General features: G+C 44.5%; 1 protein-coding gene across 1 annotated transcript; it reads right to left on the bottom strand.

Annotated features, from left to right (window-relative positions):
* Positions 1–550: 550 nt before the first annotated feature.
* On the bottom strand, positions 551–48,601 carry LOC136579188 (acetyl-coenzyme A synthetase, cytoplasmic-like). Its single transcript, XM_066579557.1, has 18 exons — positions 48,383–48,601; positions 47,990–48,185; positions 31,740–31,831; positions 25,739–25,842; positions 24,450–24,522; positions 22,984–23,059; positions 22,266–22,344; positions 21,304–21,441; positions 18,454–18,624; positions 15,959–16,092; positions 15,555–15,687; positions 14,850–14,906; positions 11,656–11,736; positions 10,380–10,488; positions 9,643–9,711; positions 5,394–5,570; positions 5,150–5,224; positions 551–3,735 (listed from the first exon to the last, which is right to left on the bottom strand). Exons 1-18 carry the CDS (start codon positions 48,534–48,536, stop codon positions 3,608–3,610), a joined length of 2,046 nt encoding a protein of 681 aa, XP_066435654.1. The 5' UTR covers positions 48,537–48,601; the 3' UTR covers positions 551–3,607.
* Between the last annotated feature and the right edge of the window lie 12,347 nt (positions 48,602–60,948).

The raw sequence follows: 60,948 nt of genomic DNA, 5'->3' as shown, positions 1-60,948 counted from the left end.
GGAGAATGAAGGACCTGTAATGACATCACAGTCATGTGATTGGGTCGGAGCTCAGATACCATGTGACTTAATACTTGACAATGACATCACCGCAGGTCCTGTGAGCACACGTCTGCTACCAGGCTCTGTGTTTTATATATGCTTTAGGACCTGCGATGACATCACAGTCATGTGATCAGGGGCGGAGCATGTGAAGCACTCACACACACACTCATGGACAAGTGGTCATTAACACTTCAATAAACCTCTATGCGTCCATCTTCAGAGGAGCGGAGAGGAGCCGACATGTGGCCAAAGGAGCACAGCCCTCGGATGAACGCTGCAGCCCCCTCGTTAGATCGATAAGCATGATTCTCAGCAGTGAGACCCTCAGTGATCAAAACTTTTGACATGCCACTCTTACGTGTCAAAAAATTGTAAAAAGTGCTGTTGCTCTAAAAGGTTTGTTCAAATGCCAGGTTTTTACTACCAAAATTCTGGCACAAGTTGTGTAGTATATGCCCAAACTGTGAAAAAGAAAGTAGAATAGTTAGAAAAATGGCCACTGCAGTATAATTTAATTATACATTTATTAAACGGAGAACTGGTATGTAAACACAATATTACAATAAAATCATAAAAAGGCATAAAATTTCACTCTTACATTGATTGTAGTTTATGTGTGATTCATATACAGTACGCACAGAAATTAAATAAGAAATACAAAGAGAAAGCCATTGAAATAATTTAAGAATGACTCATCTGTGCAGTGACATGACATGTACCGGGGCAGACAAACGTGTTTTACATGGAAGGTCATGTATAAAATCAATACATACAATCATTCATATCCTTCCTTACACGCCAACTGGATGTTATTAACAAAGTGATTCAAGCTAAGAGGTTTTATAAAATACATCCTTTGTCAAAAAAATAAACAATCAAGCACCTAGAAAAAGTTGTTGTTTTGCCGCAAAACGTGGCATGCAGTTACATCTCAGACAGATATGTAAACGATTATAGTTGTGGCGTGACTGGATGAACAGTCTTGCCACCTGTTGATCTTGTTGACCACTAGACGCCTCTACAATGTAATCAAAGAGAATTCACCCAGTTAATAAGGGTTTGAGAGGGGGCGCATTATTGGAATGAGAGAAGCTGGATGGTCATATTGAAAAAATTACTCGCCACATGGGACGTTCTGACTAAACTGTTAGGAAGTGATGGGAGCAGTTGATGCATGAGGGCACATACACAAAAGGGGACAGGGCTCAGTACGCCCTCGACAGATCACAGGTAGAGAGGATCTTCTGAACAGGTGGCGCCATTGTTACAGACTTCTGTGTCTGTTGGAACCATTTCCAGGCTGCCCATTACGTGTACTGCCTTTGACATGCACCCTCCGTCACCTCTATTTGTAGTGGTGTCATGGATGCTGGAACTGGACTCCTATGGAGTGAGAAATCGGTTGTCTTTAGTGACGAATCCTGCTTACGTTTGGGCACGGGTGACAGCACGGTTTGTGTCTGGTGACCTCAGGCTAAGTGTCTCAATCATGCTTTTCCTGTAGAGCGGCACACTTCTCCCGCCCCCCCCCCCATCCCACTGCTGGTGTGATGGTCTGGGGGGCCATCGTATATGACAGTCGGTCACCCCTAGCAGAACAAGGGATAGACAATAACAGTTCAGCGATATGTTCAGGTCATGCTGCAGCCACATGTGTTGCCTCTCATGGCAGAGCTTCCAAGAGGCATATCCTAACAGAATAATGCTTGACTGCACACAGCAAAAGTGTCACAGGAATGTCCCCACAACATTGTCACACTTCTATGGTCCGCCCGGTCACCAGATGTATCACCAGTAGAACATGTATGGGACCATCTGGGATACCAACTTGAATAGCCTATTAGTTTACATGATCTAGAGGATCAGTTACAGCAAATGTGGAGCAATATGCTGCAGGATATCATAAGGAACCCGTATGCCTCCATGCCCGGCTGTATCACATCTTGTATCCAAGCTAGAGGTGGTACAACAGGGTACTAGAGCCTCCCTTCAGGGGTCAGTTTTCCGCTATAAATCCTTTTGCTCTGATATTGTAATCATTTAAGAATATCAATGTTACAATCACACAAAGTTCTATTCCATTCCGACAACTTCTACTAGGTGCTTGATATTGTCTTTGACAAGGAGTGTATGTGATGATAGTAACAATTTCCCATCTACGCTTTGTTCACACACGCAGTGCATGGTTCCCATCCAATTTATATTTATTTGTCCCACAATTTACATGCAGATTTTGTAGTGGATTTGCTGTGGATTTTAGACTATGCATTGCAGAGGGAGAAATCCATGGAAAGAAGTCACATCCTGTGGATTTAAAATCCATCCCAAAGTCAATTTCTGTTTGATTCATCTGCAGCATTTGGATGAAATTTGCGTACATTTCTGCCCACAATCCCAGCCGGAAAATCCCCAGCATATGCACTACATGTGAGCGTACCTTAACACTGAAACCTTAAGAACAGAAATAGTAAAGTGCAGTTGCTAAGTCATCCGTTAAAACCAGGCGAATATATGAGGCAGTTGCATTAAAAGTAGCGGTCATTAATTATTATTATGGTTTTTTTTTACAACCTAAAGTGTTGGCGTCTCATCTGCTGTCCAACTACGCAAGCACAATGTGATCAGAATAATGAAGAACAGTCTAAAGAGGTTTCTACGGATCAAGAGCCAGACTTGCCTTCCCCATTTGGTCTATATGCTTCTCCCTTTCTTTCTACAGGCGAACACAGAGTTCTACTTTCCCGTTTGGTCTGTTAGTGTAAGTTCCACATGGCGGATTGGGATAGTCGCAGATATAGAAATCCTCTGCATGGTAACTGACCCCTTAGGCCTTGGCTCAATTACAACTTCAGACATGCCCTTCCGCTACTTATGCAGTTGCGCCTGTAGTGATGGATTCAGACGGTTCTGGTTTTGTTAGAGGCACACAGGGCTAGGTATGACCTATACTGACTTATATTGGCGGATATATATATATCACATGACAAATGCTGAGCAACATAAGTCTAGTTCTTCTCATTATAATACATATATTTAATTCTGGTATTTCATATATTACACCCTCCAACTAGTATAAAAAATAACTCCAAAGCCAAGAAAAGAAACGATGCTATTAGAGGTTTATGAATGAGAATATTGGTGGATTATTAAAAAGTGTTAAGTATTTTTTTTTTAATCATTCAGCAGCATTTTATATGGTAAGGCCATGACTGAGTCCTAAGCAGTGGGTTAATTTCACTGATATCATGGTGTGAAGAGGCGAATCTGGACTTTTCTTCATGGGCCGATTCTGATATTTAGAGATACATTTAAAATATAAAAACTATGCAGTAATTTCAGTCCATAAAACCCACCAATCAGGATGGCTTTTGTGGCAGTTTTTTGGGCCAAAACCAAAAGTTGTAGTGGGAAACTATAGGAAGGTCTTCTACTACTTTCTGCTGGATCCACTTTTGCTTTGGCTCAAAAGAACATTATCAAAAGCAACAGCTTGTTTCAAAAAACTGCTGCGTAAAATCACTCTAGAAAAGATTGTCATATACAGGACCGTGCCGTCCATCCTTCAGGCTGCGGCTTCACATCGCTGGCTGAACAAGACTTCAACTATACTTGGATCAGCGAGAGTGGATATATCTCCCAAATCCTTCTCATTCCGAGCGATCTGTCGTAGAACTCTTCGCATTATCTTGCCTACAAGAATGGAGCAGAGTTTTTAGAACTGCATGCTGACTACATACTTGTTAAATGTGCTTCACTACTTCAAAATGGGAAATATGCCTTCAATTACACTTTCGGTTCTGAACTTAAAGCAGACGTCCGGCCTGACTGCAGCGATAGTGAGCTGGAGAATCAGCTGATCATGAAGGATTCCCAGCAGGGAACCACCGCCAATCAACTATTGATGACATATCATTGGGGTAGGTCATCAATCATAAATTCCTGCAAAGCTCCTTTAAGGGGTTGTAGGTTAGAAAGGAAGTGTGTGCTATATTTTCCAAGCAGCACCACTCTTGTCCAGTGACTAACATGGTTAATCGCGATTTTGCCGCGAGAAAATCGCGTCAAAATTGCATCTTTTTTCCCTGCAATTTGTGAGCATCAGCGATGCTTTTTTTGAAGAATAATCTCACATGTCATCACTGCCACCCACGATTAAAAAAAAACCCCAAAAAAAAACCGCACGTTTTTTTAAATCGCAAAAGTCAATGGGACTTTCTGTTAAAATCGCATTGCAACATTTGCAGCGTTGCGATGCGCTAAAAAGCAGGCTCTATGGAGATACAAATGGGAGATTTAAAAAAAAAAATATGCAAAATGCAGAAAGATAGAACATACCACGATTTTTCATCTCCTGAACATCGCATGAGTGAAAACATCGCATGCGGGAAAGAAATCGATGTAAATCATTGGTTTCATAATCTGCTTTTTTACTGACTAATGCAGCAGGCGAAAAATCGCACGATTTTCTCGCCCATGTGAAACCACCCTAAGGCCGCTTACAGAAAAGCACATCCGTAGGTGCGGATTTGGTGCGTTTTATTGTTGCAGATCCACAGCAGATTTCACCTGCCTCATTGCAGAGAATTAGATGCATGTAGACAGAGACCACTAAATAGATACATTTTTGCTTAGGATATCTCTATTATACCTATAAGCTTAAGCCCCATTTTCACGGGACAACTGTCGGGCTGACGATGCCTGTTAGGTACATTTTCAGGATGGTACCAACCAAACTCCTTTGCGCTCCTGTCCACGGCAGGAGTCTCCCGCAGTGATTTACACATTTGGCAGTTATAGATTCTGCTGGCAGAGTCAACATATGGCACTGCGCATGCCTGTGAATCATACACTCACGGACAATGTATTGCGTTTGGACAGTATCATACGCTGCCCATACAAGGGTATAGGGCTCATGCTGTGTAAAAAACGCAGAGAAATAGCGCGTGCTGCGATTTCTCTTGTGTATTGATACAGTGTCCACACCGGTGTGTGTGGAGCAATGAAGGTACATTGACTCTCATTGACTCCATTCACCGCGAATCATGCATGTGTGATACACGGTGAAAACGCGTGAGCTCTTAGTGAAATACAAGACATGTTTTACCTGATCGCGTCTTTGGCAGTCCAGGAGCATTCTGTATAAAATCAGGAGTCGCTATGGGTCCAATTTTCTCCCGAACTGCAAATGGTCAGATTAAACAGCTTCTTTACTTACAGGTATAACACAAAGTACATTTTATTAAACACAGAATCAGTCACATAAAATATGAACTATTTTGGGGTACTTCAAAAAGGACAAAAAGGAACCAAAAAAAAAATCCCAAAAAGGTTTGTCACCATAATCTTACCTTGTTTTTTAAGTTCTTCTACAACCCGCTCTGTAAATCTCTTCCCATCTTTTAAGATGACAAAGCAGTAAAGACATTCTCCCTTCACAGCGTGTGGCCGGCTGACCACCGCTGCCTCTGCTACGGCAGGGTGCTCCGCCAAGGCAGACTCCACTTCAGCCGTGCTCAGCAGGTGACCTGCGTGAAAAATGCTCATCAACTACACAGTAAAATTGCTGAAAGGATTTCAAAACAAGTAATGCAGATAAAGCAGCTGCTGGACATTTACATGCCGAAAGAGGGGCAGTTAGTTCACATATTGCAGCCATGGTTGCGGTTTCAGGCCTCGGTCAGACGGGCATTTTTTTGCGCGATTTGCGCATGCGCCGCATGCGTCCGGCAATTTTATAAAACCATTGCTTTGCAATGGTATCGGACACATGAGCACTTTTTATGCGCTCGTCCGATAAATTATAGAACAGAAATCGCAGATCGCACCTATCTGTGATCTGCGATTCCTGTTCTCTTCTCTATATGCGCTCAATGGGGCCGGCGGCAGCAGCGCCGACCCCATTGAGAACATATAGAAGACAAATCATTCTTCTCTGCCACAGCTGTAACAGCTGTGGCAGAGAAGAACGATGTTTGCCCATTGAATTCAATGGAGCCGGCAATACAGCCGGCTCCATTGAAAGCAATGGGCTGCCGGCGATCGCAAGATGAATTTTCGGGAAGGGCTTAAAAATATAAGCCCTTCCCTGAAATTCATCCAGAAATGTGTAAAAACAAAAAACATATATATATATACTCACCTGGTCCCGGCAGACGGAGTTCAGCCGCGGCCGGCCGGCAGTTCTCCTGAACTGCTCTGAGTAGTATTCAGCAGCCGGGGATTTAAAATCCCCGCCTGCTGAATGAGCTGCCTCTGATTGGTCACAGCCTCAGCGCAGGGACCAATCAGAGGCAGCACTCACTCACCCATTCATGAATTCATGAATGAGTAAGTGAGAGCTGCCTCTGATTGGTGAGGCTGTGACCAATCAGAGGCAGCTCATTCAGCAGGCGGGGATTTTAAATCCCCGGCTGCTGAATACTACTCAGAGCAGTTCAGGAGAACTGCCGGCCGGCCGCGGCTGAACTCCGTCTGCCGGGACCAGGTGAGTATATATTTTTTTTTTTGTTTTTACACATTTCTGGATGAATTTCAGGGAAGGGCTATTATTTTTAAGCCCTTCCCGAAAATTCATCGTGAGATCTCTGTATTGCCGACTCCATTGAATTCAATGCGCTGGACAGCTCCGGCCCGTTTCTAATGAAACGCGGCTAGGAGCAGTTTTTTCGGGCGATTTTTCGGCCCCGGTCACGCGATTTGCGGATGCGCATCCGTCATGTGATCCGCAAATCGCGGGAAAAAACGCCCGTGTGACTAAGGCCTCATTGTGGTTTTCTACAACTGCAGCAAAAGCAAAGGGTTCCTGCCCCAAATGCAAAAAAAGGGGCAAATGTCACAGTACGGCCGCAATATGTGAGCCGTTTCTAGGAGAAAAGTAGAACATTTTCGTGAAATCAGAAAGAAAAAAAAATGCAGCATGTCCTATTTTGGTTGATAATTACAGAATAAAGAAGCCCATTAAAGTCTATGGGTGTGTAAAGAAAAAAAAAAGAAAAAAAAAGTACACGCATTAGAATCTGTTCACTATGGGATTCTTTGCACACAGATTTAAATATCTTGTACTTTATTAAACAAAAATATATACAGCAAAAGCACATAATACATTGCAATAAAGAAAATAACTGGTGGCGTGATACAATAGCCCAATGTCCCAACGAGGTAAGAATCTTACTAGTGTACTAAGCCATGTCATCAGGATCGGTTTCTTTTTCTTATTACAGTGTTATATGCACCCTTGCTTTATATAATGTCTAATGTAAAATATTATAGACTATTATAGACTATTGGGCCTTTTGTTACCTTTGTTTTTTTATGCACCAATTGCTAACTACTTAAACAGCAAAAGGTTTGGGTTTCTAAGAGGTTATTCTGGAGTAGATCAATGAAAATAACCATGCAAGTCCTTATCAGCATGGCTTTATGAGGGACTGGTCCCATCAAACTAATCTCATCAGCATCTATGAGGAGGCAAGTTATAGGACTAAATCGGGGAGTTATTGGATGTCCTGTCATAGTTTAAAGGGGTTCTGACATGAATAATGTTTTTATGCTTTAGCAGCCATTGTTCCCTGGTCTGCCTATAGGACACAGGGAACCCACGATTTAATGGCTGTTAAAGCATAAAAACATGATACTTACCTTGTCTCCTGTTGTTGACATCGGGGGGGGAGGCATCTCCCGGCAGGCGCTGTTCTTCTGCTTCTTCCTCCATGAGCCGCGCCGCTCCGGGATCGCGCGCATGCGCAGTGGAGAGGTGCCCTCTGGCAGGAGTCAGGACGGGCCACGTCTCCACTGCGCACGCGCAGAATCTTAGAGTTCAGCCAGGACGGACGGGCCGCCCACAGCAAGCACTGCTTGTGACGTGCTTGCTGTGGGCGGCCCGCCCGTTCACCTCGGAAGTGGCTGACGGACGGAGCAGAGCAGGAAGCGGTCATTTTGACCGCTCCTGCTCTGCTTCTACAAGCCACAGAAGATGATGCCGGCTGGAAGGAACATGCCTGGCGATCGGTCCTGGCCAGGCAAGGTGAGTACATTTTTTTTTTTTAGTGTCAGAACCCCTTTAATTTTGCAAAACACTAAAACAGATAAAAGGTTGGTCTGGGCGAGAATGTGTGTAAGAAAGTAATTGTCTCGGTGATGTAAAGCAGGGAGAGTTATTAATTAATGGTAGATACTCTGATTGGGCCACCGTTACTAGTGGGGTACCACAGGGGTTGGTTTTGGGCCCTACTCTTTTTAATATATATTTATTAATGACCTGGCAGAAGGATTGTGTAGTAATATATGAGTATTTGCTGATTATACAAAACTATGTAAAGTAATTAACACGAGAGGACAGAATGTGATTGCAGGAGCATCTGGATAAGTTGGGGGCAGAAAAGTAGGAAATAAGGCTTAACACTGATAAATGTAAGGTCCTGCACATGGGTAGGGGAAGAACATGTCACCATTACACACTAAATAGGAAACCACTGGGCAAAACAAAAGGACTTGGGGATTTTATTTGACTGTAAACTTAAGTTTATATTTAGGCATCAGAATTTTCCTGTGGAAGTGACACAGAGTCCTCAGCAAATCCCCATCCATTACTTTAAATGGAAATCTGCACCGTGGTCTCCTCTTGACGTGGACTCCATGTGGTTTCCACATTGGTATTCTAAAATCTGGAATTTGCCCATTAAAAAGGGCTAAATTTACATGCAGATCTACAGCCACATATTTGCATAGCTCCAGCAGAAACTCGCAACTCTGTTATGTTTTTTAGAAGCATCGGATTCTGCTGTGTGAACATAGCATAACTGTAGCAACTAATGTCAGACAGCTGCTGCCAAGGCAAATAGGATTATGCGGTGCGTCCAAAGAGGTCTAGTCACATGGTGAGAACATTGTTCTTCCTATTTGCAAGTTACTGATCAGACCACACATGGAATATTGTGGACAGTTTGGGGCACTGGTGTTCAAAAGGAAAATCAGAGTTGGAGTGGGTTCAAAGGCGGACAACTAAAGTAATAAAATTGATTGGGTGGACTACAATATCAACTTAAAAGAAAAATATCAGAGGGGTGACTTAATAACTATGTAGAAATACATCAGCGGACAGTACAGAGATCTCTCCCATCATCTAGTTATACCCAGGACTGTGATTGTAACAAGGGGTGCCCTCTACATCTAGAGGAAAGAAGGTTTCTATATCGACACAGAAGGGGGTCTTTACTGTAAGAGCAGTGAGACTATGGAACTCTCTGCCTGAGGAGGTGGTAAGGGCAAACTCACCTGGATGTCTTTGAGTGTAATATTACAAGGCAGTTACTAGATGACTAAAGAAGGCGGCTCATTGAGCCAGGGATTTATTCTTTTTACCAGATAGGGGTAGGAAGGAAATTATTTCCCTAAAGTGTGGCTTCTAGCTTACAGGGGGCGCAGGGGCTGTTCTCTTCATCACCATTGCATGCTAATATTATATTGTATATCCATCCAGGTAAGGATATGTCATTTTTCAATCTTTCAAACTGTTACTATACAAAAGGTCTAGGTTTCAAAATGGCGCATTTAACATACCATGCTGTGATTAGATTGCCAGTTGTTCATTAGACTTACCTGAAACGTTCAGCATGTCATCGATGCGACCCGTAATCCACAGGTATCCATCCTTATCCCTCTTGCATCCTATTTGTCAGATGAAAAAGTATGAGGTCAACAGAAAGCCATGGTACTTGTAATGCTGAAACTTGAAGTGCACATTGCTTCATGTACAGCTGCAATCAACATTATTCAACCCGCACCGCAAAGTAGATTTGCTTAATTTAGAAAATTTCAGTTGTTTTCTCCAAATTCAACAAAAAAAAAATTCAAATTTTTAAAGGATTACAGCAGTCTCCAAATTATTTAACCCCCTGAATAGAATCCCTCATAACAGCACACATTTGCAAATCAGGTGTCTCGAGCATACCCAACCAAACTAATCATATTAACCCTTTCCAATCCAATTTGTATCCTGGTTTTCCTAGGGGCCTTACTCTTTTTCTGCCGTTATACAACAGTGCTATCTGCTGGCTAAAGCCAGTACTGCATGAGCTGACACATTGGACAGGCTCTGACTGCAGAGAGGCTGGCAATATACAGTAAGAGAACCCTGACGGACGTCTTCCAACATCAGAGCTGTACAGCCTTAAATCATAAGGTCTTCAGACGTCAGGCAGTGGAATGGAAAAGGTTAAAATGCAATGCACCATGCAATACATCACTATGTATCACTCACATAATAACTTTGATACAATTGGTACCTGAGAATTCAGGACTTTAAATGAGACATTCTGTTGTAAACTGTATCTTACCATCTCCAGCAACATAATACCCGGGAAACTTTCTAAAATAGGTCTTCTCAAAGCGCTCATGGTTGCCATACAGGGTCCTCATAATAGATGGCCATGGCTGCTTGAAGACCTAAGTTATGAAAAGAAGTAAAAATATTGGTAAGAATTTAGTTTAAAGATATATCATGATAGATAATGGCTCTCCTGGGTCAAAAAGAAAAAAAAAATCCAACTGCCCCACCCAGTGCACCATTCTTCAGATAGGTTCAAGGACAAATAAAGCTACTCTCCATTGGAGGACACTACTAAAGCACTTTCATACACCTTCCTGAACCTTTGTAAATAGGTTTGAATGATATACTAGGGTAACTGTAGTGGAGTGGAATCACTGTACACAATTTGCTCTGACGCTCAATGACAATCAGTTTCAGGGGTTTAAATCTTCGTTTGCGCACAATACTAACATCTAAAGATACATTTTAAACTAGACGTTATTAAATATATTGTCAATGATTGGGATCCAACCAATGGGCTCTCTGCTGATCAATAGAACAAAGGATATGAGATCCCTTTAGCATTTGCCATGCATGGCAGCACTCCCAACCAATTACTTTGTAGAGAACTGCAAATAAGGGAGATAGAATAATACCTCCACAGCGCCAACTATTGGAAGGCAGCATTCCTTCAAGCCAAAGTTAGACTCTTTATACAAGCCTTGTAACAATGACTGAGAGCTCTCCCTAAGGAGAAAAGATAGCGTTTTGTAGAAAACTGCAACATACTACCAGTCGCTGGAATGTCACTTTTTTCCACAAACAGTGCCACACATGTCCATTGGTTGTGTCTGGTACTGTAGGTCAGCTCCACAAAATCAAAAATGGGCTCTACTAAAACTCCCTGTGTGATGCTGTATTTGGAAGATAGTAGCCATGTTTTTTTAATCCTACATATCCCATTTAAAGTGATACTACAGTCCAGGACAAACTAAGTTAGCCGCACTGCCTCCCTTGACTACATAATGCACTAGTATGCATCAGTCTAAGACACTGAAGACTGCTTTGATTGGCCAGTGTTACTCATGTGAGCAGTCCTGGCCAGTCAGAGTAGTATGCATCGGGGAGTCAGAGAAGTTGTGTGTCCAGCTTTGTTTGTCAAGGTCACTTTAACAAAATCAATCAAATAGTTCATCAGAATTTTAACACTATTTAAATGTTAAAAAAGGCTGTTGAGAGAGCAGCCATTCACGGTAAAGTTATGCTTAGACAGAACAAACTGACAATGAGTGGGCAACTCTTACCAGGTAACCCTCAGCTTCCCCTTCCAGCTCTTCTCCATGCTCATTTAGTAGTGCAGGAACCACGCCAAAGAATGGAAAAGTCTATAAAACCCAGAATTTGATCAGGCCTTGATTTAAGCAATGACAATGAGTACACTAATAAGAACTGGCTGTGTAAATCAGGAGGAGAGAAACATTTAATCTCGAGGGTAAACATGGAAGGGTTCACAAAACAACAGCGTTTACATAAATTATAATGGTAAGCATTAGGGTGTTTGTACATCTGCGTTCAGGGTTTCGCTTTCATGCTCCGTTCGGGGGGAGAAGGAAAGAGAAATCCACATGGTCGAACGGCTCCGTCTTAGGAGAGAACGAACAGTGCTGAATGGATCTCAATGACTATAATGGGGTCCATTCACTTCCTGCTCAGCTGCTTGGCTTTTAACTGAAAGAAAAAACACTTTCTTCCGGTATTTTGTTCCAGGACTGCGACTGAACCTCTGACCGGAGATTCCAAGGCAGATGTGAAACCACCTTTAATTTGACAGAAGTAAGGAACGCAACTTACAGGAAAAGTCTGACCTACACGTGGGAATCAATGAGGCAGATACTGTATACCAGATATACCAAATGCTAGGTTTAGAAACGTTTGCTGCAGATATACAACCTAACCCTAGGACATACTGTATGCGGAGATTACACCTTACATATGAGTCACGCAAACGAATAACTGAGAACAGATTAGAATGCCGATACCTTGTGGTCTTCTGTGGACATAGGAATAGCCTGTAAAAGGCTTGTTGATTTTTAAAAAGTTCCCACCTCTATGAGCAGATAAATCCGACCGTAACGAGTGTCAATCAACAATATAGCATGTTGAGTGGCAACTTTTTGAACTTCCTTTGTGGCAACCATTGTGGGTACGCAAACTGTAGGACGCAAAACAATTGTTAATACGATCGTTTGTCCCCATACAGTTTACATCATTGACAGAAGCACATTGGTCAGGAGCACGGGTTGTGCTCCTGACCAATAAGGACTTTTATACCCGCATACAAGATGGGGTCCCCAACAAATGAGTTTGGTGGCTGATCGCTCTAATGTTTAATGGGTGAGGATCAGAAATAAGCATTCTTTCAGCCAATCATCAGCTTGAGTATATGGGTTTTTAACCCCATATACAGGTTTACATTTCAGTCTCTGGTTTATATGCAGCATTAGAGGGATTGTCATATGTAAAAAGAAAAAAAAAATTACCATATATACTTGAGTATAAGCCTAGTTTTTCAGCACATTTTTTTATGCTTGAGAATTCTCACCGCTGTCATCTTCCTGCCTAGCTTTGAATTCCCCCGCCGTCAGGGCTGTGTAGGTAAGCGCTGTGATTGGATTGCCAGGCAATCACAGCCGGCACTCGATCCTTCACAGCCATTCAGTGGATGACATCACTGAATGGCTGTGATTGGTTTATCGAGCGCCGGCTGTGATTGGCTGGCGCTCGATCCAATTACATAGCTAACAGTTCTGACGGCAGGGGAATTCAAAGCCGAGCAGGGAGATGACAGCAGGGAGAATTCTCAAGCAGTTTGCCGCACCGCCTGGGAGACCATCACGCCGGGGACACAGACGCCGGCTAGGAGGTGAATATTGCATTTTTTTCTTTACCTAGTATATTTTTAGTATAACTCGGCTTATACTCGAGTCAATAAGTTTTACCATTTTTTTGTGGTAAAACTTATTGACTCGGCTTATACTTGGGTCGGCTAATACTCGAGTATATACGGTATATAGTCTTTGGCCACCCCCTCTATGAAAAAATGGAGCAAAAAAATTAAAAAAATCCCTGGGATAAGGTCCAACAATTCCATCAAACCTTCCCCAAGTCTAAAAGTGCATGTGCAAAGAGAAATAGAAGGTTATGCATACCCAGCTATACAGGAAAATATCCTAGATGGGTTCTGATAGGGACGCATTTTTGGTATATTAACCACATTCCTGTGTTTCCTATACCAGATCATTGAACATCTTTGTGTATAGTTGGTATGCATACCTTCTATTTCTCTATGCACATGCACTTTTATGTTCAGGGAAGGTTTGATGGAATTATTAGGATTTACCACAGTGATTGAATGTGTTTTTTTGCTCCCTATTCTCGTTATTTTGGAAGTTGGCCTAAGTGTTCGTTTATTTCATCTGCCAGATTTAATAGTTTTGTTGGATTTTTTTCAAGCATTAATAAGGTTTCTTTTGGATGTACTTTTTTCTTGTTGTTCACTCAGCTCAGTGGAGTAGCCGATTACCAAATCAACATGTATGACAACATGGCCATAAATTGGAGAGCACAGAAAGAAGAGCTGGTCCTGATCTCATAGATTGGGGTATGGTGTAAAATGGCAGCGTTGTGAATCTATATCTAAATATGCCAAAATATTTTTGAAATTGACGTTCTTTAAAAAGAGAAGAAAAGAATAGTGGAAAGTGGAAATAGTAGCAGAAGTGAAGATAGGTTTAGAATGGATCCTTTATCCAGTTACAGTTTTTTTTTAACAAAACAGTATTAATACACACTGGCCCACATTTATTAAAGGGAACCAAACCATAGGTATAGTAAAAAATGTTACATTAAATATGTGCAGCACATCCGTGGAGGTGTGATTCTGATATGCTGCAGCATTTCAGAATAAACACACTTTGAGCTCCTTTCCATTTTTCACTTCAAAGAGGTGGATAGTGCCCACCTCTCCCTGCCTGCGACATGGCAGTTCTCTCCCTGTCCACAGAAAGGGGCAAAGTGGTCACAGCCGCCTCTTTGACTCAGAGCTCCGTCCCAAGTCAGACTTCAAGGAGTGTTTATAATCTGAAACCCTGCAGTGTTTATGTATAAACATACAAGGGGACAATGGGCATACCTGCCCCAGATTCATCCTGCTTGTAGTTCAGTGACAGGTTCTCTTTAACACTGGTGTTTCATAAGCCAGTCCTAAGCAAAAGTTTGTAAATTGTGCAAAATTTTTTAAGAGACCGGTCTCTTTGATGCATTTTGGTCTCTTCAGCTGCTATGATCAGGTGTAAATTTGCACAAAAACGTACAACAATTTAATTTTCAGTCATTGGAATGTAAGTTGCATTTGGACAATCACAGTACGAACAGAGGCTCTACACAGCATAGCTGCTTATCTCTATCAGAAGAGCACATAAATCTGTTAATTACTTACAGCAGATCCAGGTTTCAGAGGTATAGCTGCTGGCAAAGGGGTGATAACATGACCGCCCTGAAAACAGAAAATGCACACATTTTTGTTCCATTTGATTTAAGTGCAGCCTAAGGGCTCCCACCCACTGGCGAGGGCGAAAAAGGGGTGTGGCCGAGTAGGCTCGCTCATCTCTAATCGCAACACATTCGTGCATGCGATTCTGCGATGCGATTTTTCGACAACCATTGACTTGCATGGGTGAGGGGAAAAAAAAAACAAAACGGACATCGCACAAATATAGGGCAGTCGCAATCGATAAAAATAAAAAATAAAAATTGCACTCGCGTTATGCAAAAAAAAAAATGTTTGCGCTCTATCACAGCGCTTAAAAAAAGACGCAAAACGCTAACGCAAGTCCCTAATAAATATGTTGAATTGTGCCTAAAAACATTAGCTGGAATGCTGTGGTTCGTTTTTATAGAGGACTCGTCACCACTGCACTGCCTGGTTAGTACATACTTATACCACCCATGAAACAATTCTGGGTTAGACCTCTTATTAGACCTCTGCTTTGTGTCGTCCCTGTATCATTCCTCCCAGAAATATATGAATAAATTGACAACTGTGCGTAATACACGGTAGCATACGCTCGTGTAGGAGAGCCCCAAGTCATAATTCTAGAATCCCTACCTAAACATGATAACAACTTATTTATGAGCTACTCACCGTTTCCGTTTGCCAAAAAGTGTCAACAATGGGACATCTCTGATTACCGATAACGTTGTAGTACCACAACCACGCTTCTGCATTTATGGGCTCTCCTACTGTACCCAGAACTTTCAAAGAATTCAGATCATATCTGAGGGGAGATGAGAATCATCAGGAACGGTGATGTAAAGAATCAGAGAGTTCACTTATAGCCAAAGGATCTGTTACATTGTATCTAAATTGTACAAATAGCACAGAAATTCTAAATAAAATCAGATGAACACTTCAGGTCATAATCCAATTATACCCGGAGCTGTTGAGGATATTCTATTTATTGAATTGCAGTACGAGTTAGATGCTTGTAACAAGATTTACAATTAGCTCAATTCTTTAGAAAAAAAAAGTCACTGAAAACCACTCACTTTTGAATAACATCATCTCCATATTTCATCAGTAAGCGTATGGCAGTGGGAGCTGTATAAAACTGGTTCACCTTGTACTTCTCAATGATTTCCCAAAATCTTCCAACATGTGGATAAGTAGGAATGCCTTCAAACTAAACAGCATGGGAAAAGCATATTAAATGAATACATGAACTATAACAGTGAATATTTGTCTGCAGCCCAAATAAAATAATGTGAAGATAAAATATGCTACAATTTGATAGCCCTTTTCAAACATTCCATTTTGTGAATTTCAGCTTGACTACTGTAATTCCTTATTAATCAGTCTCTCACTAAAGGCCCATTTACACTCAAAGATAATCTTTCAAACTATTGAAGGATTGAAAGTTTTAGTGATCGTTTTGCATTAAGTACTAATGGGCACTAATGCCCATTAGTACTTTATCAGCTTCTTTTGCATGCAAATGAACCTCCTGGAGCTGCTTGCAGAACTTGGCAGGTGGTCTGAGCTCTGCAATTAGCTCCATTGTTCTGCCAGGAGCTGCTAAGGGGAAACAATGAAATTTTCTACTCCCATGGAGAACACAGCTTGTGGGCTGTTTTCTTGCAGGGATTGCAGAGAGAATACAATGTTATCTCCAGCTCCCGTGGAGAACACAGCCTGCGGACTGAGTGATGGTTTTTGAGCTCACCTAAAAATCATCATTCAGACGAAAAGTGCACAATGGTAGTTTTACATGCAATGATTGCTCATATGCCATCGTTTTAATGAATTTTGAGCGATAATCGTTGCGTGTAAATGGGCCTTAAATCTCCCCTCTTCAATCTATCCTGAGTGCAGCAGCCAGGTTCATCTTCACTGAAGCCCCCACCCTGTGTCGGTCACTACTACCAGTCCACTTTAGGATACAATTTAACCATCATGCTCATCCATAAACCCCCTCATCTGTCTATCACTCTATATGTGCTCTACATTCTGCAACTGAGACCAACATCTTATCATCCAAACTTCCTTCCCCAGTCTCCAAGACTTTTCTCCTGTTCTGCAAAGTCTTTATGAGATTGTCCCAAGACAACAACTTCTGTTCATATTTTCTATTTGGGCATATTAAAGGAGATGTCCCGCGCCGAAACGGGTTTTTTTTTTTTTTAAACCCCCCCCCCGTTCGGCGCGAGACAACCCCGATGCAGGGGTTAAAAAAACCACCCGCACAGCGCTTACCTGAATCCCGGCGGTCCGGCGTCTTCATACTCACCTGCTGAAGATGGCCGCCGGGATCCTCTGTCTTCATGGACCGCAGGGCTTCTGTGCGGTCCATTGCCGATTCCAGCCTCCTGATTGGCTGGAATCGGCACGTGACGGGGCGGAGCTACACGGAGCTACACGGAGCCCCATAGAGAAGAGGAGAAGACCCGGACTGCGCAAGCGCGGCTAATTTGGCCATCGGAGGGCGAAAATTAGTCGGCACCATGGAGACGAGGACGCCAGCAACGGAGCAGGTAAGTATAAAACTTTTGATAACTTCTGTATGGCTCATAATTAATGCACAATGTACATTACAAAGTGCATTATTATGGCCATGCAGAAGTGTATAGACCCACTTGCTGCCTCGGGACAACCCCTTTAAGAGTCTGCTTGGGGCCCGCCTCTATGAATCAGAACAGAGTTACTCTGTAAGAGCAGCCTGCTATTCTGGAGGACTTGTTAGTTGTTCTTGTATAGCAAATGAGTGGCCATCATGTAATACTACACTTCCACTGCAGGCGCAGCTGCAGCAGAAATGCCTGACTGGCAGTGGCTTCCACAGCAAAAAACAGCTCTTTGCTGGTGAACCAAAAGTGGGGCTGGGCGGTTTGCTGTTTGCCCTTGAGACAACATTCCAAAAGTTCATTCCCAATAGCCACAGTTTTAAGCGTGCCCTGAAATATCTTTTTAGGCAGGCCAATCACATCCCCTAATCTCTTTTACAGCTTACTCCTCCTTTATTACTCTTCAATATCTGAACTCTTCATCCAATAGTAACCCACATAACTCCACGCCCTTCCTATCTGTCCATGCAGAGGCTGGTGACTGGCTCATGTGGCTTTATGTAAAGTACCCTATTTGTTATAAAGATGGATGGACTATGGTAGAGCAATTAAAAATGAAACAAAACACTTATCTTTGTATAATTCCCATTTCCTCACAGCTTATAAACTATTGCAAGCAGACTCCCCCCCCCCCCCATTGTTTGAGCTGTTGATTATTGTGTTGCCATGTCTGTACATCTACCCTATGGATTGTCCAATGCTGTAGAATACACTGGTGCCATATAAAGATTATAGCAGTAGTGGGTTGTTGGAAGAGCTAAATTGTCATGTAGTTTGTAGCTTTATACAGTGATATTCCTTTACACTAGCCATCTGATAATTGGCAAATGTTCTGGAAAACTGGACTGTGATATAAAAGTATGGAACATTTACTTTTCATGGGTTGAGAACCTATGGGTAGTTACGTAGTTTAAAAAGCTTACCATCACACTGGTGGCACCATTAGCTAATGGACCATAGGTAATGTAAGAATGACCTGTGATCCAACCAATGTCAGCTGTGCTCCAGTAAATGTCATCTTCATGGTAGTCAAACACGTACTTGAATGTTAGAGCAGTATATAGTAGATAACCAGCGACCGTGTGCAACACACCCTGCAGCAAAGGAAACCAATTATGTACAGTAGGTTATAAATACGGACATTTTACTGATGAAGTGCAACTTTCATAAACACATTAGTTATAACAAAACTACTATTGAGAATGTGATTTACAGAAGTAAATGAGTGGAAGCCACTTATAGTCATGAAATAAGAGCTATGTACAACACATACAAGCAGAGCAACAGAAGAGAGGAGGAAAAATGGGACTATACAGAATTTTGTATAAAAACATGGGGTTGTCCCCCCATCAGATACCCTTACAAGGCGCAGTATGCCTTCCAAGCTATTGTATTGGGAAACAAAAAAAAGTCACACTGACTGGCTGGGCTATTTACTTATGGAGCGCCTCTGCATTTACGCATCATTAGACAAAAGGATGTTTGTACAAAGTCCCCACATACGTGGACATGGGTGACGTGACATTTACTTGCAGAGTTTCCTGGTACTTGGCTCTCAGATTAAAGGCCATTTTACACAAAACTATTATCGTTAAAAAAAAAGAAATATTTAAGCGAGCAAAAACAAACGAATCAGTGTAGACGAGGCCAACGATCAAATAATGAACCTGACAGGTTTGTGCTGCAGGAGTCTGTCATTCTACAGGGTTCAAGGAGCACACCTTCACAGGGGTGGTTTGCTCTTGCCAGGCAATCCCCAGGGTCTGAGCTCATATATAAATACAGGCCTGTTTCAGTGTCTGTTTGGTGTCCAGGGTGAGCAGTCTTGTTTTCTTCTGTTCTGTCTACAGCTTGCTGTGTGGCTTGTGTTTTGTGTGCAGCTTTATGCGTGACTTGCGCCCTGTTGCCTGGGTGTTGCAGCTTGTGGTGTGAACTGTATCCAGTGCTGCTGGATCATGTGCTTCGTTAAAGTAGGGACTACGAAACACGAGGACCCTTGATCGCTGGGTTCGCGGCTTAAGTGACACAACCAACTCACGAACTAATCCCTCGCATTTATATTTCAGCTATTCAATCTGCTTTAGTGTGCGGAGAGGTTTGGCGAGTGTGTTGGCCGTTTGTCCTAAGTTATGGCTGTCCGTGAGTCAGTTCGCAGTTCTCTGTTCGTTTTCAGTCCCTGTGTTTATTCCTAACCCGTGTCTTTTGGTCATGTTTGTGTGGGCCCGGTGCCTATTTGCCCATGCGAACGTAACAGAACTATAGATAGTTTCACTGTTCATTCATTTTATGCAAGTATAAAAATCATCGTTGGGTCATTGACTATTTGCTATTTGTTTGAGTTAAATACCGATCATTCAATCCCTCTCCCCTTTTATACAGTGGATGTGAACCACTGAATGACTTCTCGTTTGAACAAGGCAACGATGTATTCGCTGTATAAACAGGTCGCCCAAATGAATGAGCGAACTCTGACATTGTTCCATCGTTCAAATGACAAATCGGCAGTTCTAAAACAATCCCTAAGATGATGTAGAAAAGCAGACGATGCCAAGTTCACACTCATTATGAAGAACCTGGTGGATTTAGTGTTGACAACTTTCCTAAACTTTTATGGTCCAAACCTCTAAAGAAAGTAATAGGAGAAAAGTCAGCATGCACAGGGTTGTGAAAAAGGGCCCCTCATCAGATTTCTTCTATTTTTCCTATCACATGTAAATGTTTCAAACAAACCAACTAGTTTTAATACAAGATAAATCCATCACAAGTAATAACAAAATGTGTCTTTTAAATGTTCATTCCATTTATTGGAGAGATTTATCCAAAACCTACATCGCCCACATGAACAAGTAACTGCCCCTGAACCTAATAACTGCTTGTCTCTCATGCACACTCCAGATGTTTTTGGGTCAGCGCATGCGCAGATGATGTATCACTTTTATGGGCGGATTCATTGTTCCCACCTGCGCATGAACAAGTCCGCAACCTTACAGCGCATGCGTGAGAAATTAAAGCGCTCTGAGGATGAGGTAGTACTTAGCAGCAGAGGTGGGCGGGCTTATTCAAGAAGCCCCAGGCAGAAGAGACCGCCCCCCAGCGGACCGCAGGCATTAGTATACAGCGCAGGAGATTTTAAAAGGTGTTTTACAAAGCCGTGCTTTCAAAGGGAAACATTGCAAAGTTATGGAAACTACTGAAGTTCTCTGGTCTACTTCTGCCATTCGTTTAGAAGGGGAGAAAGAGCGGATATGTTCCCTTTAGCAATTATTTAGCAAAATGAGTGTGCGTTTCTCCTGTTCTGTCTCTGGGTGAAATTAATGTGTGATTCTTTGTGGCATTCAAGAATGGCTGCTTATTAAGAGCCTAAATATGTACAAAATTAAAGGAGTAGTCCAGGATCAGAAAATTAGGTCTGCTTTCCCCCAGAAACAGCGCCACACCTGTCCGTAGCTTACATTTAGCAATGCAGCATCATGCTATTGAGTTGAATGGGACTGAGCTACAATAGAGCTCACAGCCCATGGACAGGTATGGAGTAGTCTATATAAATAAGCAGCCGTGATTTTCTAATACATTTACTACCACTGGTTGATTGAAATAAACCCATTAGCTGCATTGTCCAGGCACTTTGTCTTATTTTTTTCATTTCTATACTTTCCAAAATTACAGATTTTCTTAAAATAAATTACTGTTAGTCAAGTTCAATGTTGTAAAAACTCACAACAGTATTTTCACTGGTTAGATTAAAGTTATTCAATTATCACATAATTAATTACCTTTGGCTTTCCAGTGGAGCCACTGGTATACAAGATAAAAAGAGGATCTTCTGCATCAAGCCATTCGGGTTCACACTCGTCATCCACCTCCGCCAACAGCTCCTCCATCCACCTGTCAGAATCTGGATTCCAGGCAACCTGCGGATGGGCAGTAAGCAAAAAATATCAAGGAGCATGAAGAGCTGCAAAACCTAATGTACCATGCACTGCAACATCATACATAGAACATGCACACGTAAGGGCTACCTAATAGATATATAGGCATGTTTAGTGCCAGTCCATCAGCCAGTTAGAATGATTTCACTGTGAGGTGGGTCAGCAGGTATTGGGGTACGTTCACACAGGGCATAAACACAGCAGATTTTCTGTGCGGAATTTACAGTACATGCCATATGGATAAGAGTTGATACATTTCATCCACATGGGGCAAAAAAATAAATGAACATACGTTGCAGACTTCAAAGACACTGCACAGGGTGAAATCTGTAGCAAAGTATGAAATTCGCACAATTAGGGTGCCTGCCCACTAGCGATATTTTTTCCTGCTGTGCGAGGGCAATAATTATGAAACCAATTATGATTGGCTGGAATCGGCACACGTGACGGGGCGAAGCTACACGATGACACGTAGAAGGGGGCGGAGCCAGAACGCCGCTCGTGCCGGACCGAGCCGAAGGCAGAAGACCCTTCTGCGCAAGCGCGCTGAAATTAGATGGCACCATGGCGACGGGGACGCCAGCAACGGAGCAGGTAAGTGTATAACTTCTGTATGGCTCATATTTAATGCACGATGTATATTACAAAGTGCATTAATATGGCCATACAGAAGTGTATAACCCCACTTGCTATCGCGGGACAACCCCTTTAAATACATTAGAATAGGGAAGGGGGTATTAGCTTTATACAGTGAGGAAGAGAAGAAAAGGTTCAAATGTATAAAACTATATTGCCAAGTGAATTACCTGAAGTTTTGATTTGTTTTGGTTGTTTAGCCTCTCACTAAGGTGTTTCACCACAATGCAGTTCTTCACAGTGTGCGCCCTTTGAACAGAAAAAAAAAATGTAATTTTAAACAATCACATCATGAGTACCAAGATGCCAAGCTTACTAAATGAATTTATCTACATGCAAGTCATTACAAAGCGTTTTCCAGTAAAGTACTATTGGTAGTTTATCCTCAGGACAGGTCATCAATAGTTGATCAGCAGGAGTCTGCTGCTTGCAACCCCAGCCAATCAGCTGATGGGGCACCGATGTCAGTGCTGCAATACACTGGGGCAAGAAGTGGAAGCTACTGATCTGACCCCGCTGTAATGGCCAGTGCCTGTAACTGCAGTCCTCATTAAAAATCAACTGGAGCTGTGCCTGCAGTTACAAGCAACGGCCACTAGACAGAGTCAGAGCAGCAGCTTCCGCCTCATACTGCTGTGTGGTGCTTACAGCAGGCACCCGATCAGCTGATCGGCAGCAGGGTCTTGAGTGGCGGACTCTAGCCAACCAGCTATTGATGATCTATTCTGATAAGTCATCAATAGTACGTTTTCCTGGAGAACCCCTTTTAAAGTTATGCTATAATCTGGTCCAACTAGTTACGTTTATAGGATTCATTATTACGACTGTTACATATGTCCAAATATCCTTGTGTAGCAACTGTAAAACAATAAAGCTATAAAGTCGTACTTCTCCATGCATTTTTGCATAGCCTCATCTGCAATGTGTTTCAAGTTGATGAGCTTTTCTCCTCTGAACACACCATCTGAAAAAAAAAGAAAATTCAGGAATGATGACCATACAGTTTCTGGAACATAAATTATGTACGGGGACATCTGCACATGGCAGAGACTTCTGCTGCTATTGCAGACTTTTAAAGGAAGTCTGTTACCTGGCTTTAGCATTAACAAGTAATGCTACCAGAAGAAGTGAGCGGGATTCACAGCTTAAGCTAAATGTATCCGTTTTTGCTTCCCAGGAAGTCCATTCACTAAATACTGTAACTGCTTACCCACAGGATATGCTAGTATCTTATAAACCATTTAATTGGGGTTTCATCACCCGAACTCCTCCGGATGCGCTCCTCCTCCTTTTCTTAGGTCTGTGGATTCAGCACAGACTGTGCATGCACAGGCGCAGCGTCTGTTGAATGCATAGTGGATGCAAATCCCTGAACTGGAGATGGCAATCAACAACATAAGGGATGCGTTTTACTATAAAAGGGGGAGAGCCCGGACGAGTTTTGGTGATGAAGAAATTGTTTAGAAGAAATTTGCATATTGCACAGGAAGCGCAGAAAAGCAGATATTTGGAGAATGGACTCTGCGAAACACAAAACATTTAGTTTAAAAGCCAAGCACACTTTTGCTCCTTTCCTTAGATTTAAATCAATATGGTTATGCCAAATTAGATTTTCCCAATAGGAATAGATTAACATTATTTAAACAACCCGTAGCTCTGCTCCTCTCACCTCACCCGACACCATGGTCATTGAAAAGAAAAAAAGGGTCCTGAGATGGGACCCAACTCACTTCACTGACGGGACCCCAATGGCCAGCACTTGCAACTGCAAGTTCGCAGCATCACTGGCCACTCAGACTTCTGAACTGGCTAACCCAATTTAAAAAAAAAAACATTTATGCTGTAACAAAAGCAGTTGTATTTTCAACCTCCCTCCTGTATACTTCTATATGAAAAATCCCCCCTCCCCTGGTGTAAGTGCACAGTGATGAAATCCCCCCCCCCCCCATGCAGAATCTATTGATCAGTCTGATTGAAAACTTTAACATCAATTAGATTCTCAAACTTTTTTTAAGTGAAAATAAGAAGGTGCAGCAAGGTATCCACAGGTCCCACAAGTAAAATGAGGGGTCAGCCTTCCTTAAGGCCGATGACACACAAGCGTACTCCGGCTGCATTGATGCATCTACAATATAGTCAGCTGCCCTTGCGTAACAAAAACATCACAGAAATAAGTAAGTATGGTTGAATCCGCTAGTGTCTCACCGGCCTCGGTGGGGTTTCTAAATTGCATAGGCTGCAAAAACAGCTCCATGTACATTAATGGAAGGGATTTCCCGTTACAGAGCCTTCTGCAATAAACCTGTGAACATACCATTAGGATGCAGTCTGGAGTTCTGAGAAGGGTTTCATACCTGTAGTGATCAGAAGTGAACACTGGGAGTCCAGGATTCTTTCACAAAGCGATTCAGAGGAAAATCCTGCAAACTAAGAGAATGGAAATCAAGCGCATGCTGGTCAGCTAATAGGCATGAAATGAGCAAACGTTTCTATATAACATGACATCTGTTCACACAGCTTAAAGGGGTTGTCCCGCGAAAGCAAGTGGGTCTATACACTTCTGTATGGCCATATTAATGCACTTTGTAATATACATCGTGCATTAATTATGAGCCATACAGAAGTTATTCACTTACCTGCTCCGTTGCTAGCGTCCCCGTCTCCATGGTGCCGTCTAATTTCAGCGTCTAATCTCCCGATTAGACGCGCTTGCGCAGTCCGGTCTTCTCCCTTCTGAATGGGGCCGCTCGTGCTGGAGAGCTGCTCCTCGTAGCTCCGCCCCGTCACGTGTGCTGATTCCAGCCAATCAGGAGGCTGGAATCGGCAATGGAACGCACAGAGCCCACGGTGCACCATGGGAGAAGACCTGCGGTCCACCGTGGGTGAAGATCCCGGCGGCCATCTTCGCAAGGTAAGTAAGAAGTCACCGGAGCGCGGGGATTCGGGTAAGTACTATGCGGTTTTTTTTTTAAACCCCTGCATCGGGTTTGTCTCGCGCCGAACGGGGGGGCTATTGAAAAAAAAAAAAAACTGTTTAGGCGTGGGACAACCCCTTTAACTGGTGAAGGATATGTGGAAAACCTCAAATATTCTATTCTAGTTACCCGGATGTCAGTTTAAATTTAGTTTTTTTTTCTGTCTAAAGCTAAAAATGGAACTCTGCTGGCTGCTACCATAGAGAAGTGCATTGTAGGATTAATTGTGGCACATTTACATAGACCGTAAAACATTGGTCTTAGTAAAGGCTGCGTGAAATGCATTAAGAGGCACATGCGTAGTAGCATTGCATTACAGCACTGAGGTTGTATGGAGCCATGATGCAGGCCAGTACATGAGATAAGAATCTCTGTCCGCAGAATTCCCTCTCTTCCAAGTCCATCGTCATTGTTCTAGTGCCACGGAGAAGCTACCCACCATAAAGTCAGGATAACGGATGACGCACATTTCCTTGTAGGTGGATGTTCTGTGTCACAACAACCATTTGACATTCTTCCAGAAACCCAGGAAATAACTCCGAGGAGTGCTCTGATGTAGACTAACCAGAAGAGTGCATGTAAAATGGTGACAAGGCTTCTCCACGCGGTATGAAGGTCTAGTAACATTTTGAAGCCCGAGGTCAGAACTTCTCAAAAAAGATACCTACCACTATAGAGTGAACGGCGCCAATCCTTGCACACGCCAACATGGAATATACTAGCTCTGGAATCATCGGCAAGTAGATGGCAACCCGGTCTCCTTTCTTCACTCCTTTGAAATAATAAATAGTAGACATTAAGAATAGCGATATTACACAACATACTTTTACAGCACTGCATTAGCTACAGCTTAGAGGTTCATTGTGTGCCGGACTCTTCCCATCCCGTCATGCAACAGGTCCGTGTTGTATTGTGCACATGTCACTATGTATTACTACTCAGGACATGAATATGCTTTCTCTCTGTGGACCAGCTAACAATGCAGCAAGCAGCAGGTCTCATCCAACATGCTAAAGTGTATCAAAGCACAATGCCTTAGGTGGCTTTCACATCTGCGGCGGGAAGGATGGGGGGGGGGGGGGTAAGGTTTGGTTTTCCTGCTCCGTTAAGGAACCAGGAAAGGGGAATACCCTGGCCAAAAGGAGCCGTCTTTTGCTGGAACCGATTAGCACCGGACAGACCCCATTGGCTATAATGGGATCCATCGGGTTTCCGCTCAGCTTCCCAGCAGATGTTTTGTTTCCTCAAGATTTTAAGCAAAGCAAAAACATTAGTGACCTCTGGTTTCTCCTAGTGAATTGTATCTCAAAGTTATACAACCTGAATCACCGACATTCCGTGTAAAAAAAAAATTAAAAAAATTGCAGTTTTTTTTTTTTCCTATATCTGTCAGCTGTAAAACATGGACAGCTACATTGGTTTATCACAACCTACCTGAAAGCATATCTTAAACTTGCCAATCTATGGGCATTTCCCACGGTTGATGTTCTTCCTGTGTCAGGCTGGGCAAAAAAGTGCATCAGACTAAACTATTATGCCTGTTAAAAAAAAAAGTAAGTGAACCCTATAAGGATGCCATGGTGTGAAAAAAATCCTTCCTTCGATATTACACAGGCGTATTTGTGTGCAGAGAATAGAACCCATCGATTTCAGTTCACATTTCCGTATTCTGCGTACGTACTTCATAATGCGGTCATAAAAAAACTAAGCATGCTCTACCTTTTTGCAGACCAAAGGTTCCCATAGAAGTCAACGGGGGTTCGCAAAAGCACACACAATACAAAGCGAGATGCGTAATGCGCTGCGTAATTCCATTGGAAAAAGAAAACATCTGGAACTCAGACTAAATTGGCCATTTCCAGCAGCACGGCTTCTTCGTAAATGAACATGCCCTGCGGCCGGGAAAGTACAGTAAGATATGCTGATATGCGTGCAAAAAAACCTTGTTCAGTGTGCAAAAATGTTGCACTGAGGGGCGCGCAAATGTGCAAACGCTAGTGTAAAGGAGTCCTCAATGGTGTATTGCACGTCTTGTATATATTTTCGCTCTTCACACTTACTAGCCAGCAGTTTATCAACTTGCATTGGCCGTGTCGTAGTTGAATAGCAGATGCGCTGTATATACTGCATTATATATATATACTTTTAGATATCAGTTTGCGGTAAATATATTTGATATGAAGAATGTTATGCTCCAAAAATCTACAAAAATCAACCCACACGAGAATCTGATCAAACACCTTCCTGCGACATTACTCTATCCAACATATAGGGGTGTGCAGTGCATGCTCTACTGAATGTACAGGAGGCTCTTCTCATTGCCTCATTATATGCATACGTCTCACTTAAGACTCATTAGCGGTAGTGACACAGCTTGTATACTCTTTATAGAGATTTATAGTCTCATAATGAATGATTATTAAGTTTACTTATTCTGATTCCACCCTACATGAATCTAGATGCCGCTTTCTGGCGAGCTTTATGATATCTTGGTATTATTGTGACTCATTTCTGACATATTATTTGGTCATCTGGGAGGTGCAGCGCTGTGTTAAGGCCCATTTAGACAACGATTATCGCTCAAAATTCGCCCAAAAGCCATCTTATCCCGTCGCTCATCGTTGTCTTGCAGCGTGCTGAAAGACAACGATGAGCCTTATCAGGGATTTACAGCGAGATACAGCTGATACTATTGTTTCAGCTGTATCCTGCTCCCTAATAACAGGCTGGGTATGAAGAACAGAGCGGTCCAGCTGTGTTCTCCATAGCCGCCATGGAGCGCTCGACTGTATAACAGCCGGGCGCTCAGAGCAGGGGGAACAGTTGGATGCAGAAGACAAGCGGGGACACCTCGCTTGTCTTCTGCATCCTCCGCTCCAAGCGCAAGGTGATCGCTTAGTGATCATCTTGCGCTGTAAATGACACGATTATCGCTCAAGAGTCACTTGAGCGCCATCTTTTGAGCGATTATCGTTGTGTCTAAATGGGCCTTAAGTCTGGGTCCGAGGGGATCCGTTTATCCCCATTATCATATTTACTTATTTGTATGCACACTATATTTGTTCATAAAGCTGCTCGTTTTTATACTTTCGCGTGGATTTTGTTTTTGTGTATGATGGTATATGAGAGGGTCCCTAAAAACAAACAGGAAGCTTCTTCTAGTGGGCGGCACATTATTAGTACACATTGTCCGGATGAATCAGCCATGTTGATACCAAAAAACACCAACACTGGAGCCGAACACAATCTTCTCCAACCACATTGGCTGTCGTACCGCCTCAGAAGGGTTCCGCAGGCATTCACCTAACAGAAGCCTGTACTAGTAATGTCCTGCCACCAGAAGATGATTCCGGTTTCTTTTGGGTACCACCTTAAATACCCATGTGTGATTTGAGGGAGTTTTTGTAGATTATTTGCAATGTTCCCAATATAAGAGCTTGACATTTTCACATGCATACAGTATATAGCAGCACTATTCCCATGTCTAACATGGCAGGGTTTTCCTATTGTATGTCCTTTCTGTACTTTTTGTAATAAGGGCTGTGACTCTAGCAGTGCCATATACCATACATACAATGCGTAAGTTTACGTAGTATATGGTGCTAATATTCTCACAGTAGAGACCTCTGTATTATATGTGACTAATCTCCCTTTCTTGTACATTTGTCCTACGCTGATCATACACCGTATACCCACGATATAAGTAACACCTGCCCTCTTATGGTTGGAGCTTCCCTTTATGGGCACATAACCCTGGAGTGCAGCATAAAATAAAGTGCGCAGCTTTTCTACCCGATCGGATAAATCCACATTTCAGTTGCATTGTGCTGACGGGAGGGCAAGAACTTGGCACAAGCAGCATGAATCAAACTTTCCCCATCAGCTGCTCGGAACATGTCAGTACCTCCATCTAATTTACAGCAACTGCAAAAAGCTATCCTGTCCGCACGGGCCAATATTCTTACATTATATGGATTCAAGTTACCTTGGACATCTTAGGTCGTCATACCAACTAGCTCGAATAGTGGTATTTAGCATGTGGAAAATGATGGCGAAGGCAATTTGTATCTACAGACTGTCAATATGGCAACATTGAGCAAGGCAAGGTGTTGTGTTCACACCATATCGTAAATATAGACTTTAACCCTTTCCAATCCACTGTCTGATGTCTTTCTACATTCTGATTGAAGCTTGTACAGCTCCAATGTCAGAAAACATCCGACAGGGTATTCTTACCAGCTATTGCCAGCCACTCCGCTGTCGGAGCCTCTTTGGCGTGCACACACTGGCTTTAGCCAATAGATGGCACCGTTGTACAACAGCAAAAAGAGAAAGCCTTTTAGGAAACCCTGAATCCAAAGTTGGATTGGAAAGGGTTTAAGCGGTATTCCCTTGTTAATTAAGGGTCCCCACTGCCGCCGTGAGTGCGGTGGCCGAGGTAACAGAAACAGCCAAGTTCAGCTGAGCTTCAGTCATTGACATCTCCATACAAATAAAGATTTAAAAAAGTGAATATTTTTCATGTCAAATAACCTTGTTTAAGCCAAAATGCGAAATTATAATTTCCAGTCATCTTCTGGCTACTGTGGAATTTTATTGGCAAAATAGTACACCGCTCACACACAATCTGTGTGAAGGCTGCTCTCACATCTGCAGCGGGGTTCCATTTGGGGAGCAGGAAAGGGAAATCCCCTTTGGGCCCCTTATGACAGAACCGAACAGCGCAGAACGAACCCAGCTGACTAATGGGATCCGGTATTGTGTTGGATCTACAACAGAACCGCGGAACTGAGGTTACAGCGTGTATGTGAACCTGGCCTAACATTCTCCTCAGGTACAATCTGTATTTGTGTAAGGAGTCATACCGGAGGTTTAGGATTTGGAAAAATACTAGCGCAGGAAAACTTTTGTTCATGTGCAATATAAGTTATGGGGCAGATAACCATTTACATAGCACATTATACACAGGGTTATTATAATATTATTTTCCTGACCTGAAACCTTCCTAGCTCCCGTTTAATGACACTCAGATACATACATTTGATATCAATGGGAAACAAATAGAGATGAGCGAGCGTACTCGGATAAGCACTACTCGCTCGAGTAATTTGCTTTATCCGAGTATCGCTGTGCTCGGGTCTAAAGATTCGGGTGCCGCTGCGGCTGACAGGTGAGTCGCAGCGGGGAGCAGGGGAGAGCGGGCAGGAGAGAGGGAGAGAAAGATCTTACCTCCGTTCCTCCCCGCTCTCCCCTGCAGCTCCCCGCTCCGTGCCGGCACCCGAATCTTCAGGGACGAGCACAGCGATACTCGGATAAAGCAAATTACTCGAGCGAGTAGTGCTTATCCGAGTACGCTCGCTCATCTCTAGAAACAAACTCAAAAAGTTTTGTTGCACAACATCAAAAATGTTTTCCACATCAGCGCTGACCAATGTGAGCCCCTTTGTTACTCGACACACATGGAGCCTGTAGTCAAGTTTCTACCATACACGTTGTAATGTATCCCGACTGACTGATGCAACGGCTTCTGTGATGCCACAAATCATGCATGGTGGGTGGTAAGGTGGGCATCTAGACTAACACTTCCCCAGGAGGGGGTAAAAAAAAAAAAAAATACACAAGACATAAGGTCCAGGAAAGATGGAGGCCATCCTTTGGTAGTCGCCTACTGAGCTGACTTCTGACTTCATTGTGATAACTGAGGAGAGGTGGGGTGCCACATCTGTTGGAAGAGAAGTCCTGGGAATTCCTCTTCCAGCCGCGGCAGAAGCCATATCTGTAGCGTCCAGGTACGAGATCACCAGGATTGTTTCCTCATGGAAAATGAAGGGGCCGTACACTTTCCTACAGGTTATAGCACAAAACACATTCACCTTGGGGCAGTTACACATATGCTCCATGCAGACGTGAGGGTTTCCACCCGCAGATCCTGACATGACATTTCTTAACTGCGCCCAAAAGGTGGAAGGCGGCTTCATCACCATCGGTTTCCATCACAGTTTACATACTTTCACAAAAGGAACGTCACCTTGCTTTGTCGTCCGGTTTGCAGTCGGTAGGGATAACATCGCAAACGTTTGCGCAGAATCTTCCACACGGTCAACTGTGGTACGCCCAATTCTCTGACAGTGGATTTCTGTGGTCTTTGTATGAGACGTGCACGGACGCTCTCCGCTGTTTCCACGCTTACTGGTGGACGGCCGGGTGACTTTCACAACCTTTTTCCTTAAAACCGAAGCACCACTTACGAGTTGTGCGTCCGCTGGGTGGATCTTTACTAAACTTTGTTCGAAAAGGACATTGCAAACTAATAAGAGACTGGTAGACGTGAAATGCTCTTCTGTCTACCTTGGCAGCCATATTGTCTCATATTCCCATAGTGATCACTACGGCAGAATGGAAAACTTTATGGGCTAAATTTTGCAAAACTGTCTAATAGAAAGACCAGTGTTACTGTTAGATTTACTAGATGGAAAATGTTCGGGTTTATGTTCCCATTGATAACATCTCTGTATCGGAGTGTCATTAAACGGGGAGTTATGAGGGATTCAAATCAGGAAGTTCATTTGTAATAAACCTGCATATTTACAGCAACAATATGTGTCTAAATAGTTTACAACAGTTAAAGTTAATTATTCTTTGCATCTGCAGAGTAATCACATTAATTACCTAAACTCTTCAGGACATTTGCCAACTTGCAGACCTGTTTCAGCAACTCCGCATAGGAAATCACCGAAGAGTCAGAGGGGGAATTGCCTTCCCTGAAATACAAGAGAAAAAGGAATATAGGTCAGTTTTATTTCTCATAGCTCTATAAGAACATCTGACCGTAGCTGCCCTATTCTTCATGTGGAGTGGTATGCCATTCACATTTCTCTGACTGTAGGGGGCAGCATTCTGGCAGTCCGTCTTAGCACCATCTCATTTCCAGTTTAAGGAAGGTGCATATGGGGCACCTCTGTCTACAGAATAGGTAGAAGCAGTCCTGCTATTATACCCTGCAGTAATTGGGGACTGCAGTCAAACATGACCCAACTGGCCAGCCAAGACATCCTTGATACATTACAGTTGATAAGTATTACTACCCAGCATCTCATCATGAAGGTCCACCTCTAGTCAATACAGAGGCTGTCAGTATATATAACGGGGTAATAACAGACTGCGTGTATTACATATACAGTAATAGGGCCCCGTCACACTACGGGGCATTGTCCACAGGACAGATTTTGCCACTTTTTAACTGCAGAATGTGTTCTTACGATTTTCCGCAGATTTTAATTGTGGAATTACATCTCCTGCAGGTTAGAAATCCACAACAATTCCATAAGACGGCCTTAATTCTGCCGCAAAAAGCTTCTCGGTAGCAAAAATGAATCTTGCGGTTTTGAAATAAAGACGTGAATTTTAACAGGTGCGGAATTCAAGCCTCATAGGGATAACATTGTGATGCAGAAATGTCCACGTGGACTACTTCCACCCCATGTGAAAGCAACCATAGAGGTAAGACTGTAGACTGGCACCGCAGCAGTTAAAGGGACGCAGATCCTGATGCAGTGTTGTGTACACAAGTCTTGCCCTGCCTTAGAGACGTGGAACCAGCTGATGAGGGAAAATATGTAGGAACACAAAGCAAGCAAATAAAGACATTCACCCTCACTGTAAGTATATAGACTACATAAACTTCCACTACAGAGCAGGCTAATTACTTTAGGAAGCAGGTGATTATACTCACACATTATAATATATATTACACACACTCATATACATACAAAGTCAGTATGGTCTCCCCCTTCTTTCTTCACACACTTTGGGGCAGACACACAAACAGCGGCGGGTCCCCTACGCAAGACCAATAATTTGGGTTCCCTTGCTCTTGAATAGCACAGCAGTTCTTTTTTTTGCAGTCTATTAGGACCCTCGTACACAGAACATTTATTGTTAAAAAATTAAAATAAAAAAAAGATTAAAAAAAAGGTTTATTTCTCCGTGTAAATGCATCCATAGGCTGGGCTCACACGGCTGTAAATAACTGCGCACCGCATCCTCATGTCCAGCGCGCAAGCACTCAGCAAGTACGCAGTGCCAGGCATAATTGCTGCATGGCACCAATCCCCATACACTGTATAATACACACCAAAATAGGACATGCCTTTTTTTTTTGCGTGAGTAATACACACAAAAAAGAAAGTTATAATAATCACAGGCAGGGGCGTAACTAAAGGCTCAGGGGCCCTGATGCAAAACGTGAGCTGGGGCCCCTCCTCTATCTGTATCTGTACCCGTACCCATACTTAAACCATGCTGCACATGGAGACATAACTTGGAGCTCCTGGGCCCCAATGCAAAACCTGTAACAGGGCCCCCAACTATAATGCTTTACTCATAGTACTGGGTTCCCTATATGGAGAAGAGAGGCCTTATGGGTCCCCTAAGGCTCCTGGGCCCGGGTGCAACCGCATCCCCTGCACCCTCTATAGTTACGCCCCTGATCACAGGTGTCTGTGGCCCAATAGAAATCATTGGGCTATTGACATCGCATATCACGCACAACACACAATGGCAATACCCCGTGTGAGACCGGTCTCAGATAGCCGAAAGTCCCTCCTGTCAGCAGGATGCCAACCAGACTTAGAAGTGTTGAGTGGCATCTTTAAACTTGTTTTCAGAGTGGACCAGGCGTGACGACACCAAATACACGGGTGAATTATTTATGATCCTCATTTTTTGTAAAATGCAACAGTACACTCAAATACATTGTTACGTCGGGAACAGGGAATATCCATTATGTGGCATTTGCTAGTAAGTCTATGCTAAACCGAGCTGCAGGTATAAAAGGCGTATAATAAATAACTGAGATAATTTTAGAACAAGGCCAACTTGTTATCTCAGCATGTAAATAGCCGTAAACCTCAGCAGCGCGGAGCTCTTCCCTTTTTATATAGGACAATGACGATAACTACGCGGTTTAATAACTGGAGGAGTTCCGCCTAGTTCTCACAAGCCCTGATGCAATATGCCATGCATTTTATGACATACTTTCCTCTGTAGTAGAGGTGCTCTTCGGCTGCTCCTTGTTAGAACCACAGTTGCTGATTTGATATAATGCTGTACACAGTAACATTTCTGCCAAGCACTAATCCCAGATAACGAGGCTTAACCGCGCAGCCTTAATTCATGTTCATACTAAAATAGATTCAAAAGGTTCTGCACATTTCACAATAAGACTCAACAGAAGCATAAAACTCCATGAAGACCCAAATACGAGTAAAACTTACAAGTGCAAATACAAAAAGTTAACTACTTTAAATCAAGGAGTTTTCGATTAGAAGTTAACTTTTTTAATTTATAGCCAAAAATCGGTTAAAACCAGAAAATAAACTGCTACTTACACTCCTCAGCCCCAGCGATCGACCACTGCAGTCCCGCAATTCACCCAGGCTCTGTCAGTATCACCAATCTGAACTCCTGGCATTATGGAGCCCATAATGTGAACGCTAATGCCAGAAGAACAAGAAGTGACACTTATGCTGTCAGAGACCAGGTGAATCGCTGGACTGCAGCGATAGATCGCCGAAGCTCAAGAAGACAAGTATCTGTTTTATTGTTTTAAGTGATTTGGTTGTAAATTTTAAAAGTAAATTTCTTTGGACAACCCCTTTAATCACTCATACATATAACGAATTGTATTAGGGTGCTCAAAATTCACTTCGTACAAAAGTCCTCAAGTAACAAGTGCTGGGGCGGCGACACTGAGGTGCAGTCAACGCCTATTGGGAGAGTCTCCTAATGATCTTGGAGCCAGCTTGCTCACGTCTTCTAGAAGGAAAAGATAATTGGCCACCTGAAACCTCCAAGATTGAGAACCCTATTTTTAAGTGAAACCTCTGTCTCGTCCTGTAAAGGATAGACCTATTCTCCTTCTTGGAGTGTTATGTGGAACAGGTTGACAAGCAGAAATATTGGAGTCGACTCTCATACAAAGTGGTGTCCTGTCAGAGGAATCAGCAAATGTACACATCACGCCCATAAGTTTAAACCCAGACTCCCACACCTTACAGTGCATCAGATGACAAAAGAATGGTGATCAAAGGTAGCAGTTTCAGCATCATCCCATGAAAGGTTGACAATATGCAAGTCCTCTGTAGAGGTGATCTTTTGCCTTCCAAGCCTATGCGTCTCATTTTTGGTTTCCATGAGATAGCAATTCCGGCCAGTCTTGTCTTGGTTGATATATATGGTTGCTTTCCATGTTTCCGATGCATATAGTGCAGTTGGGATCATGGTCATCTTTAGAAGTCGTATCTTCATTTGCAATGGGAGTGAGGCAGTAACCATGTAGATGTTGGAAAGTCACTCAAGCCTTCCCGATAGGACACTAGACATCATGTTTGGTAGCCCATCATTAGCGATAGTACTGCCCAAGTAGACAAACTGATCGACCTCTTGCAACCACTGTTAGTTGGCCGCGATTGAAGCATTTGTGGATGTGGCATATCCAACTCACAATCTGGGTCTTCCCACAACTAATCCAGAAACAACCATCGCTGCTTCTTGTTCCAGAGCAGATATGGTTTGGTTGGAGCTTGGAGACTGATGGTGTATGGAAAGTTATATCATCTGCAAAGTCCAAGTCAGTAAACCATTGTAGTGGGTTACAGCCTACAACACCAACTATATTTGGCCCAAATGCTCGTTTCATGACATGGTCTGCCTGGAATGTCGACAGGATACAGCCTTGTCGGACACCAGTGTTGATGTTGAAGTAATCCGTAGCTCCTGGATTGGTCTGAATGCAGCAGCTACAGTTGGAGTACGATGCACAAAAAGGTTAATGGACTGGACGGGTATACCATAGGGTTTTTTTGATCTTCCATGGGGCGTCTCGGTCTGAATATAAATTTAGTGACTGGAATCAACTGTGCTACAAAGTGACTAAAGGTTCTATACAATTTTTATTAACCTAGAGCAACCTAATGAAACAGTAGACAATTGCCCCATGTTCACATTAACATGTAAAGGGTTTTTTAATTAAACCTTAATAAAATGTATAGAACCCCCTTTTAAAGTGATAGGCCTGCAAATCATTTACGTATATGAGGAAAACAGGATATATTGTGGTATAGCATTGTGTTAGTGACATCTGCCCAGTGGAATGTCTAGTTTCTATAACACACACACATAATAAAAAGGGGACTTTAGAGAAGATTCAGCCTATTCTATAAAACGAATTATGGGCTTGTTGACATCCGCATCTGAGGTCACGGTCGCAGTTTCATTTGCAGATTTCTGTTAACCCTTTCCAATCCACTGTCTGACGACTTCCAACATTCTGTTTGGGTAGGGTATTCTTACAGTATATTACTAGCCGCTCTGTTGTATGGGGTCTCTCCAGCATGTCCCACACTGCAGTACTGGCTCTAGCCAGCAGATGGCACCATTGCAAAATGGTAGAAAGAGAAAGCCCCCTAGGAAACCCGGAATCCAAAATTAGATTGCAAAGGTTAAGCAACAGGATGAAATAGCATTGCATGCATCGCCATCCCATCCAGAAAAACACCAGAGGACATAAAAGAAGCCGGACGACTTCCATTGACTTTAATGGGATCAATTTGGCGTTGTTCAATTTCGTCATAAGAAAAAAATCATTCCAGGAATTCTGTTTTTCTGGCGTGTATAATGCAGCAGGAAAACAGAATCCTTGAGTGGCGATATGATATTATTTTTAGGGTGTATTCACATGTTGCTGATTTTCTGCAGATTTTGTCATGATTTTAGTACAGATTTCACCCTTTCAAATAAACTCAAGTTGAAGAGGTGATATGTGCTGCAAATCTGCATCAGAATATGTAACCAAACCTGCAGCTAATCAGCAACGTGTGAACACACCCTGTGATTCAGTGCTTATTAGTTATGTGGATGCAGGTGCTGCTATTCTGCATCCCAGCATTTTAGTGATTGTATCCCCTCCTTCACTTCATTAGGAGCCCTGCCTGCAATACCACACTGGGCCACAGGACAATGTATGGAGCCATCTGCTTCCTGCTGTGCACAAGGCAACACTTGCCTCCAATCCCATCAAGCAGCTATTAATGACCTAACTTGTGGATATGCATCCGCTTATCAGTTATAAGAAAACATGTTCAAGAATGGTTAATCCATGAAGAATACATTTAGGTAAGCTGATCACTCTTCTCAACTCCCAGCTGCTTGTAGGCAAATCAGTCTGTAGGCCATAAGGATGCATATAAACTGCAGAAGTAACCCACATTCACAAGGCTGTTCAAAAGAAATAAAAAAGGGTTGTAAAAGTATAAACCGGATAACATCCAGCAGATGCGGCAACAGCAAGCCATCTGAACAATGCATCATTGCGAAATTAGACATACTGTATTCATGTGAAATTTCCCAGTTAGTATCCCCTCTGTCACCGTCCTTGCCGCTATACAGGTCCTTGTCATCTATCAGTAATGTCCTTTAAGTCATTCAATATCTACTGTGTGTACCAGTAGGAGCTAAGAATATCCCTGGCCGATGACAGACGGGCTCCGCTCCTTTGTAATGAGGACAGAATGTAGCCATCTTTATTCAACAACAAGCTACAAGGTTGTCTGGACCAAAACGGAGATCATCAAGATCTGGGTCATCTCCAACAGCTGCGGGGCTCGGGCTGCACGTCTTTTCTACTCCTCCAGTTCCATCATATGTGTTCAAGCTCTGCAGCACAGGGGTGAACAAATGTCACTCGTGTCACAGAGCTGGAGTTGGCAGATCCGTGTCGGCGTGGGCTTCTAAGAAGGTTTGGAAGAAAGTGATGATCTATTCATTTACAGCCAGCTTTAAGGAGTCTGGTGCTTTGTCATTTGACCCAAAGACAGTCGGCCTACATACTGAGGACAAGTAAATGTTCTTACTGTACACGTATAACCCCCTTGCCGAACATATAATGTAAATGTACATCATGTGGTTGTAAAGGGTGTATGGAGCGGGCTCAGGAGCCGAGTCCACTCAATGCCCAGCAACTATCAGATGGTTTTTGATGACTTCTAGCAGCCGGTAATTGCCACAATGAACAGAGTTAGCCCCGATCGCAGTAGTCAACGAAAGGTGGGGGTGGGGGAGATGGACCCTTCTCACATTCCATCAGCACCCTCCGATTGGGGAGTTTTTCCTTACAATATATGGTACCATTACAAAATACAAGTAGTCGTGCAAAAAAACCCAAACCCTCATACAGCTAGTTTAATGTAAAAAAAAAAAGTTATGGCTCTGGGAAAGTGGGGAATAAAAATAAAATAATAAATTATATTATACATAGCTTTGTGTGGCGCAGAGTGTTAAGGCAGCAGAAATGCAGTCCTAAGCTCTCGCTCACGACCTGAAGGTTGCAAGTTCAATCCCCACAGGGTTCAGGTAGCCGGTTCAAGGCTGACTCAGCCTTCTATACTTCCGAGGTCGGTAAAATGAATACCCAAAGATATATATATATAATAAAAAACATACACACACAATGAAAAAATTCTGGTGCTGAAGGGGATAACTACATAACTCTTCTACATAAATTTAATTTTGCAACTTGACAGAGACCACTAATGTTCCCAAAATACAAGTATTGTAAACCAAAGGGAATCTGTCACCACCCTTATGCTGCCCTCAGACATGCCATCCTAAGATAGTGACAGACACGCTGATTGCAGCCAAGCCTCAGCTATCTGTGAAGTCGTTTGGCAGAAACTTAGATTTTACCAGAAGCAGAGCACATGTAGTGGACTACAGGAAGCCGTCCTCCATATTCATCAGCTGAAGGTTAGATACACACACTACCCTATGGCCGGTTTCACACTACTCCACAGACATGACACTGCAATCAGTGTGCCTGTCACTATTTATGCTGCCATTAGAGAGGAAAGCATAGAAGGTCACGAGACATTGTCTTTAACCACTACACTATTATATAGATCGTCACTATAAAGTAAACACCTGTAATGTCAAGCAGACTAGCTAAAGGCCCATTTAGACGGGACGACTGTCGGCAAACGATGGCCAACACTTGTCCCCACAAATACTAGCTCTCATGCTGCTGCACAGGAGCTAGTATCTCTGGCTCACAGTGGGGCGGCTGGAGATTTTTCTCCTCGCTCTCCCCCGCCCCTCTCCATTGACATAACATAGCGGTTAGAGATGAGCGAACGTACTCGGATAAGCACTACTCGTCCGAGTAATGTGCCTTATCCGAGTACCGCTGTACTCGTGCTGAAAGATTCGGGACGCGCTGCGGAGCGGGGAGCTGCAGGAGAGAGCGGGGAGGAACGGAGGGGAGATCTTTCTCTCCTTCTCTCCCGCCCGCTCTGCCCCGCTCCCCGCTGCGACTCACCTGTCAGCAGCGGAGCGCCCCGAATCTTTCAGCACGAGTACAGCGGTACTCGGATAAGGCACATTACTCGGACGAGTAGTGCTTATCCGAGTACGTTCGCTCATCTCTAATAGCGGTCGTTCAGTACTGAACGACTGCTATTTACACTGAGTCATCATCTCATCGTCCATGCTGCATAAACAATGGACGATGAGGTGAACGATCATTGTTCAGTGTAAATAGCAGCCGTTCAATACCAAACTGCTGCTATGTAAAGTCAATGGAGAGGGACGAAGGAAAGCAAGGAGTGAAATCTCCTGCAGCCTCCCTGCCCCCCTGCTGGCCGCTCTGTGAGCAAGTGTATGCAGTGACGAGTGTCGGGCATCGTTTGCCCAACATTCTTCCTGTCTAAATGGGCCTTAAGAAGCTGATGCCAAGAGGAAAAACAAAGCAAAAAAAACACACACACGTTGTCAGTACAACAGGATATGTTGCTTAAAATTCACAACTTTATTCCAAAAATTAAAAAAATTTTTTACATGTTTTGTCGCACAAAATTTCCAACACATTTCAGACAAAATATGTGCCCCCTTAGTCATGGCACATGAGAACCTGCTTCCCATTAAAAATAAATAGATCCTGTTAAAATGTGTTATGTCACAGTGGGTGGACTATTATGGGTGGAGACACCGCATAATAGTCTGCAACAGCATGGAATGCGTATAATAAAAAAATATATAAAAGTGTAATAAATGCAGTTACACAACCCTGCAATACAATAATGAAGTTGTAGCATTAACACCTTACACACCATTGTATTATGGTCCCAACCCTCTCACAGTTATACCCTTCTGAACAGAAGAGCGAGGCTTGGCAGATTGGTTTTATTCTTGCTGACAGACATCAGACTAGATCTGTAGGTGGCATCAAAGTGTTAAATGGAACCTGTCAAGCTAAACATGAGGTGTGGTCTCAGGCAGCACCTTGTAGAGGAGATATATATATATATATACACATATATATATATACACACACACACACACACACACACACTACCGTTCAAAAGTTTGGGGTCACCCAAACAATTTTGTGTTTTCCATGAAAAGTCACACTTATTCACCACCATGCGTTGTGAAATGAATAGAAAATAGAGTCAAGACATTGACAAGGTTAGAAATAATGATTTGTATTTGAAATAACATTGTTTTTACATCAAACTTTGCTTTCGTCAAAGAATCCTCCTTTTGCAGCAATTACAGCATTGCACACCTTTGACATTCTAGCTGTTAATTTGTTGAGGTAAGCTTGTGAAATTGCACCCCACGCTTCTAGAAGCATCTCCCACAAGTTGGATTGGTTGGATGGGCACTTCTGGCGTACCATACGGTCAAGCTGCTCCCACAACAGCTCAATGGGGTTCAGATCTGGTGACTGCGCTGGCCACTCCATTACCGATAGAATACCAGCTGCCTGCTTCTGCTGTAAATAGTTCTTGCACAATTTGGAGGTGTGTTTAGGGTCATTGTCCTGTTGTAGGATGAAATTGGTTCCAATCAAGCGCTGTCCACTGGGTATGGCATGGCGTTGCAAAATGGAGTGATAGCCTTCCTTATTCAGAATCCCTTTTACCCTGTACAAATCTCCCACCTTACCAGCACCAAAGCAACCCCAGACCATCACATTACCTCCACCATGCTTAACAGATGGCGTCAGGCATTCTTCCAGCATCTTTTCATTTGTTCTGCGTCTCACAAACGTTCTTCTTTGTGATCCAAACACCTCAAACTTGGATTCATCTGTCCACAACACTTTTTTCCAGTCTTCCTCTGTCCAATGTCTGTGTTCTTTTGCCCATCTTAATCTTTTTCTTTTATTGGCCAGTCTCAGATATGGCTTTTTCTTTGCCACTCTGCCCTGAAGCCCAAAATCCCGCAGCCGCCTCTTCACTGTAGATGTTGACACTGGTGTTTTGCGGGTACTATTTAATGAAGATGCCAGTTGGGTACCTGTGAGGCGTCTGTTTCTCAAACTAGAGACTCTAATGTGCTTATCTTCTTGCTTAGTTGTGCAACGCGGCCTCCCACTTCTTTTTCTACTCTGGTTAGAGCCTGTTTGTGCTGTCCTCTGAAGGGAGTAGTACACACCGTTGTAGGAAATCTTCAATTTCTTAGCAATTTCTCGCATGGAATAGCCTTCATTTCTAAGAACAAGAATAGACTGTCGAGTTTCAGATGAAAGTTCTCTTTTTCTGGCCATTTTGAGCGTTTAATTGACCCCACAAATGTGATGCTCCAGAAACTCAATCTGCTCACAGGAAGGTCAGTTTTGTAGCTTCTGTAACGAGCTAGACTGTTTTCAGATGTGTGAACATGATTACACAAGGGTTTTCTAATCATCAATTAGCCTTCTGAGCCAATGAGCAAACACATTGTACCATTAGAACACTGGAGTGATAGTTGCTGGAAATGGGCCTCTATACACCTTTGTAGATATTGCACAAAAAAACAGACATTTGCAGCTAGAATAGTCATTTACCACATTAGCAATGTATAGAGTGCATTTGTTTAAAGTTAGGACTAGTTTAAAGTTATCTTCATTGAAAAGTACAGTGCTTTTCCTTCAAAAATCAGGACATTTCAATGTGACCCCAAACTTTTGAACGGTAGTGTATATATTTATATAAAATGATAATAAACCAAGCTCCGCCCGAGTTAATTTGTTACAGGTGTTTACCTGGTCGGACAGACAGTTTTATGACGTCATGGTTACTTCAGAGGAACCAAGGAATAAAATGTATACACATAGAGGAACGTTATACTCTCCTCAGACTGCATGTACCGATGTCCCTCTGCAGAATGTGCCACCACTCCCACTCACCTCACTTTTTACCCTTAAAGGTAACGCACCTTTAAAAAAAAAAAAATTTACCCCCAGACTGGAGGTTGCAGCCCTTTCTTAGCCTTAAAGGCATGCTCCAACCCTGCAGTCCATGACCACTTCCTTATGTACTTTACAGCCTTTCAGTATATACATACAGAGGTCAGTTAGATTCTCCTCAGTATATACATAGAGAGGTGAGGTAGATTCTCCTCAGTATACAAATCATTTCCCTAGGCTTTATGGTTTCTGAGAAAAGAATTATGTCATGTATCGCAGAGTTTCACGCTTAGAATTGAATACTGAAGTTGCAACCCCTTAACTTTACCTATTAGGATGTAAAGAATAGTCGTGGCAAAATTCACGTTTGTACGACACTGGGAAGTTACATTACATAGGGGTGCACTTATTTTTGCACTTAGCATTGAATAATCGAATTGTGACCCCTTTACTTTTCCTATTTAGGACCTAAGGAATGCTTGTGCCAAACTTCTTGTTTGTATGACACCGGGAAGTTAGAGAATTAGTGGCGAGTCAGTCAGTGAGGTGTATATATTACACACACACACACACACACACACACACACGTTTTTAGAAAAAAAATCAGTACAGCTTGTATTTTATTCATTCTCTTCCTCTGTGATTGACAGCCTTCCTTGTATGACTGTACAAAGGGAGATAACGGTCACTAATAGGACCGCCCACTGGACTCCTAAGCATAGATGGAGCATAAACACAAGTTACACTGGAGCTTTTCCCCACCAAGCTATATATTAATCTGATCAGCTCCCCCTGCTCTATAACACGCTGCCCTCAGATTCATTCAAAGCAACGAAAAAAAAAATCTGTGGTTTGAAGTTGTTGCTGTGGAACAGATGGCCATTTATATCAAGACGGCAATCACAGACGACAGTAGGAGTTTCTTCATGGCAAAAAAAAGACAACATGATCTTAGCAAAAACATAAACGTGTCAATGAGCAGTACTTACTCACCCATCAGGTCACCAATAAGGTCGGGCTCACATGACTGAGCGTTGGCATGCCACGCATGAATCTTTTATGCGCCAGCATGCAGCAAGTATGCAATGACGTGCTCTTGCTGCATGCCACCAATCCCCATGCACTGTCTTGCCATGTATGTGCCGTAATACGTGCCAAGGTAGAGCATGCTGCGATTTTTTTCATGTGTGAAAAAAAACAAGCAAACAATAAAAAAAATGCTGTTGTGAATGGCTCAATAGAAATCAATGGGCTACTGGCATTGCGTGCAACACCAAGTGACAATACCCTGATGTGAGGGTGGCCCAACAGTGATTTTTTCGCATTCACACTGAATGATTATCACTCCGATTCGTTTGATTGAATTTTAAGCGATCCCCGTTACGTGTAAATGAGCCTTTAGGCCAATATGTTATTATTCTTTTCCTGCACTACCGCTAGGCAATTTTTGTTATTAATCAAACAAGCAAATTGTAACAATTACTGAGAAGTTTAAACAAGTCTGGAAGGCAGACAAGTTGTTTACAACAAGCAATATGGATACTGTAATTGGGATTACAAACATTGCTATACAACAGTTATTAGATAGAAGAGTCAGATTCTCCAGCATTGCTACATTATATTGGGCTTCATACCATGAAGATTGACATTATATTGGGCTTCATACCATGAAGATTGATTAGAAATGTTCCATTCCTAGTCATTGTCTAGTACGTGTAAAGGCCAACTCTGGTACATGATGTGGCCCAACCCATTGACCACAGTCTTAGAGGGTCTTACTATACTAACTATGTTAATAAAGGCACAGATTATTCCAGGGAGCCGGCCATGCACATAAATTATGGTGCTTACAGGACAGGGGCAGAAGAGTCCGAGGTGTACTTATTATATACTTACCAGGCTCACCATTCCCAGCCTGTCAGGGAGACTCTTTTTTCAGTCAATGTGCACACACTACTGCTGTTCTCTATGGAAGTGTGCTGAGTGAAGAAAAGAGTCACATTGAAAGACCAGGCACCAACTTCTGGCAAGTCCTGGTTGTGTGGTGTAAGTGACAACCAGCTCCCGTATTCTTCATATGTCTGGGCTGTGGGAGAGGGGGGCAAGACAGAAGGCCTCTTCTAACAAAGAAAATCGTCCAAGCCTGGCTATGGTTTACCAAAACCTCCATCAAGTCTGCCAGAAGTCTGTGGGAGAACATGTTCTGTCTGATGAGACCAAGGGGGAACTTTAGGACCATAATTCCAAAAGGTATGTTTGGTGCAAAGCCAAGGCTGCACATCACCAAAAGACCCCCATACCCACAATGAGGATGGTGGACGAAGCATTATGTTTTGGGGTTGTTTTTCTGCTGCTGGCATTGGGGATTTAGTCAGGGTGGGGGGAATTATGAACCATTCCAAATATTGTTCCATTTTGGTATAAATCCTTCAGACCTCTGCTAAACAGCTGAAGATGGAGAGAAATTTCACCTTTTAACACGATAACAACCCAAAGCATATCCTCCAAATCACCAAAAGAATGGCTTCACCAGAAGACGATCAGTTTTTGAATTGCCCAGCCAGAGCCTCATTGAAAATCTGTGGGTTGACCTGAAGAGGGCGCTACACACAAAATACCCTCACAATCTGACAGATTGGAGCTCGTTTGCTAAGAAAAGTAAGCAAAGATTGCCAAGTCAAGATGTCCCAGATCTCTCTCTCACTCTCCCCCGCCCGCTCTCCCCCGCGACTCACCTGTCAGCCGCGGCGGTCCCCGAATCTTTATGGACGAGCAGGGAGATACTCGGCTAAGGCACATTACTCGAGCGAGTAGTGCCTTAGCGAGTATACTCGCTCATCCTTAATATTAATGCAAATTACATTATTTTAGTTTTCTTTTAAAGTTTTTCCACCCAAAAAGACCGTTGGTTTTTCAGTGGAATTGTACAGATAACGGGTCACTTGAAGGTGGAAAGAAATATGAAATGATTCATCTTTGTCTGATTTCTTTTGTATGACCGATACCTGCAATTTTAACAGGGGTGTGTAGACTTTTATATCCACTGTATTTCTGGTTATCTGTCCTTTCTGAGAGAAGGAAGATAACGCTATAACGTATTACTGAGAAAGAGGTGTACTCAGGTTGGAAAGGTCAAAAGATGTAAGCTGTCCTTTGTGTTAGGGACCATCAAGAAAGACTCCAAGGAAAGTCAAACACAATGTATCTCCTTCAGGCTCCATTCACACGGGGCAGTGTGATACGGACCTCAACAAAAAGTGCATTGGTGACACCAGGTGTATTTTTTTACTATGTTTGTAGTAAAATGTGGCTTAAAAAAGAAATAAAAAAAACAAAACACTTTTTTGGTGCGGTTTTTATTGCAACTGAACTGCCCCGTGTGAATGGAGCCACATTTACACGGGCGATGAGGAGTTGCATCCGAGACGCTCATTCAAGTTGCTGCTGTGAAAGGAAAAACTGTGAAAGGGCTGCAGTACTGTAAGATAGAAATGGGACCCTCATCTATCAGGACAATGGGCATCTGCTATCCAACAGGCACTGTACAAGTGAAAGTCGACAGGAGTCGGGGGGAATAAAAAAGTCGACACGAGTCGGGGGAAAAAAAAAAGTCGACACGAGTCGGGGGGAAAAAAAAAGTCGACACGAGTCGGGGGGAAAAAAAAAGTCGACACGAGTCGGGGGGAAAAAAAAAGTCGACACGAGTCGGGGGGGGGAAAAAAGTCGACACGAGTCGGGGGGGAAAAAAAAAAGTCGACACGAGTCGGGGGGGAAAAAAAGTCGACACGAGTCGGGGGGGAAAAAAAGTCGACACGAGTCTGGGGGGAAAAAAAGTCAACACGAGTCGGGGGGGGTATCGACACGAGTCGGGGGGGGGGGGAAGTCGACACGAGTCGGGGGGGGGAAGTCGACACGAGTCGGGGGGGGGGAAAAAGTCGACACGAGTCGGGGGAGGGGAAGTCGACACGAGTCGGGGGAGGGGAAGTCGACACGAGTCGGGGGGAAAAAAAAGTCGACACGAGTCGGGGGGAAAAAAAAAGTCGACACGAGTCGGGGGGGAAAAAAAGTCGACACGAGTCGGGGGGGAAAAAAAGTCGACACGAGTCGGGGGGGGGGGGGGGGGGAGTCGACACGAGTCGGGGGGGAAAAAAAGTCGACACGAGTCGGGGGAGGGGAAGTCGACACGAGTCGGGGGGGGGGGGGGGAAGTCGACACGAGTCGGGGGGGGGGAATTGGCACGAGTCGGGGGGGGGAAAGTCGACACGAGTCGGGGGGGAAAAAAGTGTCGACACGAGTCGGGGGGGGAAAAAGTCGACACGCGTCGGGGGGAAAAAAAGTCGACACGAGTCGGGGGGAAAAAAAGTCGACACGAGTCGGGGGAGGGGAAGTCGACACGAGTCGGGGGGGGAAATTGGCACGAGTCGGGGGGGGGGGAAAGTCGACACGAGTCTGGGGGGGAAAGTCGACACGAGTCGGGGGGGGAAAGTCGACACGAGTCGGGGGGGAAAAAAGTGTCGACACGAGTCGGGGGGGGGGGGAAAAGTCGACACGAGTCGGGGGGGGGGGGAAAAGTCGACACGAGTCGGGGGGGGAAAAGTCGACACGAGTCGGGGGGGGAAAAGTCGACACGAGTCGGGGGGGGAAAAGTCGACACGAGTCGGGGGGGGAAAGTCGACACGAGTCGGGGGGGAAAAAAGTGTCGACACGAGTCGGGGGTGGGGGGGAGTCGACACGAGTCGGGGGGGGGGGGAAATTGGCACGAGTCGGGGGGGGGGAAGTCGACACGAGTCGGGGGGGGAAAGTCGACACGAGTCGGGGGGGGGAAAGTCGACACGAGTCGGGGGGGGGGAAAGTCGACACGAGTCGGGGGGGGGGAAAGTCGACACGAGTCGGGGGGGGGAAAGTCGACACGAGTCGGGGGGGGGGAAAGTCGACACGAGTCGGGGGGGGAAAGTCGACACGAGTCGGGGGGGGGAAAGTCGACACGAGTCGGGGGGGGGAAAGTCGACACGAGTCGGGGGGGGGAAAGTCGACACGAGTCGGGGGGGGGAAAGTCGACACGAGTCGGGGGGGGGAAAGTCGACACGAGTCGGGGGGGGGGAAAGTCGACACGAGTCGGGGGGGGGGGAAAGTCGACACGAGTCGGGGAGGGAAAAAGTCGACACGAGTCGGGGGGGGGGAAAAGTCGACACGAGTCGGGGGGGGGGGGAAAGTCGACACGAGTCGGGGGGGGGGAAAAAGTCGACACGAGTCGGGGGGGGGGAAAAAGTCGACACGAGTCGGGGGGGGGGAAAAAGTCGACACGAGTCGGGGGGGGGGGAAAAAGTCGACACGAGTCGGGGGGGGGGGAAAAGTCGACACGAGTCGGGGGGGGGGAAAAGTCGACACGAGTCGGGGGGGGGGGGGGAACATCCCATTCTTTTTGCTGTGGAAGAATTCCTACTCTGGCAATCACAGCCTCCCAGCAGGTGGCGGTGACATTTTGGGTGGTACTTGTGTACACAACCAGATGAGCATCTCTCAGCTCCCCCCAACAGGTCATGTCTGCAGGATGATGTACTTACTGTCGGTGCCTCAGACATGACTACAGGTGTTCCTTCTATAGGATATCCTCAGATTCTGACCTGTTGGGGGGTCATGAGGACCCCGGTCACATCCGCCATGCTCTTACAGCACATAATCTCTATCTTACCAGAAATACGCCGTCTTCTCGCCGAGGTTCTTCTCCATGACGTTCCGGTCCACGACATTGTAGCACACGTTGGTTTTGGCCCCTTTCATGAACTCCACAAATATTTTGCCTTTGGTGATATCGAAGTTATAATCCAGGACTTTCCCGGTTGGGGGAGATTTCCAATAAAATTCAGAGGCGACGTCCGTCCAGAACTCTGAGAAGAAGCAGAACTCTTATGACGCCAGCACTCTCCTTACATCACCCCATAAAGCATCGCCTGCCCTGTAAGTAAGCCTGACCCCCGGGTCTGCAGTGCTCGCACACCACCAGTTACAGCCTGCTATCAGGATGACTGGTGAACATTGCACACTCAGCTCTGCTCTGCTCTACCACCCTGTTCCCCCGCGGTACCTTGTGGGCTGCAGATGGACTTCTCGTACAGGTCCCTGTAGGTCCCCAGGTCGGGGATGTGGGCATGTTCTTGCAGCTCCTCTGCAGGCTGGTAGGTTCCGACCTCCTCGCCTTCGGGAGCTCCTTGAGCCGTCGCCGGCACCTGACTCGGCATCTCCGCAATCAGCGACTAGCTGGGATGAGTCCGGGATTGGAAGCGCCGCTCCGACAGATGTGTGACAGCGGCTACAGGGCACTTGCATCAGTAGCCCCGCCTCTGCCCGGCTGCATAATCCGATTGGTGGAGCTCTCCAATCAGTGAACGCCCCACTGCCGCTCCTTTATTCTGATTGGCTGCGGCGCGCTCAGCTCATCTCTTCCCATTGGGTTTAGAGGAGATGGTGCGGCAGACGGCGGAGTCAGCGGGCAGAGGGCGCTATGAGGGAGGGGCCTCCACAGACTCCGCCCATCTTACCAGGTGTATGACAGCTGAGGCTGTGTAGTGCGGAGGGCAGGATTCACACCGGCAAGGAAATCGTGCATGAGACGCATGAAAATGCAGCAGGCATGTTCTAGCTCTGTGAGGTGCAAACTCGCCCGTGCGAATACACCCTAGGCCTCATGTCTACGGGCAAAAGAAGAATTAAAATCTGCAGCGGATTTTAACTCTTCTCCTGCCTGCGGATCCGCACCCCATAGGGATGCATTGACCACCCGCGGGTAGATAAATACCCGCGGATGGTCAATAAAAGGGATTTTTAAAAAAATGGAGCATGAAAAAATCTGGACCATGCTCCATTTTTGTGCGGGTCTCCCGCGGGGACGGCTCCCGCAGGCTTCTACTGAAGCCTATGGAAGCCGTTCGGATCCGTGGGAGACAAAATTCAGAATTTACTCACCCGCTCCAGATCTTCCCTTCGCCGCGGCTCCATCTTCTCTCCGTCGCGGCCGGATCGTTTTTCTTCGTGACGGCACATGCGCGGGGCACATCACCGATGTGCCCTGCGCATCCACCGGGCCGAAGAAAGAAGATCCAGCCGCGACGCAGAGAACATGACGCCGCGGCGAAGGGAAGATCCGGAGCGGGCGAGAGGTAAGTTTATTTTTCTTTTTAGCGCTCATGTCCGCGGGGCAGGAGGGACCCGCTACGGATTCTAAATGGAGAATCCGGAGCGGGCCTGATTTTCCCCGTGGACATGAGGCCTATTAGGCCTCATGTCCACGGGCAAAAGAAGAATTAAAATCCGCAGCGGATTTTAACTCTTCTCCTGCCCGCGGATCCGCACCCCATAGGGATGCATTGACCACCAGCGGGTAGATAAATACCCGCGGATGGTCAATAAAAGTGATTTTTTTTAAAATGGAGCATGAAAAAATCTGGACCATGCTCCATTTTCGTGCAGGTCTCCGCACGAAGCCTATGGAAGCCGTCCGGATCCGCGGGAGACAAAAATCGGAATTTACTCACCTGCTCCGGATCTTCCCTTCGCCGCGGCTTCAACTTCTCTCCGTCGCGGCCGGATCTTTTTTCTTCGGGCCGGCGCATGCGCGGGGCACGCAACCGACGTGCCCTGCGCATCCGCCGAGCCGAAGAAAGAAGATCCGGCCGCGACGGAGAGAAGATGAAGCCGCGGCGAAGGGAAGATCCGGAGCGGGCGGGAGGTATGTTAAATCTTTTTTTTATGCCTCATATCCGCGGGGCAGGAGGGACCCGCTACGAATTCTCCAGGGAGAATCCGTAGCGGGCCTGATTTTCCCCGTGGACATGAGGCCTAAGGCTGGGGTCACACGGGATGGAAATGCTGCGGAATGTCCGTGCGGACCCTCTGCACGGAAATTGCGCATGCATTTTTCAAACTAAGCAGCAAAGTGGATGAGATATGCCAAAATCTCAGACACGCTATCGCAGTCCGTTGCAGACAAGCCACGCAGAAACTGACATGTGGCGCGGAATTCAAATCCGCAACATGTCAATGTTGGCGCCGTTTCCGCTGTGGACTCTCTTCTCTCTATGGGGAAAGATTTCCGCAGCAGAATACAGGCTGAAGAGCCACTTCAAGACCCGCACCACACAGCATTGGTTTAAACGGAATTTCCGTGTGGTTCCGCTGCGAACATTCCGCAAGATTTCCGTACCGTTTGACTCCAGCCTCAGGCTAGTTTCCCACGAGTGATTGCAATGTCGCCGCGTGGAAATCACGGCCATACCGCAGTTTTGCTCATGAGATGTCTGAACATCAGCGCTGCTTTTTCTCGCAAAAACATTGCTGCCAATTGCGACTTTATTGCACATTTTCCTCGCAAGAAAGACAATAAGACTTTCTAATGTTGAAAACGCATTGCACAAAAATCGCAAGCTTGTGCGTAGCAATGCGCTAAAACAAAGGCTCCATTGGGAAACATGGCGGATAAAAAAGAGCAAAACGCTGAAAGATAGGGCGCGATTTCTTTTTCACGCATCAGTGAGAACATCGCGAATGTGAAGGAAGCCATTGAAAAGGATAGGTTTCATAATTCTGCGTTATTACGCGGTCTTGCATCGTGCGCTATTATCACTCGTGTGAAACCGGCGTAAGGTGCAGGCACAAAAAATACAGACTGTTAGTTGTCATGGGTGCATTTACATGGGCGCAAAAATCACAGCGCACAAGAGTAGCGCAGGCAGATGTCTCCTGCACAGCGCATGTACGGGATGTGTGTGTGCTGCATGCAAGACATGCTTAAGAAGAGCGGGGGGCGACTCGCTCTCAGTTGGGTGAATGCAACATCAGGGCAGATTCACATGGCATATTTTTGTATGAAAAATTTGCACACACAATATGCAGAAAATAGAACCTATTGAACCGGCAGCCGTGGCGCTCAGCTAATCAGCGGCAGCGCTTCCTGGAGGCGCGGACTTCCCAATCCCTGGACAGAAAACATGCCTGAAGATCACTGCTGGGAACCGGAGAGAAGACGCAGCGGGGCCGGACAGCGCTTCTTAGGTGATGTATGTGTTCTTTTTGTATTTTTGATGCAGCTAGGGCTTATTTTCAGGGTAGGGCTTATATTTCAACCCTTACCCCAAGAAAGAAAATCCTCACATGTGGTGCTACAAAGTCGCAGCATTGCCGTGAGAAAATGTGTCTACACACATGTGCATGGATCAATAAAAAAGTTCATTGACTTTTACCGACTCCATTCACCGCATATCACGTGAAAAAATCTTGCATCACTAGCCGCGATTTTCTCATAAGAAAGTTGATAGGACTTTTTAATGTTAAAATCGTATCGCACGAAAATCACAAGTTTGTGCTAAGCAATGCGATAAACCAGAAGGCTCCATAGAAAAACATGGGCTACAAAATATCGCAACTCGCGGCATTATAGAGCATGGCGCAATTTTTTCTTATAGCAACATTGCATCAGACGAAACATCGTTGATATGAAGGAGCCAATTAGAAACCACGGGCTTCACATACGTTGCGTTTTGTAGAGCCGTCGCATCACTACAAAATCACGTGATTTTGTCGCCCGTGTGAAAGCAGCCTTATGGACAATAGAGAGGAAATCCTGAAAACATGACCTGTCGACGTGCCTTAAGGACTGGAGATGGGAAACGCTGCTATAGACAGTAATATGTGGGACAGCGTAATGAATAAAACGGAACCTTTAGGCTGGGTTCACACAGGGCGGATTTGCCGCGGAAATTCCGTGCGGACTTTCGCCGCGGCAAATCCGCCTGCAGCGGCTAATCTCGGGATTGTCCACACGGGACGGCCAATCCGCTGCTGTTAATCCGGCAAAAACCGCAGCTGCGGCGCGGCTTTGCCGACCGTAGCCGCGGCTTTGCCGACTGCAGCATGTCATTCTTTTTTTCTTTCTGCTGCGGCCGCGCTCTCCTCTATGGGAGCGCCGGCCGCAGCGGAAGAGCAAGCGGCCGGGCTGCTTTAAAGCCGCCGCGGGTTTTTCCGCGGCGGTTCTCCAGGCGGAAATCTCGCATTTTTTGCTGCCGGGAATCAGCCCCGTGGGAACCCAGCCTTAATTCCGTCTTCGGGGCTTATTCACATGACTGTATTTACGCATTCAAAATTTGTGCGCGCAATACACAGAAAATATAACCCATGGGTTTAGTGGGCTCATTCACGTGCATGTATTTGGCATGCGCAATTCTGTCACGCAAACAAAAAAGCAGCATGCTCTATTTTTCTGCGCATTTGCGCTAGGGAGGAACACATCCTGAACTCATTAAACTAATTGGTTAGCGATCCTGCTCCGTACCAAGGATGTAACTGTACGCCTTCGGGTGTGAAGGGGTTAAAGGGGACAGAGACTCAAACTGTGGCTATTACAGGAGTGAATAGAGAAAGCGACTTCTGGTGTAAACAGCAAACACTGTAGGATTTGGCTAGTCACGCTGCCGATCACATGGGTCAACGGGGATCAGAGCAGTTCTTGCATGAGTAGAGCAGCTGGGCAGAGAACTGCCTGCACTACATACTATGTTATACTCTGAATTCCAACTAATCAGACCATTTAAAAGTCCACGCTGGTAAAAAAAAAAAAAGTTCATTCTGTAGCTATCCCCACAGTATATATAAAAAGCAGCCAGTATTGCAGCCTGCACAACTTGGCAGTAGGTAGGGGCCCAAATCATAATGGGCAAACCTCTTGGGGCTGCAGATACCCTGTTTCCCTGAAAATAAGGCATAGCATGATTTTCCAGAATTTTTGAGGATGCAAAATGATTTTTCAGGCTTTTTGAGGATGCTTGAAATATAAGCCCTACTCCAAAATTAAGCCTTGCTAACAGTTAATTTTAAAAGTCAATTTAAATAGTGTCCAGGCAGCTATACGTGTAAAAAAGTTAAACACTGTCTTATTTTCGGGGAAACACGGTAGGTTTATAGTGCTCTTTTTGTAAGTCATCTGCTGAAAACCTATTCTATAGTCTCAGAGGGGTAAGTTCAAGCTTCTGCACCCCAATGCAAAATCTGTAACGGGGGCCCCAACTACTATGTTTCTACGAAAATAAGACCCTGTCTTATATTACTTTTCGCCACAAAAGAGGCACAGGGTCTTATTTTCAGGGGATGTCTTATACTCACCTAGCAGGCACTGTCCAGGTCCGTCACGCTCCTCTCTAGTGTTCCTGCAGGCTTCCATGCATTGTGATGGGTGATGAGAGGTGTTAAAACATGAGAAAATGGAGCAGACCACGCTCGAAAATCGAAGGGTTAGAAATGCCGTGTTCGCGCGCAGGTCTGCAAAGCCCTATTGAAATTAATGGGAGCGCTGTACTGTGGTTAGCGCGGCGTTCGGAATGCCGCACTAATCGTGATAAAAGGCGTCCAGTATGAGAGCGACTTTAGTGCGTTTCAGCAATTTTAAACGCAATGCGTCGCCCATTGATATGAATAGGGAACGTTTCCAATGCGGTACAACGAGATGTACAGTGATATGCCGCATTTTTAAACGCAAGTTGCTATGCCAGGTTTGCCTGGATGCCATTTTTACTGTTTTTTACAGCTAAAAACGCAGTCAAATGCTGTCAAAAATGCACCACATCGCAGCTGAAAACGCAGTAAAACGCTAGCGATATTCCGCCTCGCCCGTGGACAGGGGGCCTCAGCCAGTAAGAAAAAAATGTTATTGTTCTTTGTAGCCATTAACCCTTTCCAATCCAATTTGTATCCTGGTTTTCCTACGGGGCTTACTCTTTTTCTGCTGTTATACAATGGCGCTATCTGCTGGCTAAAGCCAGTACTGCATGAGGCGACACGTTGGATAGGCTCTAATGGCAGAGAGGCTGGCAATATACAGGAAGAGAACCCCGACGGACATCTTCCAACATCGGAGCTGTACAGCCTTAAATCATGTCTTTAGAGGTCAGACAGTGGATTGGAAAGGGTTAAATTGTATTATAGCAATAGTAAACAAATGCTAGCCTGTTTATGTTACAAAAAAATTAATTAAAACATGTTGCAATGAAATACAGACCATAATTACCATAAAAAATGTATCCTAGCTACTGTATTATTTTATTTCTCTTACTGAGGACTATACCATCATCACACATCACACGGCACATGACATCAGAGACGCAATGTCACGGTTGGTGCAGAATGTCCAGAGTTCTACACTTGAATCATCTTGTGTCATTTCAGCTTGATGTCCTGTAGAAGACAAGACCAGGTATGTCGCTCCCCAGTGCTGAGGCTTCGCTCACGCGTCCCGTAATATGTGCTCATCTGGGCGCTGTATGATTTGCCCCCCCAAAGTGCACTGAATATGCCACGTGTGAAGCCAGCCTTACAGGGATCGTCCCATCCAGAGAACCACTTAGCAATCACAGGTCTGTCGGCTCTCACTGGGAGAAGTTGTGGCCCCTTCTGGACACAAGTGGTATTACACGGCCGCCTCTAAAAAGAATGGGGGACTATGTAATACATGGTTGATTTGGTGGGAGCATAAAACAACAACAGCACCTATAATGACATCGTGAGGCCGGGCTACCAGGAGCGGGACGGAATCCACTTGCAAAAGGCCTGCAGCGGATTCCAAGTGTGAGCACGGCCGGTGACCTGCGTACTGTCATGTAATGTATTGCGTCTCACCGCATAGTCATGCAGGCAGTCATGTGCAGTACAGCTTTTTTATGTTTGTTTGTATTTCCAGCACTGGCGTAACTATAGAGGATGCAGGGGATGTGGTTGCACCCGGGCCCAGGAGCCTTAGGGGGCCCATAAGGCCTCTCTTCTCCATATAGGAAGCCCAGTACTATAAATAAAGCATTATACTTGGGGGCCCTGTTACAGGTTTTGCATTGGGGCCCAGAAACTTCAAGTTACACCTCTGATTTCCAGTATCGTTGATTAGTGATGACGTGGGTATCCGCAGCCCATACGCAATATAATTGTGTATAGGCTGCAGGCATATCTGCGCCCATAGCATGACATCATACTAAACATATGGTGTCCCAATTGGTGCAGATGTATAAACTACTAAACTTAGTTTTAATACAACTTATTACCTATTTTACCTGGTAGGATCATAAAATAACAATGGCATTTTTAATGACATAAGGCACATGGCATCATACTAAACATATGGTGTCCCAATGGGTGCAGATGTATAAACTTCTAAACTTAGTTTTAATACTACTGATTCTTTATTTCACCTGGTAGTAGCACAAAATACCAATGGCACTTCTGATGACATCGTAAGGCACATGACATCATACTAAACATATCATGTCCCAATTGATGCAGATGTATAAACTACTAAACTTAGTTTTAATACAACTGATTCTTTATTTTACCTGGTAGGGACATAAAATAACAACGGCACTTCTAATGACATCGTAAGGCACATGACCTCATATACAACATATAATTTCTGAATTGGTGCAGATGTATAAACTTCTAAACTTAGTTCGAATACAACCGATTCTTTATTTTACCTGGTAGGAGCATAGAATAAAAACGGCACTTCTAATGACATCATAAGGCACATGACATCATTCTAAACATATGATGTCCCAATTGGTGCTGATGTATAAACTTCTAAATTTAGTTTTAATATAACTGATTCTTTATTTCACCTGGTAGGAGCATAAAATAACAACGGCACTTCTAATGACAACATAAGGCACATGGCATCATACTAAACATATGATGTCCCAATTGGTGCAGGGGTGCAAAGTTCTAACGTTGGTTTTTAACATACCAGATTCCTTTTTCCAGCAGGATATAAGTGACTACCCGAGGCTCCAATCACAGTTCATTCCCTTCACCCCACTGAATACAAATGCCCGCTTGAACATCCGAAGATCTATTATTTATTATATTGTAGGTTCTTAAGAGCAGAGATTCTACTGTATATTAGACTGTAAGTTGTATAATCTATCACTTTCTTTACAGGTGCAGCTCTACTGAGCTTATAATTATATGTAGATATCCAGCAATATGCAGCAGGACATATTAGATCCAGGGTGATGTCCAATCGCCACATCCGGGGTCAGGAAGGAATTTCTTTTCCTCCAGAGGTAGAACTCTCCGGGGTTTTCTTCGCCTTCCTCTGGATCTCGAGGTCCGGGGCTCTCATCTCAGATAATAGTGAGAATGGATGCAGCATGTTCTGCGGTGTCCACCGGGCCGACCTGAGAGCCATTGTGATCCTTGTGTTATTATTTAAAGGGCCGGTAATATTATATTACAATGTTGCTTATTGCTATTTCAATAAAGATATTTAAAATATAGATATTGTGGTGTTTGTTTTTTGTCTGGACATCTGACACAGCAACCATGATGAGAACGATCGCTGCCGCTACATATTCCAGGACTAGTTATCCCACATATAGTAGAGTGTATCATCTTCTAAAGACAGCTGCTGCCGAAACATGGTGGACTCTATAGACAGCGAGAACATGGAACTCCATCCATTGGGATATCAGAATGTCAAGTCCGGTTAACAATCATAAGTGTTATGGGGTTCAGACTCTGTGCTGGGGGGGCACTAACATTGTGTGTCCTCAAGTCTACACAACACAGTACCTGAAAGAAGACTAAAATCTGGGACAAGAAGAACAACTGAGTACAGAAGACACTGAGGGTCTTGTATTAAATATAAGAATCAGACAAGCGAGGTGTCATTCATGGGGGCCTATCATAAAGGTGGGATGGGAGTGACACTCATAAATGACCAGTGTTAGCAGACAATGGCCCAAATCTACTAAGACTGGTAAATCTCATATTAGTCTAAGGCCCCTGGCACACTAGTGTATTTTGGGACATATGTTTTCTGTGTTAACCCACAGATAGCCCACGGCCCAATTATATCTCTATGAGGACATGCACATTGACGTTTTTTCACAAAGACCGATGGTCTACAATAAGAAACTCATGGAATGTCATATTCATGCCCGTTTCATGGATGGGAACTATGACGTGTCAATGCATACCAATGTGCTGTGTCCGTGTAAAGCGGACTGCACATGGACTGCGTCCACCTCTCGGAGTGCAATTTGCTCTCATGGCTACTGTGCAGGAGACCCTAGTAAAGGTAATAGCGTTATATGCATCAAATTTAATAAAAGCCGTCCACATATTATTAAATATGGTAAATTTGGAACTGTCTAAGAGTGGAAGAGGTGCGGATTTGCAATAGCGGAAAATCTGCACCAGGATCTGCATTAAATTCCTATGCTAAAACCAGGTCAAAATCCACATCAAAGGGTTCAGAGCTGGACACAGATTTTGGTTTGGATTTGCACAAATATCCACTATGTTTGAACACACTGTAAGGCCTTAGTCAGACGGGCGTTTTTTTGCGCGATTTGCGCATGCGCATGCGTCCGGCGATTTTTTAAAACCATTGCTTTGCAATGGTATCGGACACATGAGCGCTTTTTATGCGCTCGTCCGATAAATTATAGAACAGAAATCGCAGATCGCACCTATCTGCGATCTGCGATTCCTGTTCTCTTCTGTATATGCGCTCAATGGGGCCGGCGGCAGCAGCGCCAACCCCATTGAGAACATATAGAATACAAATCATTATTCTCTGCCACAGCTGTAACAGCTGTGGCAGAGAAGAACGATGTTTGCCCATTGAATTCAATGGAGCCGGCAATACAGCCGACTCCATTGAAAGCAATGGGCTGCCGGCGTGCGCGGGATGAATTGTCGGGAAGGGCTTAAATATATAAGCCCTTCCCTGCAATTCATCCAGAAAAGTGTTAAAATAAAAAATATATACATACTCACCTGCTCCCGGCAGCCGGAGTTCAGAGCGGCCGGCCTGCAGTGGGTGTGAAGGGGGTGTGAGTCAGACCTGCCCCCTGATTGGCTTAGCGCTGAGCCAATCAGGGGGCAGGTCTGACTCACACCCCCTTCACACCCACTGCAGGCCGGCTGCGCGGAACTCCGGCTGCCGGGAGCAGGTGAGTATGTATATATTTTTTATTTTAACACTTTTCTGGATGAATTGCAGGGAAGGGCTTATATATTTAAGCCTTTCCCGACAATTCATCCCACACTCGCCCGCAGCGCATTGCTTTCAATGGAGCGGGCTGTATTGCCGGCTCCATTGAATGCAATGCGCTGGACAGCTCCGGGCCCGTTTCTAATGAAACGCGGCTAGGAGCAGATTTTCGGGCGATTTTCGGGCACTGGTCACACAATTTGCGGATGCGCATCCGTCATGCGATCCGCAAATCGCGCGAAAAAACGCCCGTCTGACTAAGGCCTAAGGCTGGGGTCACACGGGGCGGAATTGCCACGGAATGTCCATGTAGACTTTCTGCACAGAAATTCCGTCCGCATTTTTAATTCTGGAATTAGCCAGCAAAGTGGACGAGATTTGCAAAAATCTCATCCTCACGCTGCGGCCAAACTGCGCTGAAATTGACATGCGGTGTGAAATACAAATCCACGGCATGTCAATTCTTTCCCCGTTTCGGCAGCGGCCTCTCTCTTCTGTATGGGGAGAGATAGCAGCAGCGGAATGCCGACGGCGAAAGGCTGTGGGTTTTGAAGCTGCATTTCTCTGTTGGAAATTTTACGGAATTTCCGTGCAGTCATTCCACGAGATTTCCGCGGGGTTTCTGTCTCGTGTGACTGCAGCCTAAGGCCTCTAACACACTTGCTGCGTGTTCAAGTTGCAACCGAGAGGCCCGGACACAACTCTTATTGGACACCATGGACCTTTTGCACCGTGACATGGTCATAGCAACCTGCAACTCCCACCCACTCTTACTGCGCTGAGGCCGCTGGCAGTGCCGCAGGTCCTATGTAGCGCCGGCCTAATATATATTGTTATGTATAGATAGAGACACAAATATCTGCAGGGATGTGCAGGAGCGCAGAGCTAGAAGCTAAATGACTGCCTCCTGCAGTCTTTGTAGAGCTCCTCCTATTTGTCATTCTCACACCAGCACTAAATAGTCACTTCCATAGCCCCCCCAATCTCCCCAGGAGTTTACGTGAAGAAGGCGGGAAGACAATAACTGTGCAGATGTCACTAAACTGCAATAAGAATCCAGTGCTCCAGAGCTGTAATCTGCTGCAATAACTGGCAAGCTACAGGACCTGCCAATCAGACTGTTCGCTCAGTGATATATGCAAATAAGCTAGTGGCAGAAGGATCACAAGGATCTACTTTTCAGAATAATTCTGCTAATAATTCCTTTTAGTTGGGGCAGCAGTAAGATCTTCAGTGAAGGTGATTCAATTTAGTAGGTATTTTTTGTGAGAAGTAGAATTTATGCCTCTCCCTAAGGCTACATTCACACGGGCGAGCACGATATTGGACTGAGAAACCCGCTCCAATATCACTCTAGTCAACGTACATTTCACCCATGGGTGCGAGGTGTTTTTCATGCAAAAACGCCTTCCATCACTTCTCTGAAATTCCGATCCTCCGGCGCTTGTTTCACGTGTGTCAGAGGAGCAGCAAGCGTTTCCCATTGATTTCATGGGGAAACATCACATCGCACTCGCGTGCACATCGTACAACATGCAATATGGGATGCGAAAAAATAGGACATGCAGCAATGTTTTTACCTTGTAGTATTGCTGTGAGGGAAAACATCATTCATGTGTATGGCGCCAAACAGAAGAATGGAGTTTACAGTCTCACAGGCGTTGTGGATCCTGCAACGCACAAAACTCGCACGAGATTCACACTCGTGTGTAGGTAGGCTAAGGTCAAAGTTTCTTTCATTACTTCCATTAGACAGAGCTGAGGTTAAGCAAAGTAGGTGGGAAGGTGAGATTACCGATTGGCTACAAGAAAAAAGTTTTGTATCGTGTTAGCCAGTAGAGCAAAATGTGATTGTTCTCAGTGAGGGTGCATTCTAATGGGAGACAGCGGGTCTTGCCCGACATTCTTGAGCGCACAGCATACAGACCCCCCCCCCCCCCTCCACGTGCTGTACAATGTACGGAAGAACGACCATCTGTAGGTTCTATTCTCATGCAAGATTCGCATGAAAATAGAACATGCCGCCATCTTTACATCTCACAGCCTCGCTGCAATAGAATCATTGCCGATGGAAATATACCCACTGCAAATAATGGGGAGTATTTTCGGGGAAGTTTCGTGCATTGTGCAAAACTCACATAATTTTCTTGCCTGTGTGAATGCACCCTAAGGCCTCCTTCACTTGAGCATTGTGATTTTAACATTATGTGTGTTTTTATTGTCCGTTCACATGACTGGCTGCAGCGCAATGCAGGGAAATTACGTCGCAGCCCCGAAATTCCTTAGTTGGCAGAACTACTATTGTATCACTTTTAAATACCTCACTAGAGGCACCTGCCAAACTCTCTCCCCCTCTTTTATCTGAGAGCTCCCATAGACTCCCATAAGAGTCTATGGAGCCTCCAGCATTGTGCAGTCCAAAGATAGATGCAAGACTTATATTTTTGCACAGAAATAAATTATGGTTGCTGAAATAACGTGTTTATGTGCTATTTTTGTCGCTCCAATATTTTTGCGGGCCAAAAAATCGTTTATCTGATAGAATACATTGGAAACCAATGCTTCAGATGGTCGCAATTTTTTTTGCGTGGCTAGATTAGCCACGATATAATGCTTGTGTGAAT

Source organism: Eleutherodactylus coqui, chromosome 9 (assembly GCF_035609145.1).
Source record: "Eleutherodactylus coqui strain aEleCoq1 chromosome 9, aEleCoq1.hap1, whole genome shotgun sequence".
NCBI lineage: Eukaryota > Metazoa > Chordata > Amphibia > Anura > Eleutherodactylidae > Eleutherodactylus > Eleutherodactylus coqui.
The sequence above is the reverse complement of the archived record's forward strand: the minus strand, read 5'-3'. Positions and strand labels throughout refer to the sequence as shown.

What these genes read in the sequence shown, in the direction of transcription:
- LOC136579188 (XM_066579557.1), bottom strand. Translation starts at nt 48,536, where the DNA reads ATGCCGAGTCAGGTGCCGGCGACGGCTCAAGGAGCTCCCGAAGGCGAG. An exon ending in AAAACAAATCAAAACTTCAG is followed by an intron (nt 21,442 to 22,265) that starts GTAATTCACTTG and finishes GCCCATCCGCAG; the next exon opens with GTTGCCTGGAATCCAGATTC. An exon ending in ACTGCCAAAGACGCGATCAG is followed by an intron (nt 3,736 to 5,149) that starts GTAAAACATGTC and finishes CCATTCTTGTAG; the next exon opens with GCAAGATAATGCGAAGAGTT.